The sequence below is a fragment of the Gymnoscopelus braueri genome (genome assembly GCF_963280865.1).
Source record: "Gymnoscopelus braueri genome assembly, chromosome: 18".
In the NCBI taxonomy this organism is placed as follows: domain Eukaryota; kingdom Metazoa; phylum Chordata; class Actinopteri; order Myctophiformes; family Myctophidae; genus Gymnoscopelus; species Gymnoscopelus braueri.
This window is the reverse complement of record NC_137618.1, coordinates 33,370,019-33,442,107: the sequence shown is the minus strand read 5'-3', so window position 1 is coordinate 33,442,107 and position 72,089 is coordinate 33,370,019. Positions and strand designations below refer to the sequence as shown.

The 72,089-nt window shown below is 41.0% G+C and overlaps 2 protein-coding genes and 1 long non-coding RNA gene across 6 annotated transcripts; 1 reads left to right on the top strand and 2 right to left on the bottom strand.

The window, feature by feature from the left end:
• Positions 1 to 15,612: 15,612 nt before the first annotated feature.
• On the bottom strand, positions 15,613 to 24,706 carry sp3a (sp3a transcription factor). Of its 4 annotated transcripts, XM_080457137.1 has the most exons (8): positions 24,561 to 24,706; positions 23,994 to 24,038; positions 23,774 to 23,874; positions 23,497 to 23,586; positions 20,470 to 21,682; positions 19,007 to 19,193; positions 18,706 to 18,902; positions 15,613 to 17,659 (listed from the first exon to the last, which is right to left on the bottom strand). In XM_080457137.1, exons 3-8 carry the CDS (start codon positions 23,843 to 23,845, stop codon positions 17,364 to 17,366), a joined length of 2,055 nt encoding a protein of 684 aa, XP_080313263.1. In that variant the 5' UTR covers positions 23,846 to 23,874; positions 23,994 to 24,038; positions 24,561 to 24,706; the 3' UTR covers positions 15,613 to 17,363. The 4 variants fall into 4 exon arrangements, with proteins under 4 accessions (XP_080313263.1, XP_080313261.1, XP_080313262.1 ...); XM_080457135.1 differs by lacking the exon at positions 23,994 to 24,038; XM_080457136.1 differs by lacking the exon at positions 24,561 to 24,706 and having other exon boundaries at positions 23,994 to 24,553.
• LOC308106103 lies at positions 23,845 to 26,454 on the top strand. Its single transcript, XR_013934965.1, has 2 exons — positions 23,845 to 24,080; positions 24,704 to 26,454. It is a non-coding gene; the product is annotated as an uncharacterized lncRNA (long non-coding RNA).
• A 4,591-nt stretch (positions 26,455 to 31,045) lies between these two features.
• On the bottom strand, positions 31,046 to 70,913 carry LOC308106045 (obg-like ATPase 1; the record flags this gene model as incomplete). Its single annotated transcript, XM_080457052.1, is given in 12 exon segments — positions 31,046 to 31,147; positions 33,061 to 33,183; positions 37,015 to 37,023; positions 37,027 to 37,111; positions 37,697 to 37,837; positions 48,725 to 48,822; positions 49,166 to 49,246; positions 54,855 to 55,027; positions 64,685 to 64,812; positions 65,329 to 65,472; positions 70,615 to 70,706; positions 70,820 to 70,913. Coding segments are annotated over 12 exon segments (1,191 nt in total). The 5' UTR covers positions 70,835 to 70,913.
• Between the last annotated feature and the right edge of the window lie 1,176 nt (positions 70,914 to 72,089).

Here is a 72,089-nt window from a genome sequence, read left to right as displayed (position 1 = left end):
TAGGTATGCTCTGCCACAGACATGATGGGGAAAAAGATTAAATCACAGGGGGGTTGTTGTAGAGAGAAATGCGGGACCTTGGTAGAGGTGTGATCTCAAAGTGAACAATACAATTGCTTAAAAATCAAAACATGTTGTCTGTGGCTCACCTAAGCAGCAGAAAATCCCCCGACTTTGGAATACATTACAAAGGTAATTGCTCTGTTAAAATTACCTTGTCTAAGATGAGCTCGACCAGGCATCTGAGATATGCATGTCGATTGTCTCAATTTCATGATCATTCTGAGGCTGTAATCAAGGCCTTTAAATGTGATAGAACATCAGCAATGAAATCGACATAAACATCTTATTGGAGACAATATAGTATAGTGTTTCTCAACGGAGGTGGTACAGCCCCGCGGGGAGTGTACAGAGAAGTTCGGAGGGCGCTGGAAGCACTGAGGTGCTCTTGGAGGGGGCATGATACTGACCATGATACTGACATTATACTGACCATGCTACTGACATGATACTGACACGATACTGACCATGATACTGACCATGCTACTGACATGATACTGACCATGATACTGACATGATACTGACCATGCTACTGACATGATACTGACCATGATACTGACCATGCTACTGACATGATACTGACCATGCTACTGACATGATACTGACCATGATACTGACACGATACTGACCATGATACTGACCATGATACTGACCATGATACTGACCATGATACTGACATGATACTGACCATGATACTGACCATGCTACTGACATGATACTGACCATGATACTGACCATGATACTGACCATGATACTGACCATGATAATGACATGATAGTGACATGATAGTGACATGATAGTGACCATGATACTGACATGATACTGACATGAGAGACTGTCATTCGCGAGTGGGACTGTACAACCACACTAAGCACTGCTCCCTCAGCACCACCTGATCTAATCCAAGTGCGCTTGTGCCATGGTCTCTTGAGACTTAAGGCCGCTACTACTGACCATGATACTGTCATGATACTGACCTGATACTGACCATGATGCTGGCATGATACTGATGATGTCAGTATCATGGTCAGTATCATGTCACAGGGCTGTGACAGGGCCTGACATCCCTGTGACAGGGCAGTGAAAGGCCCTTTCACAGCCCTGACACATGGATGTCAGGCTCTGTCACAGGCATGTCAGGTTCTGTCACAGGGATGTCAGGCCCTGTCACAGGGATGTCAGGCCTATCACATCAGGCCCCTCTCACAGCACTGTGTGACAGGGATTTCAGGCCTGACACCCAGCGGTGGACTGGCCATTTGGCGTACCGGGCAAATGCCCGGTGGGCCGCTGGGCCAGTGGCACTGTGGCCAAAAAAAATAATATTTTCGCTCCCGTTTTCAGATTATTACGGTCATTTCCGGGTCGCGCGGCCCAATTATTAGTTACGTTAATGTTTGGGCTGGGATGCTTTCCAGCAGGGGCCTCAGTGCGGCTGCAGAGTTCATGTGCAGGGCTGGGACTGAAACAGTGAAACGCTCCGCCCGCCCCCCCCCCCCCCAAACGGACAAACGGGGGGGGGGGTGGGCCGGTCCGGAACAAAATGCCAGGGCTGAATTTTGGTCCCAGTCCGGCCCTGCTGACACCCCTGTGACAGGGCTGGTAACATGGTACCATGGTTCCATGACAGGGCCTGTGACAGGGCCATGACAGCCCTGCCATGCAGTGCTGTGATAGGGGCCTGATGTGACAGGGCCTGACATCCATATACAATTTGAATAGGCTTTTCTCTCTACCTGGGAGTAGGCTAATAATTACATAATAATCACATACTAACAATCCAGTTGAATGTAACATTGGAAATTTGGAATGATCAATTAGATGTTTTCTTCCCAATACACAATAAAAAATCACACCCAGTGTGAAGTGGGCGGTGTGGTCACAGTGGTCATCACAGTGGTCATCACAGTGATGGAAGTTCACTTAACGAAAGGTAATATTGTGGACCAACCATTGTACACCCCTAACTTAAAAAAAAACATAAATGTTTTTTTTTAAAGTGCATAGTCCTATTTATAGGGCTATGCACATGTGTCATGTTTCACTAGCCAATCACAGTCCTGAATAGACTGTGATTGGCCAATCACGGTGCAGGGTTAGGGGGGTACAATGGTGGCCAATCACAGCGCAGGGTTGGGGGGGGTACAATGGGTGGGGGGGGTACAATGGTGGCCAATCACAGTGCAGCGAATGTCGATGTCCAAACCTCACATATAGGGGCGGTTTCACCGCCCAAAAATAAAGCTTACATTTTAATTGGGTGTGGGGGCAGTAAGGGACAACATGGACATTGGATAGGGGGCACTGGCCCAAAAAAGTTGAGAAACACTGATATAGTAGATATTTAGTCAGTATCCTGACCGGGTACATCACCGCCTGGCACAGGAACTGCATTGCATTGCCACTGGCCATTGTGTTAGCAAGGCCCATAAGATTATCAAGGACCCTATCCACTTCCACCAGGCAACTAGGTTTATGAATAAAACGGCTGTTGCCTGTCTGATAGTCTCTCAGAACATCTATCGGTTCATTTTCTCAAAGCTTTGTTTGATTGGCTTGGCAGCAGATTTGAACCGGAAACAAAAATGAAGGAGTAAATCAAACAAATTATTCCTCTAGTGAATAATGTCACCCTTTTGGGAATTGGGTTAAATTAATATTTTAATGAAATGTTAATATTGTGTTTTCCTATGTCTTTGCCCCCTTGTTCCAGATCTACTGTGATAATTGCCTGATCAGTGTTTTTGCACCATGAAAATGACCACGGGGTGGACACCAGCCAAAACTGAGTGTGCAAAGGTTCTTTAAACCAGCATAAAAAATCCCACTCCATAATATAATAAGCATATGTATGAACTCTTGTTTTACTTGTCTCAAGGTCCCGTTTCAGGGCTTGTCTTGTCATATATCTCAGGACAGTGAGAGCTAAAAGGCCTCCCATGTCTGTGATCTGATGAGGATCACCTACATTCATCTGAAAGGTGATTTCCGAGCGAAATTGTTCTCTGAACTCATGCTGCTTGAGCCGAGAGCACATTTTTCCAGAATGTTAACAAACATGTAATTTCCATAAACACGTCCAGTAATTGACAGCTTGATTTGGGCTCTGCCAGAGAGCTGACAGACAGTGCTTGGCTGTTTTAATGCAAACAGCAGGGTCTCACCATGCCATAATGAGCTTCTCTGAGCTTTTGTGTGGAGTAGACCACCAAACATAGGCATAATCTCATACAAATAACATCTAACATTCTTTATTTTATGAGATTAATGCAACATTATTTGTAGCCATTATAAAGTGAACAAACCAAAGCCAAATCTCAGCACAGCTACAGTATACAGTACCAAACATAGCATGGTTATTCAAAATGAATAAACTGTATAAAAACCGTTACTAAGCATAATTCTAAGAACTAGTCCACTCGGGGGGGGGGCACTCAAGTCGGAGACGATGTAAGTTGGGAGTGCATGCCCCACTCGGTTATGCAATATACGTTGTACCAGTTGTCAGAGTACTCGCTGCACACGTTGTTACCCAATAGTAGTTTGAAATTACAATCAACAGGTTATTTATATAAACGGGCACTGGCTTACTTGTACTTGATGTACTTGTTGTCAGAATACCCAATGTACACAGGTACATCGGGTACACAGGCATACACAGGTACATATATCTCACTGTCCTGAGATTATGACAAGACAAGACTTGAAACGGGACCTTAAGACAAGTAAAACAAGAGTCCATACATTTGCTTATTATTATATAGAGTGGGATTTTTAATGCTGGTTTAAAGAAGCTTTACACACTCAGTCAGAGTACCAAGTGCAGTGGTACACAATAGTATGCGACCAATCGACTAAATATGGACATACATCTCCATATTTGGAGTTCTAATGGAGTTCCATTGTATAGAGTACAGAAGTCCTGACGTCACTCGTTCATCCCCAGGTTCGTAAAGTAATTTCGCTATGGAGAATAACATTGGGTCATCATAGAACCGTCTCATATAAGAATTGTGGTCCAAAAATAAACAACTGTCTCGGCGATATTGTCAGGGAGGAGGTTCTGTATCGTTTATGATAGTCAGTCACTTATATTTGATACAGTCTGTTTCTGGCGAAAATTTAACTAATTCGGCGGAAGTAACATTAGCGTTTTCTCACCGTCAGTTGATGCTTCATATCCATAAGAGTAAAACCGCCGGGGTAATTTGTTTATTTTTGGAACACAGTTCTTATTTGACGCGATATTAAATACGTCTATGGGGATTCAGAATGGGGGTGGAAAACCGCGAAACAGGTAGACAAACCTAGGATGTGTAAATTACGTCAGACTTCGGTGCTCTATACACTACCACGTATACGAGCGCAGTAGCACAAACGTTACGCAAGCTCCACCAATCCATGAAACCGATGGGTCGGGTTTGCCAAACAGGGATGCTGGTGCCTATACCCCCCCCCCCCCCTCCTCCACAGACCCTCGGACAGAGTGGAGGCGTGACCAATGCCATTTTGCTATTATGAGTGCGGTAATCTGCGCACTGCACCAAGGTGCCAGTAAAACGACCCTGAATTAGTCATGGGTGTGTTTGGGCATTACTTTAATCAATCCAATCAGAGTATCCACTGCCATTCCCTTTAAGATCAGAGCAAGACGCAGTGCTATTGTGAAAGTAACAGTCAACGTGTGGAGAAAAGTGTTGCCATATTTTGCGAGAGAAATAAGCAGCCAGGTCTATGAAAACAAGCCCAAGACTGTGTATTGGCCAATAGTCATGTGGCGACTATAGGCCACATGACCTATATACATATATGTATATATATGTATATATATATATATATATATATATATATATATATATTGAAAATAGCCGATCTACAAGCTCACAACGCGTCTTCATAGAAAAACAAGCCCAAAGTCGCTTATAATAAACAGACATGGCAACACTGGTCGTGGAGAGAAGCGCATGAGAGAAAAAGGAGAAGAGAACACTCCACTTCTAAGCTAAAAATAGCTGTAATTACCTTTATTTTATTTTATTTCATTGGATTAATGAAGGAATAAACCTTTGAGATGCCACCTAGAGTGGAACACGAGTCTTTCAGATCGGATGGATTGAAACGGACTGAGTAGTTGTCCAGCTGTCCATACGTGTGTAATATGTGCGCTCTCACCGGCTGATATTTCCTTTTTGCTTGATATCGTTTGATGGAGAGACAATACAATCATGACACTTAATGAAAATAGACACTCCACAGATTATAGAGAACTTTAAATGATAACAATCAGTTTAGAATTGACTGAGTAAGATGTGGTCTGACCACGTCTTAGCGGTATGCGGTGAGTCTATTTAAGTCAAGGTGCAAAATAGCAGAGACCGCATTGCGCCCTTAATTGACATATGAACACTCCCCCATGCGTAAAATATGCTGGCGAGTCTTAATCATTAAGTGTTTGAGTTCAGCGCAACTTGCATAATAGGGATTGCGCATAAGATGGTGGCGTTATCACTTAATTACTGCCTAAGACGTGGATTTAAGAGACCTTTAATAGGGGCCAGACATTCGTGCCACTCAGCAGTGCTGCACTTCTCGGGTCATCAGCGACACACACCAAGTTTGAAGTCAAACGGTAGGAGGGTGCCCGAGTTATGCTCATACAGACACAAACACGAAAGATGTGTCTGCGATTTATTAGATACTGTAGATACATAAATACTGATAGGTCCTCTATATGTCAAGCATTTCATCTCTTGTTAGTAGGCCTATAAGTTACATCACACTACTCAAGTCATTAGGTTCTTGCTAAATCAATAGAATTTGGCCATGGAACTCACATTAATGTCACTTTAGGGAATTTATTAAGAAATTAAAATTATCAATTTTGAGATATGGCACAGCTGTCTGCTTTCACTGAACTACCAAGTACCAATGGAATCTATACATTCAAGTATATACAGGTAAGGGAGTGTGTTGCTTCAATGTCAGCTGCACATTCAGGCCTATTCTGTGTGCAAAAGCTATGGTTCGAAAGCAGTAGGCGGACGATGGTGCACACAAGAGGGAAAATAGACTGATAAATCTGTATTGAACAGTGTGCGGAGGATGTTAATACATATTAATGGTGACAGGAGTATTTGCAAGTGAATACACTGGCAAAGGGGATTAAACATAACTCTCCATAGAAGGGGAGGTATCATCACTCCCATTCTGGCGTGGGACTTGGACTTATCAGATTCAGCCCCATGCGCATTGCCAACACTAAGCCCTTATCTCTCCACTGGGCCTCTCCGGAGAGTTTACAATTTCCTGCTTCGCTGGAGCCTGAGCTCAGCTTGTTACCAGCACAAAGGCTGAGAGGTGGTCTGGTTGAGAGCACAAAGCCGTCCTCACCTCTGGACGGACACATTTCCCTCCGATAACAGATGACTTGTTGGACAGCAGCTACTAGATTTGTCCCTCCACATCAGTATGACCGTCATTCACCACCCTCACACTGGCATTCACAACAAAGTTAAAGTTGGTAGAATACACAACATACTGACATGGCTTCAGTACTCAGTAGTCAGGACTCTGATTAATGAGTTCTGTCAGAGGTTGCTGGGGGACTCTTTTACTTGATCCTTTGCGGGACTCTTCCCTGTTCTGTCCAAGGCACACAATATTTACTAGACTATAACTGATGATGTATCTAGGGTAAATGCACTTACTAAGCACGTCAGAGTCTGTTAAGTATATTACTGTGTCTACAGCCTGTGTGTATATATACATACATACAGTACGTATACACACACACACACACACACACACACACACACACACACACACACACACACACACACACACACACACACACACACACACACACACACACACACACACACACACACACACACACACACACACACACACACACACACACACACACACACACACACACACACACACACACACACTTTGGATTGTAATTTAATTTGACAAGAACACCTTGGATTAGTGCTTAGTGCACACAAAGTGTTCCTACAGTATGTCTACCAGTCTGTTCCAACATACAAGGCTTGCTCTGGCATTGTTTTCTAGTGCACTGTGAAATTCTATTTTCAGTTTTACTTGGTACAGTAATTATCTGCATTGTTGGTGAGAATAAAGAAAATAAGTGCATGAATATGTGCCGGTCAATTGGATTCTGTCAGTTCAAGCAGAATTGGGTACACAAGCGAGCAGCTTGCCAGCTTGTAATAACGATGGTGTTTTTGCGTGGAACAATTTCCCTTCTAAACAGCTCATCAACAGCAGAGAGAGTCTGTCACCCATGTTACGGAGTGACATGTCTTCCGCATCTCTGTCTGTTATTAACATGTCTCTTACGACAAGCTCAATTATCTGACACTGCCCGTAATTTTCATTCCTTTTTCTGGCACAATGTAAAGTTCCTCTCCTTTATCTTCGAAGCTGGTCGTTTTTGGATCTAGAAAACACTGATATAAGACATGATGTGTGGGAGGAGAAAAGGAATGCTGGGCAGAAGAACATCTGCAGAGTGAAGCAGCTACAGGCAGCTGGCAATCCCTAACTTTAGTCAATATCTTAGATGGGCCTTCCATTTAAGGGGTTTGATGCAAAAATCATTATCACAAAATCACATTATGAAACTCTATTTGTGTTCTATAACCTGACAGTGACCTGTAATTGATTGGACTCTGCTACTGTACATACATACTACTTCACAACTTGTTTGAATATCAGAATTTAAAAATGAAAGATTTGAAATGAGAGAGTTGTAGCCAGGGGGAAAAGGCGTAACTCTCGTAATATCATCATTCTTATATTATTTGTTAAGGGATTGGTGGATTGTTATTGTTAAGGAATTTTGTTCAGGATGTGAGAATAACATATTATGAGCAGCAATGATGGTGGACTGGTGGTCAAAGTTTCTAATTGGCCCCATGGTGGCATTATACAAGGCTGCTTAGCATGTTACACTTGAACTGTAAGTCATTATAATCAAATTGGATAGATAACATCATGATGCAACTCCCAGATGTTGTGCCATTTTCTTCAAAACACACTTTTTGCTACTGCTCCTACAGATTTTGGCCAACATTCACACAAATTGGTATACGTCATCTCTGAAGTCATGTGATTAACATGTATCTTTCAGATTTTTTAAGTTTGCGGGAGTGGCTCAGTTTACAAACAAATGCCAAAAATGATGAACGCAATGTCCAGTCGACCACAAATTTCAATCACACATTGAGGGGCCTGTAAAGAACGCCAGAGCCCACAACAATTTCAGTTTCCGCTGCCGAAAAATGCACTCGCTCCTTGTGGATAATTTTGTGACAATGAACATCAAAAAGGGTTTTAATACGCCATACTGTTTGCCTGTACAAATGAATGGCCGGGCCTATTTCTTACAAAAATGTCTTCATGGACGAAACATCAAATCAACCCCAATTTTTTGTACCACAAATGCAAAAAGTCGTAGACACGCTATTTTCCCTGCAGCTTCCTTGTGTCTGGCCACCTGCAACCCGCGATAGACACAGCCCTGGGTAGGCCACTCAGCCTGGTGAAAACCTGCACTCCGAGGAATGCACTTTTGTTTATTATTTCAATATATTAATTTGTATTGAGTTAGTATTACAGTAGGTTAAAAAAAAATAGTATTTGGCATTTTGTATTCACAAACAGGACACATTTGAAGCATTCAACTAAAACTGAAGATAAGTAATGAGATTATAAGACCTCACTGTTTCTGACTGGGATTTTATATACGGTTTCCTTTATAATATTTTATATCCAGGATCATTGCAGACTAAGAAGACTCCATTCTAGACTAAGAATGCACTGAGCAGACTCATACAAACTATCCCTTTTGGAACTTCTGTTTGTTAGTCCGTAGCTCAGTAAAGGTTACCTTACTGCTTCAAATTGAGGTATTAACAGTCTTGTCTTCATGTAGACTACCTTTAGCATGCATATTAAAGAGTGCAAATGTTCTACCAACGTGAAATATTGCTTTAAGTGCGTGTCTGGTTTGCTGTGGGAACGTTGGAGGTAGTGGTAATGATGACAGCTCTAACTCAGTGCAGGTGCAGTAAAGCATGGCAGGTTGGTCAATTGCCCAGAACCCATTACTTCTCCCCAGAGACCAACCTTCTAATGTGCTTGGTATCTTCTGTAAAGGAATGACCTATTGTCAACATAGATTTTCCCTTACGTTTTATAGAAAGACCAATGTAACTGACAAGGTTACAAGGGCAGATAAGTCCATGTTAAATGTTCTGTCCTAGAGTTTACAAACATGGCACATTCTGAGGGAAGAGGATCTTGGAAAGCACTTCAGTTTTTTTTCAGACTGGTTTCTTCAACTAAATAGCGGAGCACTTTTATTTTATTTGTATTTTATTTACAATACAGCATTGTGTCATACAACTAATTCAATTTCAACTTTCTTTTTTCATTCTCCACCATGCCTTTTGTGGTCAAGTTTGTTTGGCCTACAGATGGGGTATGGTACTGGTCTTTTGAGCTTCAGAACATATTTGTCATTCTGCAAGCCCAGAACACAATGTCCAGATATGCAATATTCATTCAATTGTCTGTCTGTCTGTCTGTCTGTCTGTCTGTCTGTCTGTCTGTCTCTTTGTGTGAGTGTCTTTTCAAACAGAGTATAAGCATGTACTGGAGATGAGGACGGGATGACCTTGAGAGGCAGACCCATTTATGTGCCCGTATTATCTTCAGACGGTCTCTGTTTGACCACTATCCACCAGATGCATTCTATCCGACACTTGTAACAATAGTGTAAATGGGACGAAAATTGAGCTCACCTTAAAGGCGGACTTCAGTCCTCTTGAAGGCTGAAAGCTGTGGGTGAGCCCAGTGCCCAGCAGCAGCTCACTGAGACGTGTGTAATCAGAGACAGTCCAGCACAGATTACAGTCTTCAATCAGTCAGGGACGAAAATGATATGTACATCATTGTCTCTGCTGCACATCCCAGGCACTGTCAGCCTGCATGCATATTACCTGTGTCAAAGCTGCCAGGGGCATGACGAGAGAAACTGAGAGCCATCACGGAGATGCCATTCAGTAGGGTGGGGGCGTGGGGTGGGGGTGCACAGGCTCACCTCCTCAGATGCAGCCGGCTTCAGTCGCCATGGGGACTCCGCTGTGACATCTGGGATGGACACCATTTAATGTACATTTTGAAATACAAAACTGTTCCTTTCATACATGAAATCATTTTTAAATGGTGCTGAATAACACTGAACGCTGGCTCTTGTAACAAGAGAAATGGCGAGCTTTTGTTAAGAGTCGAATCTGAACTACGCTCAAACCATTCACACACTGGACGTTGAGTAATTCAGAACAGAGGAAGAGTTATCAACCAGCACCCCATCCCACAATGACATGTTTAGTGGCTGGAGGAAGGGTGCAAATGTGTAATCATTTCAAACATGAAACTCAATATGACGTTATGATAGAAAAGAATACCTATAACATCCTCTTTGAGTTGTAGTAAAAGGGGTAAATAGATGATATAAAAACATTTAGAAAATTGAAGTTGAATGAACTCCATTAGTCTAAATCTGGTCTGTAAAACACATACTCAATACCTGGATAAAAATGGCTGATATAACAGAGTTTCAATGAACAACTCTCAAATAAACAAGAATGGCAGTATGGCACTCTCTGAATTCAACCCCCAGAGAAAAGTGAGGCAAACCAGCAATTTTCTTTAAACAAAAAAGCACTAATTAGACCCTGTGAATAGCCCACCTTCGCTCCACGCACACGCGCACACACACACACACACACACACACACACACACACACACACACACACACACACACACACACACACACACACACACACACACACACACACACACACACACACACACACACACACACACACACACACACAATCCTATTCAGTCTGCATTTTTCAACACCAGCATCAGTCCTGTCACCTCAGATAAACACTGATGGCAAATAATGACAGAAACATACAACTTGAAAAACAAAATTCAGGAACATACCGCTGGCCTTTGCTATCAGGTTTGCATAATAGCCCCCCTTCCCACGTATCTGTTCACCTTGAGAAATCTGGCCCTAAATGCAATGTCAACACAGGTAGGCCTACTTTTATAGCTCACAAATTCTCTTCTCTTTGCTGGTCCTGCTGGGAATCCAGAGGGAGGTCACTAAATTGTCTCTGGAATAAAAAAAAGGCACTGACCTTCTGTTAAATTGGTCACATTCAGAAGATAGGGAATATCAGGTTATTGAGTCGATCCATGCTGTGATTCCTTGCCTGGGGAAAACGATCTGCTCCATTGTCTGCCTTTTGCAGTTGATCAAGGGCAAGAGTGTATCTGAACTGTAAAAACAAAACAAGAGACTTTTAGATAGTTACACAGTAAAATCCTCAGTTTTAATCTAAACACTTAAGCCCTATTTTTTTAAATTACGAAAATACAGATTTACAAGCTCACAATTTATTGCAAGCTTGAGGATCTGCTATTTTAGAAAAGAATATATACAAATAAATAATAATAATTGAACATTTTCAAGTATAATTGACCAAAATAGGGACGCTAGGGTTAATGTGGTAAACAGAGTAAATAATAATAAATGTGCACACTCTTAGTTACAAATGCATAAATGATCACTTTTGTATTTATTTTACTATGTAGTTTTAGATATTCCAATATACTGAACAAAAAAAATCACTGCTGTTCCCCTGGACAGGGAAAACAAGACATGAAGCAGGACACTCACAGCATGTCACATATAGAGGCTATTACCATATATATATATCTCCAGGGGGCACTTAGATGAAGGCTTCATGCTTAAAATATTATAGATTGAGCACAATATTTTGACAGAGAATATGTATTGTAAGCAGGTGCAGAGCCCCAACAATTCCTTGCACTGTAGCTTACTTTCCAGTTGTTGATTCCTTGAGAAAAGCAAATAGTAGTCATTTTGCAAAATTACAGGCATATCATTGAACAACGGGAAATAGTTAAAATTGGGCAAGGATAGAAGCACCCCTCTTGCTGAAGTATGCTGCATCTTTGGGGCAGAATAATGAAATAAGTCATTTCTGGCATCCCATTACATCCCCATGGTTAAGAAGCATAATCCCTATGGTATTTTGAATTCTATCATACATACAGTGGGAAATGTTATTACATTATTGTAGTGGGTGTGTGTCCTTCTGCTTCTGTATAGTTATTGTATTTATGTTTTGCACATGAATTGAAATGGGAATAGTTGATGTACAATTACATAGCTATTCAAACTGAACTAGAAGAGGAACATATCACTGGGAAGCTATTTTGTATTATGCAAAGCCGCAAACAACTTCAAGTAGAAGCACTAAGCTATTTGAAATGATACCTTTCCATCACAAATCACAATACTAAATTGCTAGCTTAAAAGGCATTGCTTTTACTCTCTTGTGTGCATATTTCACAAAAAGATTGTTCCGATCTCTAGTTGCAGTTTGTTTCACTAATTTCTTTCATGAAATTCATCCCATTTTATATTCAAAGCTAATCAATAACAGACATGGAGAATCCACTTGAGGGACTATGTGCATTCAAGAGACCTATTTTCTTCAACAGATGAAAGCGCCTGTTCTGAGAGAGTGTCCTCAATATGGAGTTGTTGTGCATACCTATTTTCCTCTTATGCTTTACCACTGAAAATAGTTAAAGAAGCCAAATGCATATAAGCCACTTGGGCAGCCAGGTAACAGGATTGGTGTTCACCAAGGAAGAGTGGGCACCTTGGTGTTAAATTGCCTATTTTTTCCAAAATGTTTAAAAAATATGAAATATTTGGAAAATGTTTTTAAGCAAAGTAAAGTATACATGATTGGAACATGCTTAAACATTCGGCAATTAGGGTTTGATATTTCTACAATTGCTACAAAACCTGTCATTTTGGGGAATAAACAAGAAGTTGAAGGATAAAATCAAGTCTGATAATGATGTAGCAGCCTACCGTGCATGTTCACATCATGTATACTTTAAATTACTAAAGACCATTTTTCATTTTTTATTTATTTTTAACATTTTGGACAAAATGGCCAATGTTACACCGAGGTGCCCAGATGTCCCTAGTGCCCACCTATCCTGTATCATTTTGGCACATGCAGTAAACTGGGTAGAAAACTCCCGTGTTTCTTTTCAAAGTCTACGCACATTTGTAAAATGTTTGTCAAATAGGCTACATATGTAAATATGAAGGGGGAAATGCATACAGTTGGACTGGAGATACGTGGGCCGGTGACAAAGTTGTTTCCGGTTGTTTCACACAAACAAAACAAACCTTTTAGCCAGGCCAACTTGTGATTGGAGTTAAGGATCCTGGACCAGCGTCATCCTCAGTAAACACGTGGTTGGTTTCTGCAGTCATACAGAGCTGCTGGACGACTCCTTGACTTGCATCATGGCCAATCAGTCACGCTCCCTTCTGGCGGTGGTGGAAAAAGTACTCAAAGGTTTTACTTAAGTAAAAGTATCAATTCTGCAATGTATAAACACTCTGTTGCAAGTAAAAGACCGGAATTCAAAAGTTACTTCAGTAAAAGTACAAAAGTATAGGCATCAACATATACTTTAAAGTACCAAAAGTAAAAGTACTCATTATGCAGAAGGTCCCAAGTATTAGGTCTTAATTGGTTTTGCAATAATAATCAAAGTCTTCAAGGTAACTAAAGATTTCAAAGTATTGTAGTGGAGTAAAAAGTACAATATTTGCCTTTGCGATGTAGTGGAGTAGAAGTAAAAGTATTGAAAATGGGAAATACTCCAGTAAAGTAAAAATACCAAAAACATTTACTCGAGTACAGTACTTACTTTCCACCACTGCCCTCTGGTAGGCCTATTGACGCAAGGGCACTTTCTCAAGCAAGCTGAAAGTAACTTCTATAGCTCTGCCTCTCACAATGGCCAAGCAGCAGACCCTGAAACATGACTGTCATACAGCGTCATGTGAACCATGGCTACCAGACCTAGAGCTGAGCTACACGGTCATTCAAATAAATAACATTCAGGGACAGAATAAATGCTATTCCAGTCAGACCTCCCTGGATCTAGATAGAACATCCTTTAGATTTATGTTTTCAAAGATAGGCGGCGCTACCTTGGCATTTTTTTAAAACTGTTGTGTAGGCCTACAGTGTAGCCCACGAGTCTTTAAACGGGTTGTCCCAGAGGTCTGCATATCATAGATTTCATTCCTGCAGGGGAGCAAAGATTATTACAATATTCAGATTACCGAACAGGGGAAATTAATTGGACTAATTAACATACAAGTAACTGATGATACCGTTAACACATTTCATTAACTCAAACTGTCATTCTATGTTCCTGGTGCACTTGGTGTTGCATTACAATGAATTGAATTCATTAAATTATGCAAATGAAAGGTTCGACAAAATGGATGAGTCCTTTTAACTTTATAGACCATATTTTCGGACTCGTTTTCAGCAAATGGAGTAAGATTCAAAAAGCATGTGCTTTTTCACTCCGATTTAGCAGGTAAAGGCTTTCATACAGTATAGCTTTAATTAATTTATATTCCATAGTAATGAAACCAGTGGCTGGGGTGTAATACCAAAAGATGTTAATTCTAGTGAGATGCATTTATGTTTGACAGTGGAAGAAATATATTTCAATAGTCATATTATATTGCATTGGTCTAAGTTAATAGTCAGGCTAATGGTAAATAATTAAGCAATTATTTGAGAACCGATGACAAAAACTAGAGGCATTTTGCTGGTACACATCCTAGTTGACAAGACACAACTTACAAGTGGACATTTTCTTATTAGTATGCAAGTTAATGGCAAAAAAATATCCAGACCTGGATGGTGCCATACACCATATCAAAGTCACAAGGATAACAGACATTTGTGGCTGTAGAATATAGCCATGACATTTCTGTATGACATTAACTCATTAACCAATTAAGCCCTTAAGTACTTCCTCATATGCCAAATAGCAAAACTAGCCAATCTACAAGCTGCCAACCCATCAGATCAGGACACATTGTGAGTTTGTATGTGTGATATTTCATGTATTTTTACACGCTCAAAATTGGGATGCCAGGCAGTTCTTGTTGACATCAGTGACCTTTCAATTAATCTTGACATCACATGGGAGGGTCAAAGGGTCAAGAATGTACAGTATCTCTCCCAGCTGCCTTGGTTGTAGTGACATCTACTGGACCACTAACTCAGACTGCCAGCAAGTTATAGTGATTTGACTGATTATGTTCCTGCCGTAACATAATTGTAAATACATTTAAAACCCACCTACCAAACTAAAATAATCATCACACCTGAGTCTTCCAACTCTTCCAGGAGACAAATCAATTGTGTTTTGTGTTTTAAGTATAAAAAAAGATGACTTGGCTCATGTCTATGTTTAGTCATTTTAGTATGAAATGTAAAGCTGCCCTCAAAAAGTGGACATTGTACAACCATTATGCACCATCTACAAAATACAAAATCTAAACTGAACGGAAATTCAACTGTTACAGAAGTTTATATTGACATTACATATTCTCATAAAATTATACAGAAGTTTGATCAACTGAATTTCGAATAAAGGAGGCCAACATGTACATGTGTGAGGCTGTGTAATAAACACAATTGAGTATGTTGATCCGATGTCTTACTATCTACTACAGTATGATCTTCTGAGGAGAACCTTGTGTCACCATGTGAAGACAAAACAAATCACAGGAAACATTGAGCATTGAAACATTCCAGTAAATACACTGCTCAGTGTATACACAAAAAGAGAGACAAGATATATTAACACAGAACAGAAAAACCTAACATACAATCTTATCAATTCTAAGAAATAACAGAAAAAACAAACAAAAGAAAACATACATTTACTGACAAAAGGCATAGATGACACAATTTGTAGGGAAGTGTACAAAACATTTCATACAAAAAAAAGAAAGTGATGAGCAGTGCTGTTAAAAAAAAGAAAACAAAGACAAAAAGAGTACCGCTTTGAGCAATACATTGACACCAATTCACCTGGGCTGATTGGGCAAGGTATGGTACTGATATAAGTCCTACCAAGCCATTACATTAAGGTGATGGGGGTTGTCATATAAAAGAAAACTACAACAAAAAAAAACTGACATGGTCAGATTACATGGTGACAGCATAATTTACCTCAGCTTTTGGTCCATCAAATAGCATCACTTTAAAACACCCTGCACAACGGCCCTCACAGCTACAGGGGAGAATTACTCTGGTATTCACTGTCCAATCATACAGTACTGCACCCTGAGATTGTAGTCGAATTTGGCAATTACCTCCCAAACATGGCTTTTGAGTCTTTCTATTACAATACATTTTGTTTTGAATTAATAATAATTCAGGAAAAAAAGTAAAACAAAAAATAAAAAAAGGAAATGATTTGAATTACACATGAAATAGCCATTTTAAGGAGTTTGGAGTTTTTATATCACAAAACCAGTTCCTATGCAAAGCCTACTATAAATAGCTGTTCAGTCAAAATATAGGATATGCAAATAATGCATATCACGTGAACTGTATATGTTTCAGAGGGACTATAATACAAAAAACGTAATTACATTGATTGTTTGTCATTTCCACCTGGAGAATTATAATACATAATCAACTTAAAGGGGGGGGGGGGCTTGCTAGTTGGTTGGGCAAGCAGAATGACTACAAAAAAAGGACAAAATTATCATAAAAGCATAATATAAAAAGTGAACAATAGATTTGCATGAAGACACACATGGACGTAAGCAAAACCATATCCTCAGTTCAATAAAAGCAGGTCTCAGGAATCAGGAACAGACCTCTCTAACAAAGGACATGTTAGAAATTGCTCAATTGTGTACCATAAAAAAGACAAAAGAAAATTATGAAACGTCATTAACAAATATGTAGCTTTGAAACTAACAGCATCCTATGTTTCCAACAACATATTGTACAAAATAAGGCATTTCCTTGTGTTTATGTGTGTGTGTGTGTGTGTGTGTGTGTGTGTGTGTGTGTGTGTGTGTGTGTGTATACTGCAACCACATATTTGTCTCTTTCTGACCCCATCCTCCCAGCTACCTCCGTCGATAAAAAGACTATTTAGGGACATGGGTTGACTATTTCTTGTGTTAAAATATATATATAATATATATTTCTTCGTAGCATGACTAAAAACAAAACAAAGAACAAATCAGGTGTGGAGTATATGAGAGGTTGTAAGAAGTTTATAAGTGGAGTGCAGAGAATCACTCCAGCATTACTTCGCTGGCTGCTACGGTGGTGACGAGCTGGAGAGGGATCTCAGCGTTGGCCAGGATGTCCTGGGCGTGGCTGGAGCCCTGCTGGATGTTGGTGAGGATGAGTGTGGTCCCACCCGCCGTGGTGATGATACTGTCTGAGGACCCTGCAGATTCCATTGAGGCAACCACGGCACCGACAGAGTTCACGCCTTTTTTGTTCTGATGCGTTTTAATGTGCTTCGCCAGGTGGTCACTCCGCATGAACCGCTTGGAGCATTCCGGGCAGACAAACTTCTTCTCCCCTGCAAAGGACCGAAAGTGAGAAAACAGAGTTGGGGCAGAGATAGAGCAATTGATGTGTGACGAGTTTGAAGAGGGCACGTTGCAATTTTTCTATGCCTATCTTTTTTAAATATAGGTGGTTGGTAAAAAAAATTAGGAATATTAAGTTCAGTTGAACTTGTTTCATGAATAAAATGAATACTAAAAGGTCTGTAGTCTTGATCATGATTTGATCAGATAATAAACCCTTATGTTATAGCATATCATTGAATTACTTGAATGAATGCCACTCTCTGATCGACACTCTGTCATTGATTGCAATCCATGGCCAACTGGACTAAATGAAAAAAAGATAAAAGGAAGAATCTACGCGGTAAGTACAATATAACAGGTAATTGTGAATATTTAAGCCTTTGAGGATAATTAAATGCTACTGTAGTCTGTATAGACTGATTACTCTCTTTCAGCCAATAAAGCGACCACATATAGACAATTTAGGCAATTAGCTGACATTTTTATCCAGAGCGACTAACAAAGTGCATGATTTGAGTAAATGGCATGAAAAGAAAGAAAACACACGCGCACGGCACATGTGCTTGTCTCACATCTGGCTGGTAATGGCTGTTTTAAAGTTAGTCTTTGCCCAGTGTCAAATAAGTAGATATACCATTGTTTATTGTTCTTTTATTTATTCGGATATTTCATAAGCTACTACTCTACTATTAAGAATGCATATTGCACTAGTAGAAAGATATATTGCACAGATCTGGCAGATAAGGACACATATTTCAACACACTGATCAACCTTAAAACAGCATGCTTTCAAAGTTTGCATAAGTACACAGTTTTTGCGTTTCATTGAACCCCGGGCAAGATAAACCAGACAAACATCCATTACCGAACGTTTTAACAGGTAAGCCAAGATAACCTCTGTTATTTCATGCTCAAACCACATTTGCAGGGCACACCATTAAAACATTCCCTGTGCACAGTCGAGGCGTTTGAAATCACCACAGATTACGACATGCACCGCTATACGGGAGTGATAAAAAAAGAAGCACTGCACCTGTGTGTGTTCTCCTGTGCCTCTGAAGTTCATCGCTGCGTGTGAATCTCTTCCCACAGAACATCCAGCTGCAGACGAACGGCCGCTCCCCAGAGTGCCAGCGCAGGTGTGCTCGCAGGTGGGATGTCTTTCCGTACACCTTCCCACAACCAGCGATGTGGCAGATGTGTTGCTTCTTCTTCCCCATGCTGGACCCTCTGAGAAAAACACAGACACAATCGGATGTGATCTCCGTGTATGCCTGTGCAGAAGCAGTGGACAGAGTTGAGCGTCTTGCAGAGCTGTAGTGTGGCAAACTCACCTTCCCCCAGACTCTTTGCAGTTGGGGCAAGTGCACGCCACTCGCCGCAGCCTCTTGCCCTCCTGGCCGAGCTGGTCATCCTCTTCCACCAGCCTCACTCGCAAGTGCGAAAGATCACTTGTGTTTAGGGTAGAGTCTGTCCCCAGCTGCCAGTCCTCAGAGTCTGGCTCTTCCTTTATCTGGATGTCTGGGAGCCAAATAAAAGCAGAGGAATCAATTCATAGATCAATATCAATGAAAGCTCTGATAATAACATGCCAAATAGCCAGCAAAATGCACACTGTGAAAAGTGCTTTTCATTATGGCATATGACACCCTTCCTTGAGGAATGGTGCAGATTTTCATAAGTCAATTAATCCAGTCTCTCAGGACAGACTCTGGACAACTTGATGCAAAGAAAAATCAACAGATTGTTGACAGTTACTAATAACTAGCTAAAGTGGGAGTGTACTGTCGTTCATTGCTGATAGTGTTTTTTATATTGTTTCTTACCTATTGTGTCGCTACTCTTAACTGCATCTCACAGTAATTTTCCTCTGTGTCTGTACTCATAACTGCTGTGCTGCCTCTGACAACTGAATTTCCCCCACAGGATCAATAAAGGTCCATCTACTGTATCCATCTATTGTGGGGATAGAGTGAGATACAGAACTTCAGGGTGCCCGCCTGGCCGAGGCAGGTGAGGCAAACCGACAGGCAACGCAAAACCTGTCCAGACATGCCCGGGCGGGCAAGTACCAATTGCGCGCAATGTTTAGTTTTGTTTCCGTTCTTGATTTCTCCTACAGTTGCAGGCTGCCACTGTCTGCCTATTCTGAATCTCTCTGCCTGAGCAGGACTCTTGTCTGACACCAAAATGAGTACTGTATGCAAGTTAACAATTCACCTGATTGCATTTGTGCGAGTGCATGATCAAAAGGCTGGTCTCTCACTGCTTCATGTTCAGTGAGAGTGTATTGGCGTTTTTCTATTACATTGAAATCCACTTAAATAACAATCCTTTTCTACAAAGTGAAAGGCACAACGTTACTAGATAAACGAGTGTCATTCAAATAGAATCAGTCGCAAAAAAAGACACGCATATCATTTGTCTGGTAAAGTTTTTGAATTCAGTTAAACTTGCACATTCGCTACATTTAATTTGATCAGGTAGTGTGCGAGGATTCAGAGGCGGTGTGCAGGCGCGCACACACACACACGCACTCACGCAAACTTCATAGTGCGGAAAAAAACGGATCTACAAAGTACAAACTGAAATGCATGCCTATGTTTCATCTGCCAAACTTTCAATGCTGCCTACTCAACATTTGGAAATGCAGGGAAGAGATTTACTTGATCTGTTTGGCACCTAACAAATGTCCACCGGTGGTGACTTCCTAAAAACATACAGTATACCGTACATTGCACCTCACAGCCTGAAAGTGAAGCTGTCTCCTACTTTTGATACCAAAGAGTTTCTGTACCTGCGGGACTGTTTATGTCGCACTCATGCTGGGCCAGCGAGTTGACAGTCACTGTTTGCAGGTTGGGGATCTGCCCTGTGCTGATGCTGAGCGGGTTGGAACCCAAGGACAGGGTCTGGACCGGAGCCAGGGTTATCTGTTGGGGTGGCGTGGTGGGCAGTTGGAGATTCTGCAGGTTTTGTACTCCTTGCACCTGGAAGGTTTGCCACTGGATCTGGCCTGACGGTGTGACCGTCTGGGCTTGGATGATAAAGGTCCCCGGGTTGATCAGCTGGACGTTCTGCATGCTCTGACCACCCGACATCATCGTTTGGACCACCTGACCATTACTCGACTGGACCGGCACCTGCTGCAGCTGGATAATGTTTTGGGCTGAAGACACCTGTATGTGCTGGACCTGGTTCTGATGGATATAGCCTTCCTGTAGACCAGAACTTGAGTCACCTTGCTCTGTGGCCATGGATGGCGTCAGCAAGCCTGACTCATTTGTTGAATCAGGCAGCTGAGAGGAGGACGTTGGCACATATATTTCTTGATTTGCATTTGAGTCATTTACAGTTAGTGTCGGTGCATCACCTGTCTTCTCCATGCTCTCAGAGCAATCCACAGATTGACTGGTCATAATTAGTTGGCCATCAGCGGTGACCCCTGTTGCTTGTAAATGAGCACCAGACAGGCCAAGGGAGTCCAAATCCACACTATTAATGGGAACAAAAGTAATGTTCCCTGGCAAACCCATAGGCACATTAGTGACAACCTGGCCTTGGTTGTTGAAGGTGGAGCTGCCAATAGATACTCCCTGGATCTGACCAGTTTGTGATATGAGGTTCTGGTTGTTAGTAAGGATGTCTGCGGCTGATGCCACACTGCCATCGGGCAAGATCTGGATCTGCCCTGTGGCATCTTGACTCAGAGCAGCCCCTTCCACTGTGGACGTGGAGAAGCTCAGCTGACCATCAGCTGTCTGAATCTGAGGAATCACTTGGTACTGAATGTTAGGCACTGTGTTGGCAGAGGAGCCATCTGTTCCTGATGTCACAAAGATTGGTTGAGACTGGAGGTTCTGGAAAGGAAGAACATACTGTCCGTTTGATGTTAATATCCCCTGACTCTGGATCTGTATCATCCCACAATCATCATTTGCTGCTGTTGTGGGAGAAAGCACCTCCCATCTATCGGTCCCAGTAAGCTGTATAGATGTGAGATCTGTTGTCTGAGGAAGAAAACAGGAAGCTCGGATTAAAGAAATGCCTGTTACACAATGAAATCCAAGTGATGGCATGCTATTTTTTTTATATCAGAGAAAAACTATTTAGCTTGAGCACAATATATTAATTTAATTTGCTAAATATTATTTAAGACTCATTTGTAGATATTATTTATGTGTTTATTCTGTTTAAGGGATATTACAGAGTAGTAGCATATTATATAGAACTCGGAAATATTTGACTGAAGTTGGAAAACCAATAACCATTTGTCCCACCTGCCGATATGATCCTAGTTCTACCAGCCTCTAACCATCCTTGAATTTGCAACAAGCCAAACGTGTTCATGTTTTTGTGCTTTAAACACATTTTGCACTTGTGCACTATGTGACTACTCAAAATAATGAAGTGGTAAAATAATAATTCTGCCTTTGATAACTGAGAATGAAGATATATCAAGCTGAAATAATGAAATGTAAAAACCAAGAATGTTTACCTGGACATGAACAAAAGGCAGTTAGAGCACAGAAATAAAAAATTACTGTTTTTCTCTCATGTATCAGCCGTCAGCTGAAATATAGTCAATTTCTGTTTTCAGTTCATATGCCCAATTTAAATGTCAGTGTCAGTGAAATTGAATGGAATTCCTGTCCCCTATAAGTAGACAAGTGCATGTTAACCTGGGGTCAGAGACCCCCTCGGTTGAAAGGTTTTGTGGTGTTGTGAGATGGATTGTAAAATTTGAGTATATAATTCAATATACTCAAGGTATATGAGGGTGGAAGTAACAAAAATCACTTTAGAAGTGCATATAATTTCATGAAAATAGTGATTTGATAAACACAGACCCACCTTTATATTGTTCATCACTACAGCTCTGTCATTACATTTATCACTTACAGTCGAGAGTGTGCACTGTCTGATCATTTATCATTTCATAGCGTAATATCTGCCTCATGTCAATCAAAAAAACATTCCTTGGCAATCTGTTCCAGATTGCCACACCTGCTGTTTTACATCAACCATCAATATCAACAATGTATTCAAACTTCCTATTGCAGAGCAGCAGACCAAACAAATAACAGATCTCTTGCACATTCTTTGGGGATTTACAGTACGAGTAGGATTTAGTTGCATGTGATGCAAGTATGCAACTTTATTCCTTGTTTGTTAGTTGTGTCAGACAATAATGTAAACCAATATTATTGTTTGGTAGTAATGAGCGATAAAAACTGTTTTATTCAGTTTGTTATAATTATTAGTAATCAATTCATTCACTATTCAATTCACTTTATTATCAACTTTACTTTCAGTTCACTTGCATTTCCATCAACTCTAATTTCAAGTTAGTATGCAAAAATCAAACGCTATTTGAAGCCTCAATAACAGTAAGTATTGTGACAAGGAAAATACATTCCTTGGCATTTGTGAGTAGACACTGCACTGAGGAAAGCATAAGCAAATAAAGAAGAGTTACAAACCACTTTTGTTTACCCATTGAAACCGGGAAAGCACCTGTGTCATTTTAGATTTTAGCGTTGGCTATTCAAAAATAGCAGATGTACAAGCTCACAGCGCGGCACAAACAAGCTTGAACATCAGCTATTTCTGAAAAATCTTTAAAGCGTTTCAAGGTCCTTCGCACAAAAAAAAGTCTGAGAACTACTGATTTAGAAGGCATTTGAAGAATCGGCCTCAGGTCCTAAATGGGTTAATGGGGTTCCTACAGTTCCGCCACCACTTTTTTTCTAATTATTATTATTATTAAAGACATTTAGATTGTGGCTTATTAGCATATAATCTAGCAGAGGTGGTGACTTACCACATCAGCACCTCTATCCACCTCTGATGATGGTGACCCGACCTGGCTGCAGGTGGTTGCTAGCAGGTCAAGCGGTGACGGCTGAGTGTCCTACCCACAATGGGGCGGGTTTAAAGGGAAGAAAGTGGGTGGCCGTTAGTCCAGGCCACATAGGAAGTTAGATCTATCCTCTAGAGCTAGGAAAGTTTGAAACGTGTGAACTTCACGAAGCACTCACTCTCACTTCAAACAGCCAGAGATGCATACTGGTTAGTTAGCCCGATGAATGTGAAGTTACCTGATTGTTTCTGCCATTGTCTTGTTGTTGTAGAAAGTCGCTTTGACTGCTGTCCACGTCCAAGGCAGCCATTTCCTCTGGTTTCACTGGCTGTTCTGGCGCTGTGGAAAAAAAAGTAAAAACAGTAGAAAGCAGCGCTACACGTTAGCTAAACAAACCAGATGCTCTTAATAACGTTGCGACGTTTCAATTTAGGTGCATATTTTAATCTTCAGCTTACATTGGATCCGATGTCACGGTAGCTTTGAGTGTCTGACTCTGTAGACTGAGCTCACAGAAAAAAAGACTGATGTAATGATAACGATAGGTAAGCTGGCTGCAGCTGCTTTATTTTTGCACTAGCTTGGTTGCTAAGCTAAGACGCTTAGCTGATGCTAACACCATAGCCTTCGTTGTAAGAACCAGTGTTGCCATGTCTGCTTATTATAAGCATTTTTTTGGGGCTTGTTTCTAACGTGTACTTGCTTATTTAGGCTTGCTTCCACATGTTTTATTTATTTAAACCAGTGGTTCTCAATTATTTCCATGGAACTGTTTTATGCCAGGGTTAGGGCATTACAAGCGCACAACGCGTTGACAGCTTGTAGAGCGGCTATTTTCAAATAGTGCTCATGTGGTTTCGTTTGGGCTTGTTTTCCTAGACTTGGCTGCTTATTTCTCACAAAACCTGGCAACACTGGTAAGAACCACTAACGCTAGCAAGCTTAGGGAGCTAACGTAGCTTAGCCAAGGGTGCTAATTCGTTAGCTTACGTTGCTTAAGGAATAAGATGGATATTATTACATACCAGTCATGGCGTGACTTCTTTTTAATTCGGAAAAGGCGTATAATCACACGTCACCGGACATGATCGGCGAGTTCTATTGATTGTAGGCGAGCAGCAATATGTGATAACTGTCAATATTTGTTTCTATTTTGATTGACGGGCAGGAGGAAACACAAAGGGTTGGGCCTCCGGTGAAGACCGAGACATTTTGCGTCACATACAGGAAGTCCCGCCCGTTCTTCCCACACCTGATTGGACAGCGGTGTTATGAACTGTGTTGTTATTGGTCAGTTAACACGCCAGTCGTTTTTTGGACAAATTAATTTCCTGTTTATTTATGCGCCTGTTTTTTTTGGGGCCCAGTGCTGCGAGCAGTGGAAGAAGTACTCATGTTTTTTTTTTACTTAAGTGAAAGTAGCAATACTGCAAGTAAAAGCCCGGAATTAAAAATGTACTTGAGTAAAAGTACAAAAGTATTGGTATCAAAATGTACTTAAAGGACCAAAAGTAGAAAGTAGTCATTATGCAGAATGTCCCATTTCACAAGTTTTCAAATGTATACAAATCGTTTGAAAATAGCAGATCTACAACCCCACAATGCATCTCATGGCAACGCATTGTGAGCTTGTAGATCGGCTATTTTCAAATGCCCGAAATGTATAGGGCTGAAGTGGTTAATGTATGTTCTGTAATAATAATCAAATCTACAAAGTAACTAGGAACTAAAGTTTTCAAATAATTGTAGTGGAATAAAAGTACAATATTTGCCTCTGCGATGTAGTGGAGTAGAAGTAAAAGTACTGAAAATTGGAAATACTCCTGTAAAAATACCTCAAAATTGTACTTAAGTACAATACTTGAGTAAACGTACTTATAGTTACTTTACACCACTGGCGAGTGAGAACGAGGGTACAGGCAGCAGGGTTTAATGTTGATGATAATAAGTTGTACTCACTCACATAGCTATTTTCATAAAGCTTTAAACTTTGCACTGTCTATAACTAGACATTAATGTAGCATCATCATGCTCGTAAAGTGTTTGTTGCTCTGTAATTATTGGCCCCCTCTTCTCCCCAAGCCAACAAATAATGATGTTAAATAATATAGCCATACTCTTTCTGTCAGTTTTCCAGCCAGGCATCCAGAAATAATGTGACCTATCCACTACATTGTTTAACAGTGTGATAGCTAATAAACTACAAAGAGGGTTGTCTGAAAGCCTTGACTTTGCTTACAGTCAAAAGCAAGGTTCTAGTTAGATTAAATTGTCTGATAGAGTAGAATTTACCCCTTACCCCTTAAATTAGTAATTAAAGTAATAAGTGAAATAAGGTGTTTGGTTTGTTTGAGCAATCATCTATCATATCAACTTAAATATACACACTACGCACTACTGAATTGACAGAATTTGTCAGGAATGGCAGTTATGATTTAAGGGTCGCCACTAGACTGTGCTATAACTAATGTCCAACATAATGGTACAAGTTATTACAATTTTTAAAAAAAAGTTATAATACAAGTAAAGTACTACTAGTAGTAATGCAGTAATAAAGGTAGTGTAAATCTAATAAGCAAAAACTATCAGTATACACAGACATAGTGAATGATCATTCATTGCAACTTCTCTGGGTTGAGGTAAAATAAATATATGTTGCACCCAAAAAGAAAAACTATGCAGAATATAGAATAAATGTACGTATATGTATGTTCAAATAGTGATATTTTCTTTGCCCAGTATAGTCTTGGCTTTTTTTTTTTATTCCCTTAAAGTTCATGTCCTGTATATTTGATACACTTATTGATATACGTGTACATTTGATGCTGTGATGCCAAGTGTTGATCCAGTCATTTTAATAAAATGTAATAAAATATATTGCGCTGTAGCTGCAATGCTATCAGAGCCAGGGTACTATTATTTGCGGTGTGTCAGTTCCTCACAGTGTGCAAGTGGAGTGAGGCCAGATTTCTCTCAACCTTCAATTCAAACTCGGCCCATTACAGCCAGACTACAAAAGCACTTTCCTGGCACTCAGGAGCTCACAGCAGTGAATGGTGGATATTTCCAATCACTCTGCTGTCAGTCCAAGTGTCAGGTAAACACAGGCCAATGGAAACAGCTTTAGAAAAAACCTAACAGCCATGTCTGTCTTACTCCAGCAGCCCTATGAAACTTATCAACAATTTCAACAAAGACCTCCAAGTTAAAAGGATAGTCAAATATCTTAAAGGAGAATTCCGGACAAATTAAGTGTTATCTTTGATGTCTCGTTACTCACCTACCGATGTGAAAAGTAGCGTTCTTTTTTTTCATATATTCCCCTGTCGTCATTTTTTAAACACCCTCCGTTGTTATAATGGGAGCCGCTGGGTTAGTGAAGTTCGTCTATTATAACCGACGCAAAGTTGTTTTTTTCACTACTAGTATTCATAGTAGAGTCTCATGATAGTCAAACATGCGTTGAAACTATCTGCGAGGCTGCCGTCAATGGCGAACGATTTAACACTGGTTGCTTGTTTCCAGATTCTGGCAACACGAGTTGCCAGGTTCTGGAAGAAACAAGCAACCAGTGTTAAATCGTTCGCCATTAACGGCAGGCTCGCAGGAATTTTCAGCGCATGTTTGACTATCATGAGACTCTACAATGAATCGTAGTAGAGAAAAAAATAACATTGCATCGGTTATAATAGACGAACTTCACTAACCCAGCGGCTCCCATTATAACAACGGAGGGTGTTTAAAAAATGACGACAGGGGAATATATGAAAAAAAAGAACGCTACTTTTCACATCGGTAGGTGAGTAACGAGACATCAAAGATAACACTTAATTTGTCCGGAATTCTCCTTTAATACCAACACCAACTCTGACATTCTGGAGGAAATTGGCCTGCACAAGACACTATTTGCCTGAACATTTGTCTTCAGACCCCTCCTCTGAATTTTAAGCTTAATTTATATTCCATCACACGACTGTAGTAGTCTATACTGTAGGGAGTCGGGACTATAAATTAGGCTTTAGTTTGTCACCCACTGCAGCTCTAGACAGGGGAAATCACATTCTATTGACTGACCTTCTATACACCTGGTGAGAGGGACCTGTGAAGACTAGAACAATTACCCAGTGGGAGTGAAGCAGCAGTGCAGACACAGGAACAGGTCACATTGGTTTGCCTTCATGCACTCAAATTCAACAGTTGCACAAACAATGCTTGGTTGGATGTGTCAGCCGATGTTCACATGATAGGCTTTAGGCCTTTGTGTAGTCTTTTGGGGGTCAAAATGAGAGAATGTTATAACATGTAATGTTGTATAGAATTAATGTTTTATGGATGTAACTTGTCTCCGTTAGACATTCAGTGCAATGCCTCTCGCTGTGCAGCACTATGAATACAAATAGGCAGTGTGCAGAAATGCTGTACTCACACAGGTGACCAAGTCTGAAGTAATCTTGCACTGTAATTGTGGCAATCATTTCATAGCAGTGATAACTGTGACAGTAATAAATGCAGCAGAGGAAAGTGAAAACTTAAATCAGTCAATCTCTTTTGGTAAGTTACACACTGCTTACTAAGACACTCCTTTCAAACCTTGATGGCATTCTTTTCAATAAACTTTGCTATGGCAGGCTTATTGTCCCAAGGGAGATAACAATAAATCAAAACTCCAAAGTCCATACTGAAAAATATTATTCAGTGGAAATCTATTGCAGTCGATAAATAGGAAATTGCCGTTTTAGTCCAGTAACTATTCTAGAGGGATTTTAGATATTTCCAGTACATCTACAATTGAACATCGTATTCAACAAACAATATTTATAACAACCCATTGCAACAGTTTCATTGTAATCCAAAATAGGGATAATTTCCTTTCCATAATGATATGATACAATGTGCCTATGATAGCCATGGAATTTCCCAACACAAATCCTTTGTGTGTAGTTATGGCTGTGAAAAAATACCATTGGTTATTTGTGTTTATTTGTCATAACTCATAAATATTTTTTTTAATTCTCCAAGTTCTTTGGTGTGCATGTGATTTACAATAGGGGCCTCGTCCTTTTATGTGTGTACTTTTTTAAGACAGGCTTTCTGTATGCCATTCTTGGTCTAGTGCCATTGTGGTTTGCCTCTGGGCAGAATGGCACCGCATGATTGATGATGCTGACAGAAGATTTGCACCAACAGACAATCTTGCAGTTCTATAACTTAGCTCCATAAGCTACTGTTTTAAACCAGATCATGTGTTTGGATTTGTACACTATTTTAAACATGGTGCCTTAATTGCTACATAAGCGAGAGGATTTTTGTTCCACAAAATCAGTACACTTAGACCAGGTCATATATGAAAAAGGGCATCTAATGAGATAATTAATTATTTCTGGTTCTTTTTTATGATATGATCTTGTGGATCTTATAGTCTGAAACGGCCTACTTATGACATGATTAAAGAACAAGAAGACTCTTGTGGTATATTGTCCCAATGGAACACATACATGGTTCTAAATAGCTTTATTACTGTTCACAAAAAAGATTTACTGTCACTTTATGAAAAACAAAATACTCAGACCCAGACCACTGGGAAAAACTTGTCAATCCCAGTGCCTCAAAACTTCAGCAGATGAATGATCTTCAACGTGGGGTTTCTAGGTTGGCCAACACCACAATTCTCGCCCAAGAAGAATGCAAAAACAGCTTTGTCTCAAGCCCCCATTGTGCTCTCCAGAGGATTCTCATGGTTTCACTTAGCCAACGCTCAGCTTAAAATGCCCCAGTTGCTGTATGGAATAACACAGCATATGATAACTGTAATAAACTAACAATGGAAGCATGTGCTTGATATTGGAGTGTGTCTCTTCCATGTGTCAGTGATTAAGCTACAAGGCAAAACAGCCTTAATGTTGTTTGATTCAGGTGTCATCATATATCCTTCCTCTTATCAAATCATGAAGAGCGCTATCCTACATCTCTTCAAGACTGTAATCCAACTTTATTTCCATACCAAACACTATGTTTGGAGTGCTGGCAAAGCCTCTGCTCCATAAACACATCCTTTCTAAACGTGTATACACCATACATTAGATATATCGGCCATTATTTGACTTTTTAAACTACATTATGCAGCTGCGTGATGTGTCTCAATTTGTTTTGGGCATGTCATCATAAGCGAAATGTTTTACGTAAAAGAAAAATAGCAGATTTACTTGGCTGTTTTTGAATTGTCTTTAATCAAATCAATGTTTTTCAAATTGATTAGAATGTCACCATCCCAAAACATTTATTCAATCTTTTTGTTCCCATCTATGGGCCATTTTGTTCTCTGCAGTATTAGACAAGATATTCAACTAAGGACAGTGGGCACTTATGTACAGCTGTGTGTTCTGACTCCTGTGGTGAACAAAATCTAACTTTGGAGCACCACCACCGCAGCCATACAGTCCATCAGCATAAACGCTTCACAAACACTTACACACAAAGTATAGAGGTGAGTAAAACACTTCTACAGCCCAGGGAATTCTGAACAGTTTTCTTTCAGATTGTTACCATTCACAATGTGTTCACAATAAAATGAAAGACTTTTGTGAAAGTGTGTTTCAAATGAATATTTCTCTCTTCGTTTGTAGACATTGTTTCCTTCTAGTTCTGTGATGCAAGTGAGCAAACTGTAAACATTACGAGGCATCATTTTAGCTTGCACGTTTGATGATTGTTTGGGGTAAGGATACAGTACAATAACAACGCACATATTCATCAGCCGTGAATGGAAACAGCGATTGAGTATTTCCACGACCAAAATAATATGACTGGAATGGAAAGGTTAATTCAAACATAATACAAATGATCATTCCAACTGGCAATTTCTCTGGCATGGATAATCAGCATCACACATTTTACCCTTCTAAAATAAGCATCGCTTTACAGATACAATTGTAGTTGTCGCCTGTCTGCTAAAGCCACTGTCAGATGTGCCTTTTTAATTCTCTAATCAGTGGCGGGCAGGACTCCTATCACCGTCCCCATGCAGCGCCCCACTCAATACAGACATCCCCAAACACACACGGCCTGGTTTTGTCAAATGTTTTATTGAGTGTAGACATCTGGGCTACTGTAAAACATGCATTATCTGTAGAAGGGGGAGAGGAGCAGGTGGCATTGTCCCCGCTGTCAGCTGTGTCACGGCTGGCACCAGTGATGGAGATTAATGAAGTATCTGGAGAGTAATACGCTTCTTCAAATGCTGCTACATTTTGGAGTGGGGTCTGATCCTGATCTTAAATAGCAAAGCTGTCAGGGTTTTTAGTGAACCTGGGCTTTGGTAACGGCGCTGGAGTGGCGTGGTCGATCGAAGGGCGGAGGGCACAATACCCTGGGACAGAAAAACAAACAGCGAAACCGAGGCAGTGGGTGACTTTGGCTGGGGTGACCTGACAGACAGCAGTCTACTGTAAATTACAAACAAAGACAATTGATACCCTGGGCAGTGCATTCCAGTATGCCAGCTGACAGGTCTTCACTTTTTCTTCGGTGCATTTGGTGCATTGAATTTGAAAAAGATAATGTCTCCGTCCTCAACGATATAGTTTCTTCCCTGTTGTCTGTACTTCCCCGCTGCCTGTAAGATGGCAAACAGAATGAAAAAAATTACAGACATATTAAGTAAACAAACAAATAAATAAATAATTGAAAAGTATGAATTTGTGTATTACATTATATTCTCATACATAAAGAAAACTGTGTGTGTGTGTGTGTGTGTGTGTGTGTGTGCGTGTGCGTGCGTGCGTGCGTGCGTGCGTGCGTGCGTGCGTGCGTGCGTGCGTGCGTGTGTGTGCGCGCATGCGTGCGTGCGCATGTGTGTGAGTGTGTGCACGTACACACACACGTTCCTCAAGGTCTACATTCCCAATCCCAGGGAGTAAATACACTTATTTTTTGGCCATTTCCATCACAGTTAATTTAATTAGTAAAGTCTTTGATTCCGTAGTTCTCAAGGAAACTTCTTTCGTATGCAAGATGTGATTTCTTTCCTTCTCTCACAAAATTCAAAAAAAATAATTGACTTGAAGTGCTAATATGGACAGGTTTATGCATTCTGGTTCTGCACAGCGCACAATTAATTAGAAAAAAATCAATGTCCCTTTAAAGGCTCAGGAGACTATTTAATCCAAGCTCAATACCACCAGGAACACTGGTTGGAGAGGGAGACAGAAAAAAAAAATCAATGGCTATTTGTGGTTGCCGAGTATGTATTAAAGCAGACACGTCTAACTGGTTCATTTGCACTTGAAAGCAGCCATCTGGAGGAGCATGCTTGGCTTAAGCAGATATGATTACTAATAATGTGATATCCCCATACACTGGCCCTATTCAGACAGCCTATTCCCACAACTGTCATTAAATAGCATGGGCCTTAATGCCACAGTCAAAAGCGCTCCATGTTCCTATGAGGCCCCAAAAGGGGAAAAGATTATAAAGAGAGCATGCAGTAAGGATCTAACACTCAGATCTCAACCTTGGATAACAATGATGCAACCTCCTGCCCCAGTATCACCCCCCCCCCCCCCACCCCAGGGACACACATTTCACCCTCTGCTGCCAGTTTATGAAGAGAGGGGACAATACATTGGCAATGAATTAAATATTAAATTAAATAATATCGTTTAAAAGGTTTAGATAGTTACAAATGTTTTTGGATTGTTGTCGTAATACTTCCATTTCACATTTGTGCTTTCAATGGCATATTGTTGATGTGGTGTGTAGCCGTCAGTGGATTAAAAACGTGAGTGGGAAGAAGTTGTTTGGAGAATAGCATGTTCGTATGACAGGGTCTGAAGACACTGCTGATCACACATAGCAGGTCTGAGTCAATGCCAGTTGAATTTACTTGATTCAAAGCCACAAAAGGTTTTGAAACGTTACCCCTGGCACAAGTGCACGGTACTGTACCTGCAGTATATAGTGTATAACTGTCTTCACAAATTCACCATAAAAATCAGTTATTATATTTGACAGGGCTGTGCATGTGTAAAAGGCACAGACCAGTAAAAAAGAAGAAGATACAAAAGATATGCAAGTCACATATCTGTAACACTCATCCATGAAACAGTCCTTATTTAAAGAATTTCACACTTTATTTAACTTGTCTCTTTATATCACTGTCACATGCCCATGGTGGCTTGGGGATTTGGCAACAAAGAGCGCTAAGCCAACAGCCTGCACTATAGATCTGCTAAATGCCTGTTGAAGTGAAGACGTACTACCTCTGAGAGACCAGGCTGAGCTATGAGCAAGACCTACCATGAGCCAGTTAAGACACAATGTGATAAAGATATGCACAGCTGGAACACAATGGCAGTGTTTAGAGCCAGAATCAGTTGGCTTGTCAGGATTGGTCCTGGAGTGTGTGCAGTAATTTCTTCCCCTGAGTAAAGGTGAAGAGTGGTTTGCAGTGGGAGCTGTGTGGTGACTGTCAGCTCCACTGATCACAGGAGACTTCCCCTCGTCTCCACTCGCACCCTGATGGCTCACCTTGACAGCGTTCTCGCTGCCTTCCTCTTTAAAATCTTGGAATTTCATTACTTCTGCCATAATGAAGCCCTTCTCAAAGTCCGTATGGATCTTCCCTGCAGCCTGTGGAGCCTTAGTTCCTTTCTGTCACAGGGAAGGGAAAGAGAGGACATGTAAGGCAAATGAATTGTTTTGGAGAAGATGGATTACAGCAAGCGAATGACACCGTGTTTGATAGGGGGAACAGCGACGTGCATCACTAGGGGGTGTGCTGGGTCAGGGGTGTTCCTGCCTCGGTCCTGATTTCTGGATAGCTCTCCACTCGGCTGTGCCCTGCCAGGGCAGCCTAGAGTCCGATAAGGACCCGGCACTGCTATCAATGCTTTCTGATTCCCATTCCTTGGTGGTATTGATTTCTGTCCAAGCAATCTTGCCTCATTGTGGGTTGCTGCTCTGCTCTGCGATCATAACAGCAGAGCTAGTGTTGCAGTGAACAGCCAGTAGTGTATTGACCTTACTGCACCACACCTTACTTTGAAATGCCCAAAGTTTGGCGATGCTAAAACGTACACTCAATAATGTTTTGTTGTGGTACATAGGGTGCCATAAAGCACAACAAATATCAGAGAACAAGCTGTTTTTCATTAGGCCTACTTTAAATTGACTTGGAACAGAGGGTTATGATTTTATTTTTTATTTTAACGTACAATTTAAATGTGCCCTTAGTCGCCATGGGTTGACCGTGAAAAATACAAAATGATTTCAGATGCCAATTCAAAGAGGACAAAATAACATTTTAACAGTGTGATAAATTCTTTGTACATTCAATCCCATTTAGCAGCAGAAGTCACAACTGGTGAGTGATAAAATGTGCAATTTATATGCATTGAAATAATGCTGGAGGGAAATGACAAATGACCCAAACAAGTGACACGGTCGCTCTGTATCATTATGACTCCTGCCTGTCGACCTGCTCCCTCTCTCTCTCTGCTCTGCAGCGCTGTGCTCAGGAACTGTTGAGCGGTTTTAATTATGTATATAATCAGGTTGGGGTCAACATATTTCATGCCAAAAGAATGATGTGTATTTAATGACTCCAATACATTACCATCCCCATGCAATCTCATTGACGGAGTGCTTGTGAGTTTAACTACCATTAATCAGCATCAAGGTTTGTCTATCTGGAGAAAAATAGATTAGGGGAGTTTTTTTTTTTTTTTATATGCCGCATTACAAGAGATCCACATTGTCCTAGTTAAGAACTATGCAGAGAAGGCTGATAGATAATGGTCACCTCGAGGCTGCCTAATAAAGCATGCTAAAGGACTTAGGACCACGACATTACTGAGTGGAGTTTTTACAATGCAAGATGTATTGGCTTAATATAGTTACTCACTGATGCTTACCTGACTAAATGCCTCTCACCCACAATCAAGGCTAGCTGTAATCAGTTAAGTTGAGGAGGACAACCATGTTTGTAAGTAGAGCTTTTTAAGTGTGCCGGCACTTCCTTGCATATAGTAAGAACATTGCTCATGCTGGGACAAGTATGCCCCTAAAGACTATGATGCAACCTGAATAAAATGTAAAGTTTCCTAGCTGTAAAAAACAACAGCAGTGATCTCATCTTTTCTTCTCACTCACATATTGTCTTTAAAAGTGAGAAGCTATAAAATAGTCCCCAAGGTCCCTAAATAGGCAGATATTCCCATTCATGAATGCATCAGTGCATCTGTGAGTCGTTCTACAGCAGTAAAATACATAAACTAAATCAATGTTTAGATGATTTGGATTTAAGTTGAAAATCAATACATCAATATATGGTAAAATTAAGATTATTCAGCAAAGTACAGAATGTATAGTGGCCAAAGTACAGAATGTATGCTCTCTGTATGAGCTACTGATACTACAGTTTTGGAAATTGGTAAAAAAAAAATGCTCTTGGACAATAACTATTGTTATTGTATTTTCAGCTGAGCAACGAAAATAATTATTTTGTTTGACACGTATAACATATTTGGTCTGTTGATGTCTTCCTCCCAAATAATCTGGCAAACCTCAAATACTGCAGGTCACAGTTCAATGTACCGTGTTATACAGTATTATACGGTGTTTGAATAGTTTGTTGGGTGTTGTTTGTTTTATAATGGACCACAATGGAAACAAGCTTCTGCTTTTTTGTGATTAATCCATTTTGACAATTTCAATTCTTGATACAGTGCTTTTAACTGTTGCCAATCTATCTATCTAATGGGATTTATAGTCAACTTTTCCCTATAATACCTTGTTTTAGAGTGTAATGAATGCATTGATCTGCAGCCAGTGTCCAGACCCTGTGTTAAACTATCAGCCATAGTCTCCCACCACAGTTCCAGAGGTTACAGTATACAGGGTCAGTTCGGCAATGGGGTTCCTGCAAACTATTATTTACATTGATCTCTATAGTAAAATGACCCAGTGAGAAGACCTGATTTAACTTAAGGTTTGTGGTGATTCTGGTGAATGACTCACATGAAGAGACAGTGTGTCCTAGAGATGAAATCCAACTAAGATGTATCATTACGCAAGAGGGATGAAAATAAAGTTTTAATAGCTGACACTGTGTACTTTAATAAACTGTTGATCTGGTCTGATCTTAGAAACTCTTCACCAAGTATCGAGAGTCAAGAGTGTTTATTTGTCACTGTCATACAGGTACTGTACAAACAGCAAAATGCTGGTGGAAATGACTGCATTTGTCTTGCTAACAGCAACAAGAACAGTAATAATGGATGTAATAGCAAGAAGAGTATAAATAAATAAATAAATAAATAAATAAATAAAGTAATTAAGCAATTAAGTAATTAAAAGTTATACTAGATTAGTGTCTGGATTTATATATGTGTATTAAGACATAACCATCTTTTGTATGTCTTTACCAGTCAATGCATCTTACCACACAAACCCTGGCATTTCTAGTTTTCTAGTCATTATTGGCAAATTTCTCAAAAATAGCCAGTGGTTAAAATATCTTATTTGTTATTTTTCTTTCAATAGAAATGGTAACAGGAATATGACAATAAATGTAACAGCTTGTGTTTTTTTGTCCAGTTTGTTTTATGTTGTTGCCATAACGCTGATCTTACAGGGATGCAGAAAAAAGAATGTAATAAGCCATTCATTCTAAACTGATATCAGCACATAAAGCTATGATATGAATAACACACATGGTACAACTCAAAGCCCAAAGGTTTCAAAAAGTTTCAAATGAATTTCTCTTCCGTTCATTTCTTTCTCTTTTTTTTCTGTCTATCTGAGCCATCCCCTGTAGAACTCCCATGTGAACAATAGCAGTACGCCAGACAACATCTGTATCGATGTAAATCCTGCGATCCTGTTGCACAAAGCCCTTGGCGGGCCGGGCTCAGTAAACTGAGACACACAGGGAGGTGGAGCCCCCAGCGAGGCCCACAAACGGTCAAATGAAAAGCGACATCAATTTTGGCACAGACAGCCCCCGTCACACAGATTAGGCAGGCACAATGCACGGGCTCCTTATCTCTAGCGGCAGGAGGAGGGCAGGCAGATCTGCGCAGGATGGAAACATTCTCATGGACGTAATGGGCAAAATCAATTGTTGCCCTCCTCAATCAATGTACCCCCACTTTCACTGTTCAGCAGCTCACCAGTAATTGAAGTTATCCTTGGCCTGTAATGACTAGCTAAGGCACAACCATGACAAAGTTGAAAGTGTGTGATATCAGTGAGGGTGCCAGCAGGGTGGAACGCTGAGCATGTATGTGTGTACATGTGTCTGTGCGTGCGTGCGTGCGTGCGTGCGTGCGTGCGTGCGTGCGTGCGTGCGTGCGTGCGTGCGTGTGTGCGTGCGTGCGTGCGTGCGTGCGTGCGTGCGTGCGTGTGTATGTGTGTGTGTGTGTGTGTGTGTTTGAGTGTACGCATGCGCACATGCGTGCCCAACCAGCGCCTGGTCCTTACCCGAATGGTCTATGCACGGACCTCATCTGGTCCAGCAGTGAAGAAGTATTCAAGCTGAAGAGTTGAGTAGCCTGTCTTAATGATCTTGGTCAGGATACTGGTGGAAGGAGGAAGACACATGCAGGTATAGGAAATTCAGTTTACACGGAGAAATCCTAAATTAAAGTAAGGTTTAAGGAATTCTTTATCAGTATAATTATTCATGGTCCCAAGTTCAGTTCAGTGGTGAGGCCCCATTCATTCCAATATAAACTCATTAAATTAATAAGATGGGTCACTTCGTTTCGCATAGGACATTCAACTCTCCGATGAGTCCTTTTGATTAATTGGAAAGCTTACAGACTCATTTAGCACTTTTACGAATTCAACCCAACGCCTCGCTCTGTGCCTAGAGAGAAAAAAAATCTGCTGTCACAATTTCTTTCTCTCCATAGAGGTTTTCACATGAGAACAATAAACCCAAAATGCCCAAGTTATAATTATACCTGCAGATGACAGATGACAGTTAAAAACTTAATTTAGAGGAAAACCCTTTGACTGAGTTGTTCCGTAAAGAGAGGGATCCTTTGCTTTATAATGGTAATTACTCTGCCATTTATTATTCTATCAGCACATGCAATTAAAGGAGTGCGTGGAGGACACAGTTGATAATAAAGTGCGGGGAGACTGAATGCTAATTAACCTCTGCGTCTTGTGCTCTGTGCAGTACTTGTGACTCTCCTCTTCACTCAGGTCCTGTAGATGGCTCTCCAGACCTCCGCTGAAGGGGATGACCACGGCCCCGGGGTCGTGACAATCCACCCACTCCTTGATTTTCACCAACCTGGCAACACAGCAGCCACACAGCTTAGAGAACTTGACTGACATACAAGTGTTATCTCTGGGCTGATGCATATTCATGAGAGCAGCGGAACATATGAATGTTTACTGCACCGTTAACAGGAGATTGCTCTTCAAAGGTTGGGATTTCGTTTATGAAAGTTTCACTTTCTCAATAGTGTTCTCTTTAAAGCTTTCCAACTGAGAATGATTTAATGTATTGTAATAATACCTGCATTTACAAACTATTAAAAATAAATATTCTGGGGCACCTGATAGCACGTGGTTAGAGCGCCTACCACACACTGCTCTAATGCCTGACAGTGAGTCCCCGGTTCGACACCCGGCCAGGCCAGCCTAACCGCTTGCTGCATGTCACTCCCCTACTCTCTCCCTGTTCGCTGTCTCTCTCCACTGCAACTATCGATAAGGGCTAAAAAGCTGTTATGGATAGTTCTCATGATTCATCATTCGAGAGGTCATTCTGCACAGTAAATAACCTCCCCGATACGATAACAAACAATCAGGATTTTCTTTTTCTGACAGCTAGTCTACAGCCAAACAATTACCATGAGGCCAAAAGGAAGTACAAATAAAATTACACAATACGTGTCATTTTCCCACTTATAAATGTCTTTCCCTTAGCCCTTTGAGTTTATTTTCCTTTTCTTTTTTTAAACTTTTTTTGCCTTCCAATCCAGCAGGACACCTGACATTGTAGGACAAAGATATCCTCACAGTTAATGGTAACTCTCAGTCAGAACAATATAAGGGGGTCAGGGCAATTATGAGATTAGCCCCACACGCTTTCAGGCCGGGATTGGACGATTCTCAAAGAACAGCATCGCACAAATCCATTTTCACACGGCAGGCCTGACAGAGCTCAGGCTGGATTGATTCTAAAGGGTCCCCGTCATTATCTGTAATCCTGGTTTCCTATTTAAAGTCCATAAGAAATCAAAGACTGGGAGGTACCTCAATACCACATCTCCTCCAATAACAATGTCACGGCTTCATCACCTACAACACCACATCGCTACTTCTTGAAAATGATTGTCAATATATAATATTAGACAGGGAAAGACTCTTTAGGAAAATGCCATTTTTACTTGTATAGGTCTGGATGCCTCTTCCAGCACAAGCTTGAATTATAATACTATGGGGTAAACCAAGTGCTTCATAAGACAGAGTTTCTGTCTTTTCAGTAAACAACTATTAAGGATCATAATCTAATATTTCCCATTCTGCTAGTCTTATATATGCAGAGCTGAGGTTTGACAGGTGCTGCAATACACTGCTTGCCACATCTCATATCTCACAAAGGACAAAAAATTATAATAATACAAAAAAAACTGAGAAAAATCAAATACATTTAGTCAAAACTGAAAACTTGAAAGCGGAGGAGATAACTGGCTCTCCAAGAGGGGAAAAGAATCCAATCTGAGATAATAACAGCTGTAGTTTGTCACTTTTAGGAGCATAGCTGTCTATTCGGTGGCATGTTATTTGCATTCCTCAGGTATCGCGTTCTCTACAGGCGGCTGAATAATGATTCACAAATCACTCTCCCCACACCAGTCAAGGGCTGTGATCCTGTGAATAGACCATTGTACCTGAGACTGTAATTGGTGAAGACTTGACAGAGCTGAGCCGAGCCAGCCAAGTAACAAAGAGGCTCTTGGTAGAAGGCTGAGGAATGATTTTAATAATGTGAAGGCGAGATGGAGAACGTGAGCAGTAAATGAGCATGGGGGTCTCCAGGTCCTTGCACTGAGTGACACGGGACCAGACAAACACCTTGCCAGAGGAACATGATACACCCCCTTCCCTCAACTCCGGAAACAAAGCACTGTCAATTAAGAGCTTTGATGCTCCGTCAACATGACTTCCAAAACCAATTCAGTTAGGCCTCACTACTGTCTAGTCATGCCACTTTGCAATTTGTATTTATACCTCTTCCAATTATGTGTATGAAATTGTGAGTGGGAATATAAAATTACATAAAATGTAAAACCTACTGCAGATGTATTTATTTATTTATTCATTTTACATCGTAGCAATGCATGAATTCCTGAATAATGAATTGGAACCGTTATAAAGCATGTTCCTATACAGTATGTTTGGGCATTAATAAGAGGCATGGTGCCCCTGCTGCCCCAGTGTCCCACCGAAAATCGTATCTAGACAAACTCATCTCATTCTATGATGCCAGAAAAAACAAAAAATAATAATTTATTTTATGCATAATACACATAGTAAAATCTTAAAAAAATATAAAAAGAATTACACTCTTAAGAGTAAAATGTATTACATTCTTAATTAAACAGACATGTTACTGTGTAGGTATAGTATAAACTTGCTCTAATATCCAGTTTGTTGTTAACATTATGTAAGATTATCTGCATTAGGCTATACGAGATAGCCTGACATTATTATATTCTAATTTGTGTATAGAGAAAAAAATGTGTTTGCATTATGTATCTTGCATAAAAAAGGATATTCAAGTATGAGTAACAAAAAATTCACACATAAACGTATGTGTGTGTCTGTGTGCACACGCACGTGTGTGTGCGTCTTGTCACTCTTCCATTATGCCCAGCATCAAGTGCCATCTCTCACCGCTCTGTTAATAGAAAGATTCAGCACTTTCTGGTCTACATATTCTACTCTGAACAAATGATGCCTGAAATTTTTATTCTTTTTGTAATGGAATTCCAATGGCCTTTGCTGCAAATCTAGTGGAAATTTTTGCATATCAAGTGGGAAAAATTAAATGTTAACCACGTTTTAATGTGATTAAGGGTGACAGGGACATTATTTCTGCTAATCATTCACCAGCTTAAAAGGCTCAAACAAGACGGAGGAACAAGCCATGTTTGTGCTGCTTTTTTGCTGGTCTTCAATTCAGGGAGGAAGGAATATTTCAAAACCAAATAAAAGTAGGCATTTCTTTTAAAGCATGTCGTTACCCAACCTTTACATATCTACACATTTAAGAGTAATTATTAAGGGTATTCTCAAAAAAGTTGTGTGTTGAAGCTATAGATGCATTAGTCTGTTTCAATCACTACTGAATCTGTTTATTTTACCACCAGATATACAGCTTTAGTGAGCAGCTTGTAAGATTTCACGCCTACAGCACTTATCATAAGTCCAATTAAAAGCACAATATATGGGGGAATAATGACAACCAATCAAAAACAAAAGGAGCTTCCACAACAGAGTGGGTTTGAATGGAGACGTCCCACAGGGGCCACCCTCTGGGGCTTGTCTATTTGTCTTTTTTTGTGTGGGAATCCTGAAGGGGGAATAATTCCTGTGTTTCCGCATGCCTGGGGCTACCCTAGGCTTTTTTCCCTTTTTTTTACAGAGCTTTGATCTGCTTAAACGACTCCGGAGGAGGAAACAATGGGAGTTCCAGAAGTACAGGTGCAGATACCTGAGCCAATGACCTGGGCCTGCCACTATCGTGTATTCATACAGGCAGGCTTTATCGTCGGTACTTAGCCAGGTAAGCCTCTAAAAGCTGTGGGACAAAACAGCCCAGCGCCTCCACTCTGAGCACCTCCTTTCAGATGCAATTGAATGCTGACAGGCCCAAGGAGTAATCCACTACCAGCCTCACCCTCTCTCCCAAATTCATTACAGACCCGCCCACAGGTGGACAGGCAGCCAAAATAACCATCTCAGCACCTGAACCGGGTTATATCAGCCCTGTGTGACGGAGCCACTTCATATTATCTGGGCATCCACTGGCTTGCATTGCTAGGCACCGAGTCGTCAAGTAATAAACCTGGGGGTTGCTTGTGTGTCCCCTTAGTGAGTCGCTGTGGCACACAGCATCCTGACCCCCCCCCCCTCTCTTCCCTTCCTCGATGGAAGGAGACAGAAATGAGAGGTATGAGCTCATGGTGGCTTTTGAGGCTGGGAAGTCGGGGGCTCTGTGGGACGCTTTTCATCCTCCCAGTGGTGAGCTCCTGAGAGGACATGAGTGCAGACGCTTTCTGCTCCCTGCGGCCACTGCCGGATAGAGAGGCATCACACATCAGCCTCTTTAGACAGAGGCAGCACTATGACACATACACAAACAAATGAATGAATGAACGAACGCACACACAATCCCACTCTCACACACACACACACACACGTGCACGCGAGTACACACACACACAGAGGTACACACTATCATGCACAGACATGCAGACACAGGCAGGCACACGCATTCGCTGACACATTCTACATCCACAAATTCACAAGTGCCTGTGTACACAAACACACATATGAACGCACGCACGCACGCACGCACGCACGCACGCACGCACGCACGCACGCACGCACGCACGCACGCACGCACGCACGCACGCACGCACGCACGCACGCACGCACGCACGCACGCACGCACGATTGCCAATATTGTGAACTTCTTTCACTCTTCAAAGCAGTCAGGGGCAGTGGGAAACAGAAGCCAGAGCAGGCACAATGGGAGCAGCTTTAATTAAGTGCATCATCGTGCATCCTCTCTCAGACACACCTCAAGGACATGCTAGCGGGCCTTTTTTTTAACAACTTTCTCTGTCTTCTGGTGCACCCACTATTTTTCCAAAGACAGAGTCCTTGACACAAACTAAAATCTGTGTTGATTTTTCACATGATGGACATAATAATTCTCACTTTTGTCATCATGGCGACAGTAGAGGACACATCATCCTAGTAGCTATGCCCTAGTTTAACCACTTAAGCCCTATATACTTCCTCGTAGGACAAATAGCAAACATAGCTGATCTACAAGCTCACATGACACTTTGTGAGCTTGTTGATCTGCAATTTTCGCTATTTCTTTAATTAAAATAACAATAATTAAAAAGGGAAACATTTTGAATATTTTTGAAAATCTGCCCAAAATAGGAATGCCTTGGTTAATGTGTTTAAGTATTGTTCAGGACAAGGAAAAAAGAAAAGGAAAAGAAAGCGAGAGGACAATCACCAGGAAATCAAACGGCAATCCCCCAGAAGTACATGCTACATCACCCAAAATAATTCTCTATATGGGGTAGTCGTGCTGTCATTCATTGCAGTTGACTGGAAGAGAGGAAGGAAGGGTTGTGTGCGTGTGTGTGTGTGTGTGTGTGTGTGTGTGTGTGTGTGTGTGTGTGTGTGTGTGTGTGTGTGTGTGTGTGTGTGTGTGTGTGTGTGTGTGTGTGTGTGTGTGTGTGTGTGTGTGTGTGTGTGTGTGTGTGTGTGTGTGTGTATGTGTGTGTGTGAGAGAGAGAGAGAGAGAGAGAGAGGGAGAGGGGGGAGAGTCATCAAGATGTGACAATTGTGACAAGAGCAGGCAAAGTGTAGCGCAGCAGAATGCCGCATGGAATTCTCCATCTCTCCTTTTTGCCAGGATGACAGCTTAATGTCTACCACATGCAATATTTATTCTCATCGTGTGTCAGACTGTCTAGCTGTCCAACGGAGTACAAAGAATGTCACTTATTAGAATAAAAGCAGCAGGAAGGTAATCAAGGACATATGTAACATCAGCCAATCATGCACCCCCCCTCCCCTCTCCAATCCTGCATCCTTACACCCATTCATAACAATTCAACAAGCTTTCAGGGGCTGTATGTAGGCACAACTAAATGTATTTATTTATCTCATTAGAGCTGGCAGGCTGCAGGACACGTGCAACATGACACTTGTGACATGTGCAATTTTTATAACAACCTGACCACAAAGATAACAAACACCCAACTCAACACAGCCAATACTATCAAAACGTATCATTAGCCAGACTTAAAACTCTGATATTTGTTTTTGTTCGGGATGCTCCGGTTGCTCACCTGATAACACCGTATATATATAAATGAGGCTAAATCCTTCCCACAGCTGGCCCGAATCCCTCTCTTTCTCACCCTTCCTATCTCTATCAAAATTAACAAAATGCTATCTTGCAGGATCATAATATAGAGCAACAAAAAGCATCTGCTTTGGTATTTATGATAAAGAAAAGGCCTGTGACACTCCTAAGTTAGGGTCAGGGTCAGAGAACACAGCAAAGCCATATAGAGGCTGTGTCACATCCCATTCAAATCCACATAGCGACAGGATGACGTGTGACATGTCAACAGCATCCTTTCATTACCTGGACTGGGGGACAGTCAATAACGAGACTAGTGATCCAACAGGACTTTATTAGCGCCATCTGGTTCAGTTTTACTATACAGCGTCTCCTGTTGTTCTCGCTTGCTGAACAGCTAGCTAAAGGCTTCCATTAGGATGGGCTGTGGGCAGCAGGAGGCATGTCTTTCCATGGGAAAGTGTTTCTCCGGATCCCACACTACACAAGACGAGAGTGGACGAGGAGCGGGGCGATTGTATATCTCCCATATGGCTTTGAAAAGCAAACCGTGACTCCCTAGACGGCAGTTCCTAAAGAACTTGCATGGAGCCAGTGGTTTTAAACTCAATAAAGTTTCAGTTGTGTTTATGGGAATTATGGTTTGGAGTAGCAGAAGAGAGCTGCAGCGAATGCTTTCATGAAAGGGTTCCCAGCGAATCATAATAGGCTCCCCCCCCCCCAGCGGGTCTACTGTCTCTCAAGGGGCACTCAGACATGGAGGCCTGCCTGGACGTTTATCCAAACGATCAAACATGAAAGAAAATAAATGCATTATTTATTAATACATTTCTAAAAAAACAACAAAAAAGGTAAAATAGAAGTAGCTATTGAAGGTGAGCAAATCTACTCATTATGTGGATAAGAATGTTAAATAGGTTCTTTTCTGAAAATGTTAGAGGGAAATCATAATTTTGTCCTGCAGGTGGTGGGTCTACTGCCCTGCATTGACTCTATTCAGGACTACCTATGGTACACGTTTGTTAAAGCTCCTCCTACAGGCCAACTAAAGTACTGGCAAACAGTCTCCCATTTCATTATTTTCAATTTTTTTGCCTCAGCTGGAAGTACCCAACGAGATGTACTCAAACCAAGAGCTAACAGTGCTGTCTTGTAGAATTGCCAGCAAACTCAGAGATCATAGAGCTCTACGAGAGTCAACGAGAAACAAATGTGGCAGGAGATCTTCCCAAATTAGCCCATCCCAGACACATTTAGTGGGATTAATTGAGGGTGAAAATTTTACGACAGTTTTTCTCAGAAGCGTTCACAGAAAAAAATGTATCTTAGCACTGGCTGGGAAAGTAACTGTGATCTGTAATTGGTTCAAGGAATCTTGTAAGCTTTCAGCCCAAATCTAAAGACAAGACAAGATGCAAATGTAATATATCTAACTTATTGAGAGACACGTCATTTTAAGGAGTGCGTTAACATTCTAGGCATAGATAGTCATAGATATATTGTCAGACAGACACACACACACACACACACACACACACACACACACACACACACACACACACACACACACACACACACACACACACACACACACACACACACACACACACACACACACACACACACACAGTTAATAAAAGCTACAGCACATGCAAGGTATCCAGGTGTTCCAACAGTACACTCACTGGAAGAAGAGACTGGCAGAGGCACTCATAGACAGGTCACGCTTACCGGTTTCCTTAAAGGTCAACACACCTACTTAAGAGGCTCCAATTTACTTTTAAAGCGCATTATCAAAGGAAAGGGGAAAAAAACAACTTCCCTGCAAATCAGGAGGATTCTCTGGCAATGTCTGTTGCATTTACAAAACATGACTGTTCTTAGTTCTCTGGTGAGGATGGGAAGGAATGACATTATTTTATATCACATCTGATAAAACACATTAAAAAGTTTATAAAGACAGAGGACACGAGCTTGTAAAATTGCCCATTTCCCCCTTGACAAGTGAAAACACGCTAATACAAGGCGGACGACATCCACCACATCATCATCAGTGGTGGCGTAATGATCCTCTCCCAAACTCACACACCAACTATGCGGCACAGACAAAAGTCTTCCAAGCAGCCTACTGACGCCGAGTGAGTGAGTGAGAGAGAGAGAGAGAAAGAGAGAGAGAGAGAGAGAGAGAGAGAGAGAGGAGAAAGCCTCTTGATAGACTCTTGTAGATGCCATTCCCTATCACGCAATGCCTCTCAGTCATAAACACATGACAAACGCGGCCTTAATCATTTTTTACGAGCGGGGATGTGCAGGGGGGCAGCGCATGGCTGGAGGGGCAGAGGGGAGCAGTGAGCAGCAGGCGGCCTCCTCTGCACAGAGGAGAGGGCCGTGCGGTAAAGTCTCCTCTGGAACATCACTCGGCCAGCGTGCCTTTGATCTCCACACCGCAATTACGCCAGCATCCAAATGAGCATGGAGTCGCCTCCGACGCAGACTTCAAACATGCACATGGACGCATTCTCATACACGTACACGGCACTGTGTATAGGATTGGAGCCATGTGCTCCTCTCAACAGTAAATGATGTACTGTCTCCAGCAGTGAACCTGGGGATGAAAGGGGGCCCTGGTCCTTCTATGATCCCTCCATTAATGATGGCTTGCTAAACCCCAATACTGTGCATTCTTGTGTAAACGAGGTCAACTTGGTATGTAGTGGCGCCTGCACTCTAAACAGGAGGGTACACACAATGATTTTTTGTTTTGTTTAGAAACTTCAGTAAGTCTGATAAGGCTCCTGATATCAACTGTGCCTGATATGGTTAGAGCAGGGACTCTCAAACCCTTTCAGCTTGACACCCAAAAGAGAAATCTTCTGTCTTCCTGGGATCCAAACTTACATAACATATTTATGAATTTGTAGATCTGTTACTTTTGCAAAATTTTCATCTATTATGAGACGCCCAGATAGGGATGCTAGAGTTCATGTGGTTATGTTGGAAGCAACGAATGGCCAGCCTGAAAATGCTAATATGATGTGCAAGGTATTGCAACTATAGGACTGCACTGCGAAAAATACTGAGCCCGCAAAACAACCCAGGCAAATATACTCAACGATACAGATGAAACTGCCGCACTTGCCTCACTTCTAGGCATCGTCTTTGTTCCCTCTGCACATTAAAAGCTGAGATTGCAATTTGTCTTGCTGTTTGCTTTGAATAGCCCTTAACCATATCATCATCTCAACTGTGCTGGAGGAAAAACACGGGAGCATGGCGACAGCAAAATGGCAGTCTGGCGTCTCTGCTGCAGACTAGCTGCCATTAGGGCTGAGAGCAGCATTTATTGTACAATTAGGGGCAGTCAGATCTACCTGTAATCATCTCCATACAGGTGTGAGCTCCTCTCTGGACAAGGGAAGTGACTCATCACTTGTCAAACGTCAACACTTTGATGTCAGCATTGTTTGACACAGGGCCCTGAGGGCACCTGGGCACTACTGTTTAAAACGCTCTCGAGATTTATTGCATTTCGTACAGCTGAAAAAGGAAGGGGAAAGAAACACGCAAAAGAAAAAAATAACTTCCTGCTGATGACTGATGCTCCACATGTCATGAATCATTTGATTTATGAGTTCTCTTCTCGAGATATTCCTCCTCCCTCTCGGTCTGACAGTCATACTTTCATGTCAGGAACATTTCAACAGTCAAAGGTAAACAACTGCCCTGTTAATACAATGCTGCCAAGTAAATTGTCGAAAAACAAATACTGGAAGGACTGTTTGACATCGAAAACCCTAGAGGGCAATTGGAAAAGTGTGACAACAATCCACAAGATTGTTGTTATTTACAAAACGGCTGTAGTGTAGATAAATATGCCTTTCAGATGCTATAATGGATGCCTCGCACCCATCTTCTAGATTTGCTCAGACTTCGGCCAGATCAGAGCATTACTCATGCTAAACAGCTGCTCATGAAGAAATATCACATTCTTGTACAACATAATGCCACAGATCTGGAGGGCGGGGGATAAGTATCATTTGGAGCATGCAATGTCATTAGTGACCAGTTTAGCGCTTATGAATAAGTGTGCTCATGGAAAAACATCCCCATCTCTGCATACAAGCATTGAACAGTAAATCATACACAGGAATAAGCACATTTTAATGATTCACCGTGACATAAGACTCTGTTGCTATTGGAATCTATGTGGATTCTGTCCGGAGCAGACAGTGTAGCCTGTAAAGCATGCTGTTAATATTCTCAGCCTCTGGGCCAACGTTTGAAGCCAGAGTTCTCTTCAGACCAAACCAAATAAGTAAAGCAATTTTAGACATCACAATATTTAAAGACTACTATCCTTGTGATTTATAGGCCTTCCCCATATGATATTAATTACTTTTTTGGCTTGGGGTCTGAGTGTTTATTTATTTATTTATCTATTTTGTCATTTAAAGCCTTCACCCTCTTTGATTTCATATGGAAATGAGATTTTTTTTTGATGGAAAATGGAGACCATATGCTAAAAAGTGCTTAATGAAGTGCAGAGTTCGGGGGCTGGCTAGGGTTTGCAGGGCTGGATGTTGTGTTAGGATATTGCTTAGTGCCACCTCCAGGCAGATCCTCTCGCAAAGACACAACCATTTAGCCAGCAGGAGACAGGAGTCAGTGCACCACTCTAACCTGGACATACATTTTCCATATCCTTGTACTACAACACACGCACAGTCGCACACAGGCACACACACACACACACACACACACACACACACACACACACACACACGCACACGCACACGCACACACACACGCACACGCAGACGCACACGCACACAAACACAAACACAAACACAAACACAAACACAAACACAAACACAAACACAAACACACACACATTATTGCTAATAAGCAGATATTCAGAAATACTCAGTCATAAATTTAGGGGATTAGCAAATGTACATACAGAAAACAAAGGAAGGCTTGGGGATCTGTAGAACATGAGAAGGGGCAGTGATTTGTCTGTGTTAAGCCCTTCTCCTAAGCCCTTACCATTTGTTCTTTCTCCTGATGTAGTCTCTCTCCGAGAGGTTAACGAGGTACATCATTGGTTTGGATGTCAAAAATAAGTATTTGTTCAATACTTCGACTTGTGACAGAGAGAAGGCAAATACTTGGGACCCAAACTTTCCAAAGTAGCCTTTGAGGACCATGCACAGAGAGATAAGTGAGGACAAATCAAATTAGGGTCTGCTGCTCTGCAGGGAGCATCTATAAAGCCTCTAGAGTCTAGATCAAGATCAGCATGGACACATGTCATTAGTTTGATAAAAAAAAAGAAACAAAACACCACAAAAAGAGACAGCATGCATGTTAACTTGCTATTTGCATAGAACACCCTTAAAAATACAGCAGCTGGACTTTCAAGCCAGATGAAAAGATAAACCACGATAAATCACATTAACAAATTTGAGTGTAACATCAAAGGCTTACCTCCTTGTCGTTCCAATCGTGATAGTAGCGGACGTGTTTCTTTTCATCCACAACCCAGCTCTTGATTTTGCACATTACGTCCTGTTTGGGATTAAAAGAGAATGAACAAGAAGCCATTAAAGGAGATGAAAAAGAATATAAACCCAGCAGGGTATGGGGTAATTATTTCCTAAATGCATGGCATCCTGATGCCAAAATGAACAATGGCTGCGCTCGTATTCAAACAGGAGAGGTCCGGCTTTGACAGGGATGGCATGTGCACACGGGCCCCTTCTCCCTCCTTTAAATCATGACTAAATGCCTTCTGGGGAGGCTCACTTAGACTCATTGTTATGTACACTGATATTCCATAGGGACTGTCTGATGAATAGAATAGCAAGAGGGCAAAATTGGAAAAAGAGCAGGGAACTAATTGCAAGTTGGTTAGTTATGTGTAAATTATTAGCTCTTCCTCAGGCGCTCTGCTGTATGCAGTCATATTGAATATGCACTTGTTAAGTGCTAATTATGCATGCTCCTTCTGGAGAAAATATTTGGCATTTCCACCTATGTTTGCTATATTCATTACCGAGGTAGTAGGGGATGGAGACTGCGGGCAGGACTGGGTCTTGACAAGATCTGGAAAGTGGAATCGGGTGGGGAAAATGGGAGGGAGGCGGTTATAAAAATTTGTAATAAAGAAATTGAGCCTATTATTGTTGATCCAGCCCCACAGAAATTAGCGGAACACATTCTTTTTTGTTCATGTCAACTTAACCTCCCCCTTCATATAAAAACTCCCCCACCCCCCTGCTACACTCCCCCTACCACCTCTTTCCTCCCCAAACCCTTGCAGCACTTCACAATCACACTCCCTTTTGAAAGAACTGAGGGGGAAAGAGAGGAAAAAAGGGGGAAAAATCCTGCCAGAGCCTCAATTACACAATGGCAGAAAAAGCTCCACACACTGACCCCCAGCCAGCTGCATTCACTCTCTGCACATCTTTCTCCGCAGGAATTCTAAAGGCCTTTTAGTCAGGCAGCCAGAGTGCAGCCAGCGGGGGACAGCACAGGAAGAGCGGCGCACACTCCGCCCGCGCCGGCCCAAGTCCTCACAGAGAGATTAATCATCTGTGAAATGGAAACAGCAAACGGCCAGTGACACAGGCTGAACCCGCTCCAGGTTTCCCTCATCAGCTCGCAGCCGCCGTGCAGTGCTCCTCTAACAGGCAGGTGTTAATAAAAGGCATATAGGTCCCACAGGGGTCAAACACATACGCCTGCCACCATGAAACGCCGCTGGTGGGCTCGCTTCTTATTATTGTTTGGTAAGGAATGGGATTTTTTCTTTTCGGGGGGGGGGGGGGGGAGTTCAAACAGACAAAAGCAATGAAATATTGTCTTTGTACACACGATGCTAGCCGCGTTATACAGTACTATGAGCCCGTTGCCTGTAAACATGGATTAAGCCTAGAGTTGAGACTCATTCACACAGGCTCGCTGTGCTCTGAATGGACAGCATCCATATACTAACTGCATCCACAAAACTCATGTTAGGCTTTAACCCTGTCATTAGCAGGTCCCAAAACACAATGCCTTGTACAACCGTAATGTTGGGAACACATGTGTGATGTAGGCCTACTGAACTTCATTTAAAATACACAGGAACAATACTGGAATTCCCCTCTCAACACAACATGTTATGTTTCTTTTTTCTTTTCTTTTTTCATCTTACTTGGTAAAAGCAATGCGTGTTAATTATTCTAAGCTGTTTGCATTTGTCTGCTAGTAATGAACTCTTTGAAAGTTCTGCAGAAACCACCAAGAGTGGTTGCAGCAGAAAAAAAAAGAAAAGCATAACTTGATGTGGATTTGTTCCTGGGTGTTAAAGTCCCATTAAAGAAGAGCTATGGGCCAGATTTCACCCTCTAAAATCGCTTAAAAGAGATACCAATATTATCAATTTATTTTGAAGTCTTAACATAACTACGTAACTTTTTCAGTTGAACAAGCCACTCACATCGACTTCATCATTGTTATGGTCATCAACACACTCATGCCAAAATTATGTAGGCACCGGAAATGCAATTATGTATTTTGCAGTTAAAAAATAAAGTTTCTGAGGAAGAGCTGTTGCTTTCCAAAATATCTTTGGGCACTAGGACCCTGCAGCATTCCTTTTTCCGTGCTCCTTCTGCGCTGTAATGACAGTGGCGCAACAAAGGGTGTCGCTGAAACAGACTACTAAAATGAATGTTACACAGTATGACTTTAATGCAATTAAAAATGTTTGTACTTTGGAGATCACTGGCTTATTACAAGTCATCCTGCAATCATCCTGCATCATCAATATACACACTTGTCACTATCTGTTTCAATTGCCAGATACCCTTTAGCTCTTGATGGATTTGTTTTTATCCAAATAAACTAAAGTTACTCCATGACTTACACTAAGGGAGAGCTAAACCACCTTTGTCCTGATCCTACATTAAAATTTAGATTTTCGACTGTTTTGGACGTGGTGATGTTACATTTTACGGCTTTGATCAATTTCAAATAACATTGTAAATAACATTTGTAATTAAGATGAGAAATATTTCTCAGATATTTCTCACTCACTGCCATTGAAGCAAGATAAGGAAGATTTGAATACTTGAGGCTCATTAGGTATTGTTTATTGTTAAATCATAGACGCCATAGCCAGTGAAATCATAGCTTTTGTAGATTTTGTCATATAGTAAAATAGATATAACAAATAATGTGAAAATAGTATAACAAATTCCTTAAATTCAAATTTACCACAGGGAGAATATTTAAAAAAAAAAACATTTCCTGGGCAGGAATATGTCTGACACAGAAACCAATAAAAGAATACTGGGGTGCTGTGGGAAAATTAGGTGCTGCTACGGAAATTAGAACTTAATTCAAAGTTCTTGTTAATTACTCAGTAAGTGCAGAATCTCAGTATGTAATTAGCAATTAAATAGCTACATGGTGTTTACCTTTTTATCTCATGGCATTTTGTGGCACTATAAAAGGAAGACCAACCCTCTTAAATTCATAGCAACTGTGGTGATGCACATGTTGTGCACATACATGTTGTAACAAAATCTATCTCAGAAATACTCCCAGAAACAGATACAGTCCCTCCACAAATTAAACTCAGCTTCACATGTCAAACAGCAGAGACTCAGCACCCCCCACATCCCACCATCTGAAGCTTGCTATAGCCTTTGATAAGGGCCATTCTTCCACGTCTAAAGAGGTCTTCTATAGATTTCACTTGGCATCGCGTACACAACCTTTGACAAGTAATGTAGATCATTTTTATTCATTGCCTGAAATTGTCAGCAATTATGTGCGTCAACGGCCACCTGCCTGGCCTGAATGGCTCCTGTCTGTGGGGCCGCAGAGGGGGATTACTCCGAGGGGAACCAACCAGGCGCTGGGCCTCTGCAGCAGGTGAAATGGCCCTTCTCGTTAGTGTAATGAGTGGTCAGAGCCCTCGCGTGTCGGGGCCTGAAATTGGGCGCAGTTACAAGTGAAAGGCCAGATTACCTCGCTTACTGGCCCATTTTGCATCGGGGTCACCCTCTCCCTGCCCTGAGCACCGCTAGTGCATGTCAAATCATCATTGCCCACTATATCCGGCCTTGCTTGTGTGACAGAGGATAGACTCACAACAAAAGCATAGCATCGCTGTCGGGCAGATGCATATGTTCCTTTTCAGGAAATGTAAAAAAAAAAAACGCTGTGTTCCAATGGATCCAATGTAGTCATTATTTAGTCTTATTTAATAATATTTCTAAAGTATATCTAAAAGATATATCTAAATATAGCCTATCTAAAAGCTCACAATGCGACATCACACCCCGTTGTGTGCCTGTAGATCGGCTATTTTTGCTACTTTTGTGTGACATTGTTGTATGACAAAGTACAATAGGGCATTCATTTATGAAAAGCAAAAATATGAAATATGGAGATACAAGGTTTCTGCCCAACAGTGCCAATAGTTAGCTGCACCGCCTTATTACCCACTGCATAACTGATGCCACACACAGAATTATGCTTTTCATTTTTAATTTTCAATCTAGCTACCTCTACCACCCCGTCTCACTGCACATAACCCAGGAACAGTTTACTGTATTCATATCTACATGTAGGTTCGTGGGTCACCCCATTGTGTGGTGTCACCCAATTGTCTTAGCTGTTGTAGGGTGCACGAACATGAGCAAGAGCTGTACTGTGATTTGAGTATTACTTTACATGAATAGAGCCTTGTGGAAACACTTTCATTAGCCCAGCGCTGTGACCCAGGGTTAGCAGCTGAATAAGTAACTCTCTATTAATGATTTCTACAGCAGAACACCCCTGACCCCTGATCACTTTCATTCTCAGAAAAAAGGGGAAAAACAGGGAGCTGCAGAAGGGGGTGGGGGTGTGAGAGAACAAAAAAAATGAGAAAATAAATACATACATTTTCCTCCCATGTCATGTGTGTGGTATGATTATTATTTGTTATTTCGTTTTTAAATATTGCACATCGAGTAGTAGAGGCGCCTCAAAAGGTCTTCGCACATTATGATGGCATTCTAGGCTTGATGGTGGTGTGATGTACTATTGAGATTTATAGATACATTATACATACAGTACATATACATTCTTTATGTTTGTTTTTATCGTTGTCTCTTGTGTCTCTTATTCCCTGGGAGCCCATAAGATTCATTTTAAAATGTGGGTATACACCATTTATTCACGGTCATTATCTTTTAATTGTCTAGGATAATATAATATTCTTGTCAGATATTTTTGTCAGATACCAACAGGTGCAATGCATCTCATGTGATTCTTCACATCATGTGACCGTTGTGTATATAAGATGGTGTGTCTCACTGTTACCAATGTCTGATAAAGAGCACGTAGCTTGAAACATCACGCAGGCACGCTGTGGGTACAATAAACTCTAAATTTTAAAGTGGAGCCCAACAGTGTATGAGCAGTTTTTCTTTTGTTTTGTGTCTATTTTGTTTTCTGCTCAGCACCTGCCTTACTTAGTATTGGATGTGTGTGTTCTTCCTCATCAGCATGGTTATTATTATTTATGCCTTGCTGTTAGCGAAAGCAATGGATGTTGACTCATGTATTCAGGTGAGGGGGGAGTGATGGACAAACGAGGGCCATTGATTCATGTAATCCGGGATGCTGGGGATGCTGTCTCGACTCTCATGCACAGTATTCAGGTGGACATGCTAGGAATATAGACTAATGTATGGGGGGGGCCACGAGGGACATGCCAGGGACGTTGTCTCATGTATTCAGGTGGGGGGAGGACGATAGACATGCCAGGGACGCTGTCTCATGTCTTCAGGCGGGGGGAGGACGATAGACATGCCAGGGACGCTGTATCATGTGTTCAGGTGGACATGCTAGGAATATTGACTCATGTAATCAGGTGAGGGGGAGAGATGGACATGCTAGGGACATTGACTCAAGTAATCTGGGGCTGGGGGCAATAGACAAGCTAGGGATGCTGTCTCGACTCTCATGTATAGTATTCAGGTGGACATGCTAGGAATATAGACTGTCTGGGGGGGCACAATGGACATGCCAGGGACGTTGTCTCATGTATTCAGGCGGGGGGAGGGTGATAGACATGCCAGGGACATTGTCTCATGTATTCAGGTGGAGGGGCGATGGACATGCTAGGGACATATTCAGATTTAAGTTTCTTGTCATCGCCTTTAATGGCCACCTTTTCCAGTTTTTTAATAACAGGTTGGATCATCTCCTCATCCTTCAGCCTTAGCTCCTCGTGGATGATCTCCATGTCCCTCACTGGGTCTGTCCCCTCCACATGGATGATGTCTTCATCCTCAAACGCACCTACAGCACAATACAGCAACATGGATGCACAATGCACGATGCACACAGCAAGACACCCATACTGTCAAGGCAATAATACTGTCATCTTATGTCGGTGACAGGAGCATGCTCCCCCGCATACAGACATGTTGCACATAAAGCGCGCACGCAATTGTAGAATCAATGGCATTGACTGCCTGAGATCACATATTGTAGAATGATTAAAGGTAGTCGACAATGTTTACCGGTCACAGAGAATATCAGTAAAACGAACGCATCCATATGAGAAAGCATAGTGGGAGATGCAGGAAAGTCACAACCAATACACTGAACATATTCATATACATTTGATTTTCCTGTTCAATGGGCAGACCTGTGTCAGCCCAACAAATAGTCAACTTGCAGTGTTTCCGTCAATGTCTTTTAATGGAAAACTTTAACTTAACTTTAACAGCTTTTTTCTCTCTGAGGCAGTGTAAACATCCACAACAACCACTAGCAGTAGCACTACTCAAGAATCATGCTGTTTTACAACCATGAGCCATATACCGTATTAACATTAAGACACAAATGTCAGAAATACAAAAAACAAACAAAAAAACATTATACCATCTAATCTATAAATATGGAAATATATGAGAAGGGGTCCAATCCTCTCCTAATCAATGGCTTAGTAGCAATGGCTGGACTGGTGATTAGATAATGAGGCACTAAAGTAGACCATTAGCCAGCAGCAGCTCTTGGTCTCCTTCTGAGGGTTAGGGAGGGGGGTGGGGTGGGGGGTGTACATCTGTCACACAAGAGTGACAGCCTTTAACCAATGGCAACTACAGCATCCTTAGCCTGTTAACAATACACATGTTTACAGGCTTCCCTAATATCATGAGTACTTTGCATAACATGCAGTAAATAAAATCATCTTCTAGTTAAATTCACTGTCTGAATTTAATGCAGTACAGCAGCACATCTTCCATTTTATACTTCTTCGAACGACACTGTTGCAGTATTTTTTTCATTAGCGCAACAAACCAATTGTTGTTCAAGTTCACATAATACGAATACCATCTCATCCACGGGGTGTGTGGACGATGTGAGATGAGACAAGAGCTTTAAGCACTGCCGCATTGACGGATGCTATGTTCGGCATCTGCCTGTTGGAGTCACTTAATGTTGTCGACGATCCAGGTTGGAGTGTTGACATCCATGCGTAAAGGACTGTTGACAGTTGTAGCCCAGGGAGAAAACAGCGTCACTGTCACTTTATCATGGCTGTCACACCTCCATCTGTCACACCTCCGTCACTCAACAAGTTCCTACAGTGATTCATGTTAAAAAATGATTCATGATTCAATGCTTCTAGTTGTCACAATGCGTAACGCCTCAGATTTAACTACATGAAGCTTAGTGTCCCTATTCTGGGTCGAACATTCGGCAAAAATAGCCGATCTACAAGCTCACAAAGCATCACAACGCAACACAAAGCAACACTTTGTGGAGAAAAATTTGCGGACCCAGTATAGAGCGCTGGGGGACACCAGTCAACTAAATACTGTAAATATTTAAGGTTTAAGTGGTTAAACAAACCTTCTCTGATCTAGATTTCATGCAGAGCTGTTACATCACCGGACGAAAGACAGTTGAATTGGTGTTTAACTCTATGTATGAGCAGCAAAGCTAATTCCAGCCCCTCCAACTAAAGAGATCATAATTTTGTTGTCTACATAGTTTCCATCCCAAGATCAATCAGAGACAAACAGTTCAGTCTTTAGAGCAATGCTTAAAGTACTAACAGATTGATATCAAATTGGAACCTTCTACTTGCGTGTTGTATTGTGTTAAGAAGTGATGTTCACCTGAAAAATCCAGAACCACATGGCCTGTATACGCCTGTGTCAACAATCAATGCATTTCTTTGGGGACGATAGGATCAGCAACAAAATGACACAAATCTCTAATTTTATACGACAGATGTTCACTCCCCAACAGAAGCAGGTAGAGTCTATGGTGCAAGCTGTCACCCAGTGAGTTGTCCTCATGGTGAAATGAACTTATCCAATTACTCGTTGCCTAATCAGGCTGTTTTGGTTCTGCTGCTCTTCCAGAGGTACTCCACAGTATAAACAGTTCACTTACAGCACACAGAAAGGGGCTAATCAGTGGAATTATTGTTTTGCTGCTTCAATTTACCAGCTCCCTGTTCAACACTGATTGGAATGAAAATTTGCTATTGTCTCTGCATGAACCCAGAGAATATAATGCAATGTAAATCACTGTGTGACCAGCAATAATATACATACATTAAACATGGGTGTGATGTATAGTTTTGGTACAATTAGCTTAAAATGGAAACTATTTGTTAAACCTTCTGTACAATTCACTACCTTAGATTTCAATGAAGGGTTTTTCAAAATGGGACTATTGTTAACAGACAGATGATGATTAGTACAAATAGTAGGCCTATTTCTGTAACTATTAGGACTGTATTGGCACTGCTATTAAGTCCTCTTTTTCCAAAACGTAGAAAATTAAAAAAGCAAAAGGGAAGTACATCACTTTGTACAACAGTTCACACCAGGAATTAATGAGCAACAGTCTATACCTGTTTTTAACTCCATTATAAAAGCCTGATGAATCTACCCATCAAACGATGTTTCCCGTTGTTCAGGAGCTAGAGCAGCTGATCACCAGCCATTTAGTCATCCACTTACTCTCTCTTCCGGCTACTATATATTCCAAAGTAATTTGCTTTAATTAATTTCGCCTAATTTAACATTCACATCTACTATGCCACAGTCCCCCATTCAGGCTTTAGAGCCGGGGTACAGATGCATGAGGCGAGAAAGAGGAGGGGAAAAAAATATGTGAGGGGGGAAATCTCCACAATTAGTCGTTTAACGACTGGCTCTGGGTCTGCCTATGTGACGACAGCTCTTGTAGTGCTGCGGCGCCACACAAAGCCACAAGCAAGACTTTTAAAAAAAACAGAGAGAGAGGAAAAAGGGGGAAAGGCCTTGTTTCAGGAATCAAGTCTCTCTCATTTTACAACTTTTATTGGAAATACTTTGTGTTTTGAAGAGACTATTGACAGGTGTGCCTTTTACCCAACAAAGAGCTTTGTCTTTAAGGGGCTGAGTGGCTTCCAACAGCCAGCAGACAACACAGTAAAATCCTAAGTGTTATTTTAACTGCAAGGGTCCAGTTGGCTTTATTTGTACACTCTCAGAGTAAAAATGTGTTAAATTAATACAGTGAATATTACTGTGTACAGTAAAGCATACAAGTAGTTACGAGAGGGACCTCCTCATATAAATAAACTCATAAACTCATAAGCCTCAGAAAAAGTGACTGACTTCTTCAGTTGTCCCTGAAAGACTCGAACCATTTCATTCTGTATTAGAATATAAATAGATGTGTGTGCATTTTTGGTAAATTGAATACGAGTTACTGAAAGAAACACTTTATTCAATAGGCCAAACAGTAAAATCCTGATGACAAAATACATTTATATAGTATTAAACATTTATCACTACTTTCAGGTACCAAGGCACGGGAGCCATATGAGCATTCTTTATATGAATTCTGATCAAGCAGGCTCCTCTACAGTTGCAACCTGGGAGGATAGTATGCGGTCAACGACATAATTCAGTCAAATTATAGTATTCACTGGCTTCTAACTTCCTGTGCATGTTTTCACGTGCAAGATGGGTAAGGGCACATCTAAGCAGTTGCATTCCTAGCACTCCTTTTAAAATGTTCATGCAAACTTAGTACCGCAATCCTCCTGGTATTCAGAGCAGTAAAAAGGTATTTTATGGGTCTGTCAGGAAAAGCACATTATGGATGTCTGCCCCGCATAAAACACTGGCAATGCAGACGAGAGTATTTATGTTTATTCAGGAAATATATATTTTTTACATTATATATCTTAGGGATACACAAATTTGACAGAGATTTGCAGAATACTGCCTCGTGTAATAGAGTTTGTTGCCAATTCAGCCTGGTTTCTCTGCATATTTTGATTATGGCACATACATTAGCAAGAAAAAAGCAGGTTGACACTTGAAAATGGTAGGTTTGTGTCCTTCAAATGGGCATTCATGTTTTTTCACGTGATCCCATCTTTCAAAATAGATTATAGTGAAATGACAGCTCTCCATGGAATATCAGTATCGCACAAGGCGTCTCCAATTCCCGTGTAATCTACTCTCAGCTGTGATGTTTCATACCAAATCTAGTACACAATAAAATCCTCAGTAGTATTCACGTATACATTTGTGACTCAGAGAGTTTACATTTGTACACTCTCAGAGTTAAATTAACAATGAGGATTTTACTGTAAACTTTCAGCAACATTTTGATGTGACTGACTAGAAAAACCATGGAGCAGACATTCAATAGAGAACATTCATTTACACTTGTGCAATCTATACATAGCTGGACAATGAATGGGGGAGGCTCCAGTTTCCATTAACTTTGATAGACAATAATAGTGTTCATTCCTTTGTCATTTAACTTAACCTCTGTCATTTCACTTATTTTGTCAAATCAGCGAGTGTGCGAGCGCTGTGATTGAAAGGAACCATCATGCGCGCGTCACTGTTGTCCCACACCATTCAGAGAACAAACCTTTTTAGATCCTTAACTACCATAGCGGTGCTGATTGCACAGGCACCAGCAATTTCCTAACCAACCGCCACCTGAACAATGATGTGTTCAGCTTCCAGGCCCTTCAGCCTTTCAAAGGTGAATCATTTCACAGTTTGGAACGAGATCTCCATAGCAACTCCTCTTTGAGGGGTTTAGAATCACCATCCAATAATTCTATGATCATCGGGCCTTGCCATTCCCAGTGGTTCTTTTCACAGCGGACAGGGAAGTGTGTGTGTGTGTGTGTCTGTGTGTGTGGGGGGAGGGGGAGGGGGGGGGGGGCAGTTCGGGCGCGAGGAGGAAGCAGAAAGATTCTGCAGCCTATTTCAAGCAATTCTTCCTGAAGCCCCATTAGAATTCAAAATATTTCGACCTTCAATCACGGAGCATGTTATCTGGAGCCGTGGTGATCTCCAGTCAAGATGGACAGACGTTTTACTTTAATCACCCATGATGAGTGGAGGCTGACAAAAACTCTTCTCGCTGAATCAAAAATGCTCATTTAACCACTTTTAACCTGCCATCCCTATTTTGGCCATGGCATGTCATTATATATTCAGAATTGGCAAAAAAATTGCAGATCTACAAGCTCACAAAGCGCCGCGATGCAACACGTAGTGAGCTTTTGGATCAGCTATTTTTGCCGCACGACACTATCGTAGGATGGAATTACGTGCTTACGGTCTATGAAGGCACCTCAACACAGCCCAGAAACATACAAGAGAGAACTTTTGGTTTCTTGTCAACAGAGCTAAAGGATTTGGAATTTCATCTCAAGAAAATTGCACAACTCTTTAAACACTGCAGTTAAATAAACAATGAGGGACATCAAAACAATCAGCTACATGTTTAATGTAATGTATCACAGGTGAAGAAACTGACCCAATAATGCCTTTCTTCTAAAAGAAATTACATATGGGATAGATAGTGGAATGATTCAGTAACATACAAAGTTAACTGTGGAATGGTCAGTTTCTCTCTTCTTAAAAAAAAAGTTTTTCTGTGTTGTTTTATTCAAAATAGATTGTTTAAATTCATTTGTTCAATTAGCGGAGCAGCGATTATTACCTGATCTCTAATTTCAGATCTCTGATAAAACTGAGGTGAAGATGCAGAAATCAAATGGCACCGACACAAACTATGAGTCTAGTGAAAGGCCCATGTGTACTACCCACAATGTATTCAATAGTAAAACAAATATAGAAATATGTAATATTGTGATGTAATTTCCAAGAAAAAATAAGTCCCAAAGTTTTAAATTTATATTTGAAAACTAGGCTACTATATGACATATTTTTAGTTTTCATAACTTTTCTGAATGTGTGCTTATTGTGCAAATTCAACCAATCAGCTGTTGCTACCACACTAGATACTGGATGGCTAACTGCTAATTGTCCTAGCTGCAGTTCATTGAGTACAGTGTTATCTCATTGCTTGGACTGTATTATACTAGTTACTGTTAGAACTAACAGTTAACTGTACAACTGTCCAAACTACATTGACACTTTTAGCTGGACAGAAAGCCTGTCACTTGATTTCAGGGCAGTTAGTTGTAATAGCATATGTTAAGTCACAGTTTTTCATAGAATTAGTTTTGATTTTCTACATTCCGCGCCACTGAGATATCCTTCACCAGTACAGTTACAAGTTAGCACAAGAGGCTCACATTCATTGACCAGATTCAATCAATCAATCAATCAATCAATCAACCAACCAACCAACCAACCCTCACAGCAATGCTCTCGTGATGCCACTCTATCCTCAGCATAGGACAGGCCATGCAAGAGACAGGAAAGATCACTGTAATATTAGGAAATAGCATTTAGCAGTAGCGTTTACCTATGGTACAGTTGATGCAGGTGTTCCATGGCAGGAAAATCAGAGTGAAAGACAAGCGTAAAGTGTGCCAACTGCCAAGAATAACATCTACTTTGTAATTGATTGACCACAACCACATCCAGTCCTTTCAGATTAAATGTGCTGTGCCACAATGTCTTGAGATTGGAGTGTCTTAGATTCCCTGTGACTGTAAAGTGTTCAATAAAGAATGAGTCATCTGATTTCTACAGTGGTTGTGGGACACTCTGTGAGCATTCATGTATTTAATTGTTAGAAACCAAACATCTGGGAACGAGGCCAGGTGAGCTGGTAGGCATTGCTAGCAGAGAATAGAGGAATAGATGAAGTAAAACGTGTCTGTCTTGTCTCAGACAGAGAGCATCCAACCATCCAGTCACTCCAGAAGCACTGGGAACACTTATGCCTGCAAACCATTCCCTTATGACACCAGGCATTCAAAAGAATCAGTTTTCAGGATGCTATAATGCGCCTTAATAGTTTTTGGAAGCTTTCGTTGAAAGCAAATCCACTGTTTACACAGGCCTTTCAAAGCCATTAGGGGTTGAAAAATATTCATAAATGCACAATACTGGAGGAATTGAGCAACTATGTCTGGTAGACCTCAAAGTCCTGACATCAAGAAGAAACTCCAGTTACACCACTGCCTGGATCCAATAAGCCCACAGCAGAAATAAATGAAATCTTTTCAGTAATATCAATATCAGTCTCGATTCAGGAGCATATTCCACCTGCATGCTTTTGAAAGAGTTTGCAACTCTTCTTTTTTCACTATTTTTAAACGTTGGCAAGTTCTGAATTAATCTTAACTTAGGACCACAACTTGTAGCCGAGCGTTCTGCACTTAATTTCATCAGGATCATTTCAACCATTGTGACTCAGTTTGGCGAAAAGCCCATGCACTAAGGAGCACACAAATGACATCAAGCTCTGGAACTGTGAGCATCCTTCTGTTGTAGCATGTTTTCAGATCCTACCAGACACAAACATACCACTCCAGACAAGAAAAAGTGCGATTCCCCCAACCATATAATCAAGCAATATATAAGAAGTGCCTTGAATATTGCAGCCCACACTGCCTGACACCAGATAAAACATTTCTATAATTGCAAAACAAAACCAGCTATGTTTAATGGTTAACTTGAGAAACATACCGCATGGTCTCCAAGGAATCCGCGAGAGGGAAAACAATGGTATGTCAAAACACACAGCTGTAAACTCACAGAAGAAGCCTTCTATCATCTCATTTCCGATGGATATGGATGTTGTTTTTTTGTACCAGCAAAAACAAAAGGGGTTGGTTTTGGTCAAGGATCTGTCATGTACATTTGGTCCATATATTATAAAAAGAACAGAGGGTGTTTTTTAGTTATGCACATATCTGGAAGCACAAAAAAAATCCCAAGTCATTCTGGTATAAAGATCTGTTGTGGTCAAGTACACAGACATTAGATAGTTCCCTGTGGTGGCAATTTGTTGGCGAGTGTACGCAGGTGGCACAAAACAGAAAACAAAATAATTCCCAGATCATCTCCTTGTGAGGTAAACCATTTCTTGTCAGTGTAAAGGCTTTTTTTATATGTACAAATGACAAAAATGTCATCCCTCAGAGCATCAGTCAGGCAGTTGTATCTCACCTGACATCTCCTTATCCTCCTCTGTAAATCATTACTAGGCCTGACTTACAGTGGGTGGTCTTCCAATTGATCACAAAGAACATAGAGTCACCATGCAGTGTGTTTACACAGGAGTGTGTGTGTGTGTGTGTGTGTGTGTGTGTGTGTGTGTGTGTGTGTGTGTGTGTGTGTGTGTGTGTGTGTGTGTGTGTGTGTGTGTGTGTGTGTGTGTGTGTGTGTGTGCGAGTGAGTGAGAGAGAGTGTGTGTGTGTGTGTGTGTGTGTGTGTGTGTGTGTGTGTGTGTGTGTGTGTGTGTGTGTGTGTGTGTGTGTGTGTGTGTGTGTGTGTGTGTGTGTGTGTGTGTGTGTGTGTGTGTGTGTGTGTGTGTGTGTGTGTGTGTGTGTGTGTGTGTGAGAGAGAGAGACAAGTAGTGAGTCGCAAAGCGATTGAAAAATGACAACGGAACAGAAATAACACACTTATACTGTCCACCAAGTCAAATCCCTAGCAGAGAAGGGAACATTATGGGGAAATGGTTTCGTATTTTAACCCTATCCATTTGGCTGCTCTTTGTCTGCCACAAGCGACTCACTAATCAGAGCTCTTTCCACATAATGGTAAAGTCAATAACCGCATACAATCAGTAAACAAATTCTGCTATTTTTAAAAGAGACTGCCTCCATTTCAGAAGCAGCAATTTAAATTATTCTAGCGTGTAACACTTTAATTGTGTAAGACAAAGACGATGTTGGGAGCACAAAAGAACGTGAGGCAGAAAGAGAATTACAAGTAATTTCAACTTCAAGGCTCCCATACTGAGTGACAGGTATTTTTTGGTAATAATTTGCTGAGCTAATCACATATGTATAAGTTGGGACAAAAAGCTGCTGCTCTTAGCGTCTGTTAGAAACAATATAGTACAGCTATAGTACAGTGGGTAAGACAGTATGCTTTTTTCCCAAAATGATTATAAAAACTAACCAAAGATTCTCCAAAATACCCTCCCATTCTTACAATATTTCCATGATAGCCTAGCTTGCTTTGTCCTACCAAAAACTTGATTAAATGTGGCATTTGGAATCAAATTACGATAATGTGTGGATACCGGATGCTGTTCGACTGTCTAGCTTTATTTCCAAACCTCAGAATATGCTACTGATTGTGCAAAGCATAAACCAAACACAGATCCTTCCCCACTCCCCATTTCTGGGATTCTAATTCAGGGAGCCTCCCATTAGAAATGTCTGGCTTCATTACCCCTGACTGTTATGTTGATCTTGGCACCTCAGCATAAGCCTCACTGCATAGTAAAATCCTCAGTGTTGGATGTATTAACACTGAGGATTTTACTGTGTAGTGAAGCCATAACACAGCCAAAGCATCTTGGTTTTAAAAAGCTGGAGCAGGCAGGGACTGCTGTGTAAAACTTGACACTGACAACACAACTGTTTTAATTGCAACGCATACTGGATCAGTTGCTTGGTTAAAATAATGTTATTTTGTTGATCTATTTCTTTTTTACATTGCAAGGAGAGTAACCTTAATCAGAGTGACTCACGTGTCATATGGAAGATGCCATCACATGCGCTGATGTGGGACAGGAAGGCGTTTCCCAAACCTTCACCAGCATGAGCACCTTTCACCAGGCCAGCAATGTCCACAACATTAAGGAATGCTGGGACTTTGCTACAATCCGGGAGGATGGGATAGGATGGGCAAAGAATTAGCCATTTAAAACTAAAGTTCAATGATACATTGTGTTAAATCTATTCATTAACAGCAGAGCAACAAACTTTGTGGATTATATGCTTTTGTAAAGTGGTATAGAGATAATGATCAATGTTGTGTTAGTTTGTTTTCCATTGCTCTCGTAAAAGTTTTAACGTTCAATACTGTACTGATACTTGTCTGTCCCAGAGTAATAGAATCTATCTACTGGCTTATCAGCATAGTACCATAAAACACGAATGGAACCTCCTCTAACTGCTAGAAGATATGATAACCATGAATTGACAGCTCAATGCTATGGCTTTTTCTTTCCCAAACATCATAGAGGACAGCTACAATCATAAATAATGTGAAAAAATGACATCTGCATGTCAACAACATTGTTATATCCTTTCACATTCCTATAGTGTGCAGTTGGTATATGGCCTTCAGGTGCCTGTATTGTGAATAATATATGAATGTGAGACCCCATACCTGGCGGGTTTGTGGAATTGGCAGAGGAAATCATAGCGTTCATCAGGAATGGGCACTCTGCTTTCATGTGGGTCAATGGTGCAGAAGGGGAAATTTTCAGCTGCAGCTTGGCTCTTTGTCAGCACGTTGAAAAAGGTTGACTTCCTGAAAATAAAAAACATCACAGAGGTCAATCTATCATAAAGGGCTTGTGGGACCTAATGGTTGGAGAGTTTTATTTAGATTATTCAAAGTCCTTGACGAATTATGTGAGACATGGAAAATATATTTTCCTTCTTTAGAAAAATAAAAAGTTAATTCTAATACATTGATATTTCTCGTTTTTGAATCAAGCCTACTCTGATTTTAAAATAGGCTACTAAGCACAATTACAAGGTCAGATAATCCCATAATAGATCAATTGTACTTGGAATCGAGGGGCAAATTACATTTCTGATAGATCTGAGCTATTGAACGGGATCGGCCAAATGTAGCCCCATGTTGTGCTCAAAGGGACATTTCTATGGCACAAGCACCTCAAGGACACTTCAAGATGTACAGACAACATAATGAATCTAAGTGTAATAATGGCATGGCAGTTAACTATAATCCTTATCCCCTCACCTGGTGACTCACATTTAAATGATTGGTTGACAGGACCTACAGAACTGAAATTGCTCAAGATTGCAAAGGTCTGTGTATTAATTTCTAGCAAAGCAGGGTCGATTCTCTTAGGTACTTAAAGGCTTTTCTTGGGTCACCTTCACAGAAAACAAAACAAAACATAAATGTAAAGTAACACTAGTATCATCAGGCAAGTATAGACCCTGGTACAGTTTATACACTGTGTAAGAAACAGATATCATTTTGTGGTAATGAACTGAAAATATGCAATCCACTGTATGCTGACGTTGATGTGAAGAGGCCACTGGAATCATGAGGCAGGCTTTATGCTTGGCTAAGCACTGTAATTCTGATTGTGTTGGGATTAGCTATCAACAAATTATGCACAATCCTATTTGTAACCAAAGACTTACACTTATGTTTATTATTAACAGTAAAGTTTACTTTGTCACACAACGGTCTTGCTCAGGATTTTCAAGCTAACAGCATGACAAAGTAGCTATAAATTAGGCAAAAATTCAAAGACGAAATAAACTGAATTAAAGGAATGTAAACAACTAGGCCTATACTCGGGGGAACGATGCAAGTCAGGGACGATGCACGTTGGGAATGCATACCCGTTGTATCCATTGTCAGAGTACCCGTCGTACCTGTCTGTCTGCCTGTGTAGTTTTTATGCCCATATATGGACATCTCTGTATTTGTCTGTCCATGTCCCTTTTATGTCCATATATTGAGATCCCTGATGTTATCTTCTTCTGGTGAACTGGATAAACGGGCACTTATCTTGTGTGGCGAAGGTTTTGGTGTTTGAAATTTTCCTAGTAATTTTTCCGGAATGTACTGGCGGAATAAAGATGTCCCTGTAGTGAAAACGCTAGAAATCAAAGTACTGGGATAGCATGTGACGTTGACAAGAGAAAATATCGCTTTTTCGGCTGTGTCTCGTTGTAAACGGTCTGCCATCACTACCAAATGAATCACAATTCCAGCAGGTTATGCACATTTTCTTTGCTGGAAGAATTCTGGCACTGTAGTGAAAACACAGCTTATTAAGATGAAAGATTGTGCTGCTTGAGCCTTGCTTGTAGCTGTATGGGCTCTTCTTGCTCTGTAGTGCTCCACTCTCTAGTAGTAGTATTTAGATTGAGAAGAGTGTAAACACTGAGACAGGAAGCTAAGGGTAGAGAGGGGAAACGACATGAAACACAGGTCCCAGAATCGAATCGAGGACGTGGCAATTATGTGGTTGACACATCAGAGGTCAGAGGGCGCTCGGGTGGCGCAGTGGTAAAGTCCCTGGAGGTTGTGGGTTTGAATCCACCGTGGTGCATCCGGATTTGTCAGGGTGTCTATGCGAACACAATTGGCCCTTGTTCAGGGGAGGGAAGCGGGGCGGGGAGGGTGATACTGGTCTCCTTTGGGAGACCAATATCCTATAGGCTGGGGCGGCACCTGTCAGCAGGGAGTGTTGAGTGGGAGGAGTAGGATGAAGGCCCTACAACATCCTTCTGGTGGAGGCTCCTCACTGGCAGGTGAGTCATAGGATACAACAGCAGTGTGTTGTCAGCAGTGACAACACATAAATGTGTGTGGGGAGGAATTAATTGGCATAACGACTAAATTGGGGAGAAAAAGGGGGTAGAAAATAACTGGCTACTCTAAATAAATAAAAAAGACACATCAGGTCAGCTACCAGCAAGGTCTTATTTCATTATTTCTACAGGTAAGTCACAGCAAAGACGTCCATTACATTGTGCTATCAGGTTAATAGTTAAAAGCCACATGGCAAGTTTAAAATCTGACCAAAACATGTAAAAGAGTTTTACAAAAACGGCAAATGTCTTCTAGTCTATATCACCCAGGCATTCGTCATTGTTTGAGGTTATCCATCCAATGTTCCAGCATGGCTGATGCAGCCCTGCAAGAGGTTGGCTAATGAGGGCAATGATGACAAATGTTGAGCGATAATTTGCTTATCATACTGTATGCCCATAGCCTTATTCATTCACAAAGACAACAAGAAAATAGCATATGATCAACACTTTAATTTGATACATAACATAACTGTCAACGAAGATGTTTGTCCCGCTGGGATTTCCCTATACTATGGGAGGGAGTTAGCTGATAACATGGCAGGTGCTGCTGATGGGCCTCTCCCTTGTGGGTACACGCAGCCCTGAACTGTCAAAGGTCGTCGTTTTCCACTCTTTGTTTTGATTCCTTTGCAACCACTAAGCTCTCCTCAGACATTAATTGTACCACACCATTCGCAGCAATTGCGTTTAGCGGTCAATTTTATTTCACAACTGGTTTGACTGAAGATGATCATGCCTGCCTCGCTCAGGTAAATAATGAATTCATAAAGTTGAATGAATGTCTGTACTCTCCCTATGACCAGCTGTATGGATAACAGTAACAAGGGACCATGGAAATGACAAATACATTGGGGGGGAAAAGAAAAGAAAAATAATTGTAAAAAAAAGATGATCATGTCCATGTGGATGCACTAAAAACTCTAAATTCCGAATATTAAAGGCTACTTTTCTGCCCCCCCCCCCAGCGTAGCATGTCCAGTGGAACATGCAATCCCTCCCAGTTCTGCTCCCTGCTGAATAGGCGCCTCTGCCAACCTGTAGTAGTGCAGCGACAGAATCCTCCCCTGCCAGGTTCCCACCCGCGAACATTGCCAATTGTTTTCTTGGAGGCCCAATCGACTTCACACTCGACACTGCACTTCCTCGGGTCGTCAGTAATACACACGCCAAAAGTAAAGTTAATCGGAATGAGCGGTCTGCGAGATACGCCTGACTATTCAGAGCACGCGCTGGAGAACCGCTCACCTGATTGACGTCACACTGCAATTCCTTATATCCTCAGCAATACATCTACCAAGTGTGAAGTCGATCTGATGAGTGGTTCGCTAGATAGGCCTACGTTAAGGACAGACAGACAGACAGACAGACAGACAGACAGACAGACAGACAGACAGACAGACAGACAGACAGCCAGACAGACAAAATATAATGCTAGCATAGCTGTAGGCTACATTACAAAAGCAATAAAAAAGGGGTCCTTGATGACTTGATTCTATGATGTAATATTATACAATGTATGAATAATTCAAGGTACGCTGAGAAAACCCTGTTTCTGGAGATCTCAGTTAAATGATCATTTCCTTCAACATTTGTCTTTATTAATGTAGTATCACAGTCCATGAAGGACATTCTACTAAAGAGGGCAGGTACTTTAAGGCAGCTAAGGACAGGTATGGTGAGAACTTAAACCCATGGCATTTCCTACGTCAGTGATTATCTTCTAGACACACTGAAAGTTATGTTTGGTAAATTAACTTTTCACAATTTTGTTACAATGTGTTGAGCAGAATGTGCAGCAAAGTCAACCTGACCTGGAGTTCCAATATGTTGTTTATGTTCATTTCTACAATCAGTGGACCTTTAAATGCCACAGACATGTTGTTTACACGTTTTATAAGTCTTATTCAGTTGGAAAGGAAACACACCTGCATGACTCCTAATGTTCTACATAAGAATCACCAATACTTTCACTGGATGAGTTAATACATACAGACTACCATTTATTTTGGGAATTGATTGTGACTATTGATGCGTCACCTGCAATGAGCTATCAGTTCACTATAATAAAATAACTATTATTCATATGCCCAAATGAGTCCAAACTATCATACATAATCTAGAAAATATAACACATTTTTTGATCAAAACATAAACAACTAATAATAAAAAAAACATTAAGTGGGCGCTCGGGTGGCGCAATGGTAAACTGCCAGCCCACCACCGTGGAGGTTGTGGGTTTGTCGAGCGTCTACACGAACACAATTGGCCCGTGTTCTGGGGAGGGAAGCCGGGAGGAATACGAGGAAGGCTCTACGTCTGCCCGGTGGGGGCTCCTCACTGGTAGGTGAGGAGGTAGGATACAACAGCAGTGACAACACAGTGTCTGATAATATTAATGGTTTTATTGTCAAAGACTTAGAGTAGCTACACTTTCCAAGTCTTACAGTGGAACTCATATTGTACTGTAAGTAAAGTCACAGCTCTCATAGCACCATACTTAAAAGTAGTGTTTCTCAACCAGTGGACCGGGACCCAAAAGCAGGTCATGACATGTGGTGGAAGGGTAATAGATAAAGAACAGCTCTGACAGGGGGGTATTATTTAATTTGATATACTGGACCTATAGTCTATCATTCACATACCAGTGTGAAACCAGAATAAAAGCACTGGATTAGCTAATCTTGCTGCATGGTGCGAGAAGTGTGGGAATGTGTAATGTCTTCTGCTGGATGTTTGAATGCCTATAGTAGCTAATCAATCAACAATATTTGATCAATACAGTCAAACATCTTTCAAACATTTTAGGCAAAGAGCAGTTTGTGATATGTTAGCACTCATGTATAAATAAAATAAAATTGCAGTATGATGCACAAGGTGTGGAAATTTGCCGGATACATGCATAGCCACTGTCAAAATCTGCATGGCGTTTTAAGCAGTAGGCTAACCCTCTGCATTAGCCATGTTTATGCAATAAGAATTCTGTTAATCCTTCATTCATCGGTACTTGATATAATGTATATCTTGCATTACCTAAATGTGTCTTTGTGCATGCCCAGTGTTCATAAATAAGAACCTTTTTACTCACCCCACATTGGGTAGTCCGACAATTCCTATTTTCAATGAGGTGCCAAACCTTCCAATCAGTGGTGCTGGCTTCAGCTCTTCACCTCCCTTTCCCTATAAATGCAAAGTGATAATGCCTGGAATGAGTTGAGGCACTTGTCATTATGCAACCGCCAGTTCACATTAATGTTTGAATGGTGAGGTATTCCATACAACACGTCACACACCTTCTTTGGAGCCATCTTTATTTTATACTTAGTGTTACACTGGTGGTTTCTCTGCACGCTCTATATGCAAAAATCACACATTGAAAGAAAATGTGTCCAGCCCACTCCTCAGACATATCCAGTCGACTCCATTTCAACTGGCTCATGCCCCTCTCTCAAAATAGATCATGCATTATGCTAGAAATGAAAGTTGACGCTAGCTGCATGGCAAGCTGAAGTATACTTCCAAATTTAGCAAATGTGCGTTGAGAGATGCAGGTCAATGAGCTGGTCTGAGTTCAGTCTTACAAAGAAATATCAGTTGAGGAAATAGTACGAAAAACTAGCTAATACTCTTCACATTAACATATTCTTCTAGTAAAATCACTCTGCTGAGAGTAATCAACTGTTATCATGTGTTGCCCCTTGTACTTCTGAAGTTATTGGTCACAGTACCACTTCATCAGTACAATAGACTTTACACTGAATATGTAACATGTCATTTCAACTGTCTGATTAACTTACAAATGCAGGCTACAAACATTGGATTTTATCAGTTAGGTTCTCTATGGAGACATCAGAAGGAGAAATTCATAAGCAATAAAAAATGAAAATGAAATAGCATGGTATTAAAATAAGTGTAACAACATTGAGTTACATTGAGAACTTCACATATTGGTCCTTGCTTTTCTCTAATACTGATACCCCCCAAACTGATAGCTTTCAATATGCTTAGATCAGACAACAGTGTATACAGGTGCTTAGAACAAAGGTGTGACATGGCGTGAATAATCCCCCACTCCCTTTGACAGAAACAGGCACATTGAGATGTATAACATAAAAATGCATAACATCCCTTAAAAATCTCAAACATCCTTCTAGAGAAATACAAGATTAAAGCATGCAAGATATCCCAAATCTAGCACCCTGTATAGATTAACATGCAGAAAATGAGGCTCTAATAATCCAGATTTGAAGCAAGTAGGGGTGCTTTCGTAGCAAGAATTTAAATGAATAGGTCTGAATTAATCATTTATCTTTTGTTGCTTAACGCCTTGATGGATGTACCGTCACTTAGACTGATCACAATAGATGCAGAGCGTTTTGTTCTACCAAATAAATCATCCCCATTGTTTAAGGTACATTGATCAATCTAATGGCTTGTAATAGGTTCCTAATTGCCACAGAAAAGTCCTCACGAAAGGAGTTCAGAATTAGAGATTCAACTCAAAATTCTCTCTTGAATGACAATAAGATTGTTCTTTCCTTTGGGCATTGGTCAAAAAGTTGA

What these genes read in the sequence shown, in the direction of transcription:
- sp3a (XM_080457135.1), bottom strand. An exon ending in ACAATGGCAGAAACAATCAG is followed by an intron (nt 23,587 to 23,773) that starts GTAACTTCACAT and finishes CATTGTGGGTAG; the next exon opens with GACACTCAGCCGTCACCGCT. An exon ending in TGGATAGAGGTGCTGATGTG is followed by an intron (nt 21,683 to 23,496) that starts GTAAGTCACCAC and finishes TTTCTTCCTCAG; the next exon opens with ACAACAGATCTCACATCTAT.